The sequence below is a fragment of the Arachis hypogaea genome, chromosome 16 (genome assembly GCF_003086295.3).
Source record: "Arachis hypogaea cultivar Tifrunner chromosome 16, arahy.Tifrunner.gnm2.J5K5, whole genome shotgun sequence".
Taxonomy (NCBI): Eukaryota; Viridiplantae; Streptophyta; class Magnoliopsida; order Fabales; family Fabaceae; genus Arachis; species Arachis hypogaea.
In genome coordinates, this window is record NC_092051.1 from 16932691 (window position 1) to 17004779 (window position 72089).

Sequence of the window (72089 nt, forward strand, 5' to 3'; positions counted from 1 at the left end):
AAATTTAATATACAGATATCTCTTTGTACATAATTTTTTGGAGTCAAATATTTCTGATGAGGCACATATTAAAGTATTATGGGTAACAAAAATGTTAAGTGAATATTAAAATTAATTATTATATATTTATATACATATATATAATTTAATTATTTTAATATATAATTTTTATTTTAATATATATTTTATATTAATAACTGATTTTAGCTATTAGTTTTAATCTATGTTTAGCATAATTATGTTTGTCATATTACATCATGATAATAAAATGAGAACAAAGGCAAAGTGGGCGGGAATAGAATATATTGCATAATAAGATTTTTCTCTCCCCTTTTCCTATCATCACCTTTGTGCTATGTTTAGCAGGGATGAAAATAGATTCCCGAGATTAGCTTTATCAATACAAATAGTAAATAGACATGGTAACACAAAATGTTCTACTGTTTTGTTGTTTTCATGTACCAAAGAAATACACCATATATGCAGTTGAGGCTTAGCTCAACTGGTTAAATCATGTGTCTCTTAATATGCTACATCCGGGTTCAAATCTTGGTGAGTGCACCAAGTGTTGAATATAAACCCTTAAATATTATGTGAGTGAGTGTGTAGTGTGGGTGTGTTGTGATAGCTAAGATTGGGGGTTGTCCAATCCACTTGACTAAAAAAAAAAAAAAAAAGAAATACACCATATATATATTAGATAAAATGCGCCGCACTACCATAACTCTTAAGTGTCTTCATAATCATTTTACTTTTGTGTGAATTATGTGTTGTTAATCTTAAGTACGGTAAGTTAAGACGTTCATTACACGTATGTTGAATAAATAAAATTTGATAAATTTTTATTTAATTTGATTATATGAAAAAGTGAAAACAACAATGTCATAATTTAATTCCCATCAAGGAGAATACAATTTTTTTATACATGTATATACGAATCACAAATTAATGCACTGCTAGCTTAGCCGCTCATCTATTTCTGCAACAAAAAGTTCATGCAGCAACCTTTTATATATACTACTAATTAGTCTCCCCCGGCCCTGACTATTTATATATATTACAGTTGAGAAAAATATAAAATAAATTAAAAATGAAGAGCTAAGAGATAAAAGAATCTAAAAATTCTCCTTATGAAAATCGAACTTAGTGTTGGTTTTCCTAGAAAAGTCCAGAGAAAGCCTCTTTAATTCTCCAACCAAAGCATGAGCTCCACAGTAAAATACACCTAAAAAAAAAGGAGTAAATAGAGAATGTAAACATAATAATCATATTGACTCATATATTCAATAATATTAAGTGTATATTAAAAATTAATTATAAAAAAAATATTAAAAAATATCAAACTTTAATAATTTTAATTATTATTTAGTTATAAATTTAAATTTTTTAATCAAATTTTTTAGTTTAATAATTTAACAACATATTTTATTTTATATTTTTAAATATTAATGTTTAATTTATAATTAAAAACAATATATTCTAATAATCCTCTAACATCTTTTATATATATAAAATAAATTAAATAAACATGACAATTAATTAATAACTATTTTTTATGTATATATAGTATTTTTTTTCAAAAATACTATTATTTATACGCTAAAATTAACTACTAAAATTAGCTAATGTATTTGTGTATAAATATATGTGTGATTTAATTTATTTTTAATGTATATTTATATTTCATTATATATTTTATATTAGTGACTGAATTTAGTGGCTGATTTTGGTATTTATATAACTCATTTTTTTTATATTTCCTAACAAAGTATAATTTAAATTCCATATAAGGAGAGATATTAAGAAAATGAACTTACCAACTGTTTTGTTAGGGTGTTTGAGAGCAGCTTGCTTAAAGACCTTACGCCAATTAGGCCTAGCAAAGTGGGTCTTGACCCTTGTCCCTGAAACAATATCCACACCACTCTTAGCATGTTGGAGGGACTGAAGCATTGTGATCAAAGCCGATCTGGCATCTCCTTCTTCATACACACTTGTACAATAGTTATGAAGCTCAATCACTCCGTCCTTGTCATTCTCTGCAACCTCATCCATCACACCCCTGAACCACTCGAACGACCCCTGCTCACGTGTCACCCAGTAGAAATAAGCCCTGTTTGTGGCGAATGGTTTTCTCTTGTTGTTCTTAACACCACTTTCCACCATCCCTTCTTCTATGTCTTTCTGTTGCTTTATGTTGTTTAACACATCTTTCAGTATACTAATCAATGGTGTTGCACCAATTCCTAGCCCCACGAGAAGGATCACTTCGTAGTTCTTGTAGTCTTGTGCTGGAGCTCCATATGCCCCATCAATCAAGAGCTTCGGCATCCTTGGTATGTTGTTGCCCTGTAACATATCTGCTCTTAGAAGACCACTTTGGTCCCCACTTGCCGGTTGACACGCCTTCGCGAAAACCGCCTTAAGCTGTGAAGTCCAGTCACCCAAAGTCCGAATATGGACGCTTACGTAATCATCTCCCGGAGCTGATGTAATAGAGAAAGGATGCCTATACATATACATAGATGTCAGTTAGTTATAACTAACTAATACCAATTAATTTAGAGAAACATTTCTCGTTAGATGAATTTTACCATTGAAATGGGGAGACATCTGAACAGTTAACGAAAATATACTGTCCGCTATAGTACTTAAACCCTTGTGGTTTTGACATATGCAAGGCCAAGACATTTCCTGGGTATACTGCAACCTGGAACATTGACAAGTTTATATAGTTTAGTCTTTAGTGCATTATTTATCTTAAACAAAAGCAGTAGTAGACAAGGCAATGTACCTTCAAAATCTTGACGCTTTTGTAGCCAGATCTAAAAGCACGAAGTAGGCGCTCACATGCGTATATGAGCATGGGAATAGCAAGATACATCCAAGTCTGTGCCAATAGTTCAATAAGTTTAGAAAAGAAGAAAAGAATGAATGAATAAGGAAAATAATGTGAATGCATGTAATAAATTGATGCATACCGTTTTCTTATACCAATGCTTGCTGAGGTAAAGGAAGTATCCATGAACGATTAAAAGAGCATAGACAATGACGAAGAGGTGATGAGAGTACCAAAAGGCGTTGAAGCCAGTGAGTTTCTTGAGAGGTTTAGGAAGATTCAACCTGCTTCTTCGGAACCAAGGTTGTGCCAATGTGTATGCTATTGCCATAAGCACCACAATCACTATCCCTGTCCAACCCTCTGTCCCCTTCACAAACCACCAATAATTGTTTGGCCTATGCTCCCCAAAAAATGGCTTCATTGGCTCATATTCCGCGTCCGTCGCGTGTAACAGCCTTGGGAAATCGCACGTTAGATGCGAAATTGCATGCAACCCAACCCCAATCGCAACCCCAAAAGCAATCACCTGAACAAAGACACCACAGTTATAGTTATGTTATGGAAAAGATATTAAGGCTGTTTTTGTTTATAGAATATTGGGATATAAAAATATAAAATTGTATTTAGCAAACAAAACATGTATAAAGACATTGTATTTAGAGATATTAAATTAGTATATTTTGTATTTATGAGACACTAACAACAAAACATAATTTATGTTTTATTTTTTTTATTATTTTTAGTAATTTTTTATATTTTTTATTGTTATATTTTTTTTTAATTTTTTAATTAAAAAATAAATTAAATTTTTATAATTTATTTTAATTTATTATCAAATAAAATATAAAAATACTAATTTTTATATTTATATTTTATCTTCAATGTCTTATTTTATCTTATTATCTAAACCAAACTCTAACTTAAGATATAAAATAAGGACATACATACCTTGTGAAAGTTGATGTTGTCATCAAAGGGAACGGCCATGCCTAGCTTGGTCCTGCTCCTGAGCCAGGTGATGGTGTTTCTGCATACAGGTAAGAGGATTAAGGCCATGTTGAACTTGAGAGTCTCGGCGGCTCCCTTGGCCGTGGTGACACAGTAGCCCATGACGTGGAAGACTGCGCGGTTCTTGTACTGGATGAACTTCCAAGTAAAGAGGCCTGCGCAAATGCAGAGCCAGAGAGCTACAATCCAGAGACGCTTCCAATTGTCCTCGATGAAGTAGGACAGTGACCGCAACCCACGCTTGATTGGGTTGTGCTCTTTTGTTGGGACTAGTTTCTGGCTCAGCATTTGGCTCAGCACCCTGCTATCTGTGTTCATGTGTGTTGATTGCGCTGGTGCTTGCAGAAGCAGCATTTCCAAATTGTAAACCTCAACGAATCCAAGGTTGTCTGGATCCAACTCTTCCATGATAAGAGCTGCATATTCTTCCGCACGCTCTTGTAATTTTGAAAGCTTATTAGCGGAAGCGCTCAAAGCGATAATCTGTAAAAACAATAATCATACAGCAGTTTAGCAACCTTCCTATCTCCACATGTGCTAACAAATTTTATGATTTATAGTCGTTAATTAGTCATTATTAATATATTTAATGATATAAAATTTTATTTTAATATAAAATTATTAATTTTTATTTACTAATTAAGTGGTGACGAAATTTAATAAAAATACTCACTCCTATATTTTTTAAAAAATAATTTCAGCAAGTATAGTCGTATATTATTGCATACCTCTCTGACTTCTTCTTCGGTAATTCGTCCGTCAGCATTCTTGTCCACCCTGGCATGAGTTCAATTTTATCAATAGTCAGTAAAAATGTCGGTGTAAACCCAATTTAAGATATAGCATTGACATTTGGTTCTCCATAATATATGTTTTCATATTTTGACTATGACATTGTCATCATATAGGACTCATTTTCAACGGTACTCTTTTGAATTTTTGAATTTTTGTTTTTTTATATATTTTTTATTTATCTTATATTATTATTTTTTTAATTTTAAAATTTATTAAAAGTTGAATTTAAGATTTTTGAATATAAAACTTTAAAATTATATTAAAATATTATTTATTCTAATAATGTAAACTGATAAGAAGAGAGCTTATAAATAATTATATCTTTATGTGACATTCATGCGTACATATGTTGTTTTCCAAATGATACTCAATAGTCAATAGAGAGACAAATTCCGTGTATGTATATTTTTTTGGTTCAGTTATCAACCCAACACAGCGTTGACTGGTTCTTGTTCCTAAAGCCCTTTGGGTTTGGTGCAGCAAACGCTGATTCATTCTTTTTCTTTTTCTTCTCTTCAATGGGACCAACCATTGATTTCCTATTTAAGTTCAATTTATCTTTTTGGTTCACTTTCCAGCTTAACCCCTAGACCGTTCCACTATCTTAATAATAATAACAATAATAATCTTGTAACAAATTTTCTAAGGTTTGAATGATGGATTAAAATCCCGCGTCATGTATAGTTGTACACAGGAGATCGAAAAATAATTCTTCAAAATGTTTTTAAGTAATTTTTTATAAAAACATAATTCGTATAGAGCAATTCAACCAAAAAATAGTGATCTGATCTTTTAACTACTAATTGGGTGCCATTTGACAGGTTACAATATGTAGGTTTTAAAAATTATTAAATTATAAGCTTATTATGATTGCGTGATTTAGTTAAGTTTTTAGGTTTCAAAAATGATAAGCACCCTTCGGTTAGTTCTACTACATAAACCTAGAAACATTGAGAATACTTTCATACTTATACTTGGAATAATAACTATTTCAAAATTGATAATACTATATTGGTATACTAAAACACTCATAACACCAGAATAAAAATATAATTATTATTAATTAATTATATAATTAAATTATTTTTAATTAATAAAATAAGAAAATATATATAAATTATTAAAAAATACTGATGTCATAAAATGATATCCACTATAAGAAAATATATATGTAACAAGATTATTTTAGAATTATCATTTATTAATTGATGGTTGTTAATACTCTAATTTGCCTAATGACAACTTTCATAACTCCACAAATTTGTGAACAATAATTCTTTAGTATCTTATTGGTGGGTGACAATAATATATAATATATATAATATTATATAAACTCAATCATCATTTCTTCACATGAAAGTTGCATCAAGTGCGGCGTTAGTTTTTCCACGACTGATAGGGGAATACAAATAATTAGAAAGCAAAGTCAAACGATCTCTGACGATCTCTCTATTGTCTATAATCTGTAATTAATCTGTTTGGTCTTTAAAAAATGAATGAGCACCTTAATTAGTCTCCATTAACACCTAGGTCTTATAGCTACCACATTTGATTATAAAAGATGTTAGGTGTTACTCATCAAATTGGTCACAAATATGTTTGTATAAGAACATATTTATTTAATTCATTTTAAAAATATATTTTATATTTTAATATGTATTTTTTTTAATGTGCATGCAATATAATTATACATACTACCTGTGATGATTGATCGCATGCATGTCCTAATTAATGAAGCTATCATAATAATTATCTTACATGTCAAAGAAGGTCTGCAGCCTTGAATCAAAGCTCTGATCAGTAATTTGTTCCCAGAATTCACGCAACTCATCCTTGGTAATGGAAGCCGATGTTATGCCTCGACGACGAGCTAATGCATCAAATAACTCTCCAGCAAACTCCCTCGAGTCGTTCATACCTAGTTTAATTAGTTTTCGTCATTAACTAATTAATTACTTCACCAACAACAGTAACATTGATCGACTAAAAAATTAAGAATAAAAATAAGAGGTACCTATGCACTGGCTAAACCGGGTTTTGGGGAGCTTTCCATCGACAGCCAACTCAAGGAACCGGCTCTCAACCTTAGACCAACCATCAGTTCCGACATTTTTGGTAATAAACTTGAGTCCTTTGAGTGCACGTGCGGCACCGGACTTGCTCCTATCAACTTTGTCGAACTTCTGAGAGGAAGTCATGCGTTTCAGTTCCTGTGACACCTGTCTGAGGCGGACACCGAGCGAGGACGGCCGCTTCTCGAGGCGGCTAGCGAGGAGTGCCGTCTCTGGGTCTCCGCCTCGAATGTTCTGGACGCAAACGGTGTCGTCGCGAACGTCCAAGGTGATCTCGACCAAGTCATCATCGTCGTCCTTGAACCTGGCGCTCAACTTCTTCTTGTTGTTGGACACCAATGGGCCGCTCAGCGGCCCACTGAAGCCCACACGTGTGCTCCGGCTCCCCGTGCTCTCCGTCTCCGACCACGACTCGTGTTCCTCTTGCTGAATCTCCATTGATTCTTGTCTCTAAAAAGACTGAATGAATACTTGTAAAGAATATATTTTGGGAGCGTTTAGAAAAGGAATGCAAGATAAGGGTAATTATATAGAGAGTGAAATGAAGTGTTGATGAAGGGTGGGAGAAAGATAAGTTTGTAGTAGTAGTGTTAGGAATTGTGAGTATATATAAAAAGAATGAAAATAAGGGAGGGGAGTGGTGGGTGGAGGTATGTATGATTGTATGTACGTATGTGGAGAAGTCAAAAATGGGAGGGTGAGTGGGTAACTACATTCAAAGAGAGGCATGTGACCATGTTGCGGCTAATGGCGCGTACGTTGACGCAATAGGCAATAGGCAATATGCCAGAGTTGTTGAGACTTGAGAGGGGATTCAAATTAAAACCTTCTAGTATCCATCTTCTATTATTTCTTATGCATGTTACGAAACACCCTAAGAAGTTGCCTTTGCTCTCTCCTCTGCGTTCACATGCAAAACTCAAAAGGGAACAAAACCATTTTTTTTGTTACCGTGAAAACAAACTCAAGTGAAGTTTCACGCTCAAAGTATTAACTTCACATAAAGTTCAAGTAAAGTTGAATTTTTACCTTTTGTTATCTTGATTTTATTTTAAGAAGAGAGAGAAAAAATGAGAACTAATTTTTATAATTTTCTTTTAATTTTTTATTTTTATTTATCCACAACTTTATTAATTAATTGGATACGTATAGAGAACTATTTTTTAACTAACTAATCAGTTATGGTATGTGTATTAAAAAAATAACTATTAAATTAATTACTTATAAAAAATATAAATTAAAATATAAAATATATATTAAAAATAATATATATATATATATATATATATAATGACTGATTTTTTATATGTATATAGTATTTTTTGTTTATTAATATTAGTTAATTTTTTTTGTTGTAAAATTATTTTTTTAACATTTTTTTTTTGAAAAATTGAAAGTTTGAGGTTATAATTTAAAATTTGAAAAAAAAGCCATTTTTTAAAAATCGGATGATATTATCTGAACAAAGTTGGTTTTATGATTGAAATATTAAAATTGTACGTACTCATTACATTATTACATGAATGTCCGTTTTTTGTAACTTACATGTGATTGGTGTGCTTCCACAAATATGACTATATGAATGAAGGAAAAATAATAATTGCTTGTGATTGATTATACGAGAGTGAGTTAGACACCGAAAAAGAAAAATACGAGAGTATGAGTTCATACTATATATCTAAGGAATATCGTTATATATATTTGACGAATAATTATAATTAATTAATACTAACTACTTTGAGAAGTTAATTTTAAATGTATTGTTGCTAATTGTTAATATGCTAAGCATGATAAGGTACATGTTACATAAAAAAAAATATTGTACGTGGTTGTTAAATGTTGAATTTAGCATTGGTTAGTTGTATATATATTAGAACAATAATTAGGTTATGTCTATGTAAAAAATTAATTATTAGTATAAAATATATGTTAAAATATAAAATAATATTAAAGTGAGTTTTATATATATATATATATATATATATATATATATATATATATATATATATATATATATATATATATAATAATATTAAGGTGACGAGCTAATGAGATTCGAAAATCTTAATATGTTTGTATTTTTTGTTAAGGTGACGAGCTAATGTGTATTTTTTGTTAAGGTGACGAGCTAATGAGATTCGAAAATCTTAATCTGATAATGTTGGAATTAGGTTAGGAAGACAACCTATAAAACACTATGATGCTTAAGTCAGTAGTATTTTAGGTGTATAGTATATTGAGAAGAAGTTACTTGTCAAGTTTAACTTTTTTTATTATTTGTACCTTATGAGGTAACGACTTAGACATTTGCTGTTTTTAATATACGTATTTAATGCTATGATTTAACAATTTTGTGATTTTGTGATTTTATTAATTAGTTTTAATAACATTCTCGTTAACTAGTAACGTAACATATTCGTTAACTAGTAATGTAACATACAGGTTAACTAGTAACGTAGTATTCTCATTTAATCATAATCTCGAGTATTATTTTTGTCTATAACAGTGTCCCAACTAGCTATGGCAAAAATCTCCGGCGGGCGGGTATTCGCGAAAATTTATCAGTCGGGGGCAAATATGGGGGCTGATTTCTACCCGCGGGGACGGGGGGATGGGGACCCGTATAATAAACTGGGAGATCCGTTAAATCCCTATTTATGTGAAAAGACGAAAATAGCCCTGAGCCCCTCCTTCAGAGACAGAGAGTCTCTTCTCCTCTCCTCTCCACTCCTCGTCAAACCCTCAACCCCTCCTTTCTCCTTCCCGAACACCGCCGACCGCTGACCACCACCTCCCACCCCCTCGGTCCCTCAGCGCCGCCTGCCACCCTCTGAGTGGCTCGGTCGCTCACTGCACCTCTCGAGCTCACCGTCGCGGCCACATCGTCTTCTTCTCCTCGTCGCGTCGTCGCCGGTCGTTGTCTTCTCCTTGTCGCGGTAGAGCAACGTCTTCTCCTCATCGCGTCATCGCCGGTAATTATCTTCTCCTCGTCGCTGGTCTCGCATCTTCGCTGTTCGTCCACCAAATCGTCGGTCTTCGCTGGTCTGCCCCCTTTTCTCCGTCGGGTAAGTTAGCCCTGTGATTTCTGAATTTATATTTCTGAAGTAGGTTGATCTGATTCTGATTTCTGATTTTGGATTCCGATTTATATTTCTATATTAATTTTGGGTTAGATTAATGTGATTCTGAATGAATATTAGGTTGATCTGATTCTGGATTTTTGATTCTGATTTCTAATTTATATTTTTGAGTTAGGTTAATGTGATTATAAATGAATATTCTTGATTTATATTTTTGAGTAATTTTGGGTTAATCTGGAGTTAGGTTAATGAGATCCTGATTTTGAATTTCTGATTTTTAATTTATATTTCTTAGTTAGGTTGATGTGATTCTGATTTCTAATTCTGATTTATATTTCTGAGTCAATTTTGGGTTAATCTGGAGTTAGGTTAAAAAGATTCTGATTCTAAATTTCTAATTTCTAATTTATATTTTTGAGTTAGGTTGATGTGATTCTGATTTCTATTTCTGAGTCACTTTTGAGTTAATCTGGAGTTAGGTTAATGAGATTTTGATTTCTAATTTCTAATTTAATTATAATTTATATTTCTGAGTTAGGTTAACGAGATTCTGATTCTAAATTTCTATTTTCTAATTTATATTTCTGAGTTAGGTTGATGTGATTCTAATTTCTGATTCTGATTTATATTTCTGAGTCAATTTTGAGTTAATCTGAAGTTAGGTTAATGAGATTTTGATTCCCAATTTCTGATTTTTAATTTATATTTCTGAGTTAGGTTGATGTGATTCTGATTTTTTATTTTGATTTATATTTCTGAGTCAATTTTGGGTTAATCTGGAGTTAGGTTAATGAGATTCTGATTTATGATTTATATTTTGGATTAATGTGATTCTGATTCATGATTTATAGAATATCTTCTTCGGATGCATTAAGTAATACTCTTCATGATTTATTTTACGATTTTAACTTTTAATTGTATTCTTCTTTTTGATGTAGGATTCAAACAAATCACAATGTACCATCACTACCATTACATCATGTAAAAAGGCTTGAAAATTCTACAATGTGATGAATTATGCTTTATAGTTTTTGGATATGTTTGATACTTTGGTTGTTTTATGGATATGTTTGATATTATTTGTTGTTGTTAATGTCTTTGGAGACTATGAACATGTTAATGTCTTTGTTGTTATTAATGTTGTTAATGTCTTTGGAGACAAGGAACATGATGATTGATATGGTTTTTTCATTTTTTCCAATTTTTTTTATTTTTTAAAAATCCGCGGATATCCGTGGAGTCCCCGGTCCCTGGCGGATACGGGGTCTCCGTTACCCGTGGCGGGGACGGGGACTAGATATGGAGGCTGACAGATGCACGCGTACGCATCTTGGTCCAAAAACGAGACCTATGCGTACGCATACCATGACATGCATTCACATAGCCCTGTTTTTCAGCAAATGAATATTTTGTGTTTTAAACCCAATTTTGAACCTCTAAACCTCTATTTTCATCCTTTTAACCCAAGATCTTAGTAATAGGCCTAGCAATGAAACAAAGTTAGGAAATAATAGTAACTTGGAGATGAAGAAAGTTTGAGAAGTGATAATTTAGGTATGAGGAGGTAGGGTGCATATATATACTACTTGAATTTATGAAACTGGCTAAAGAAAAGAATGAATGTTGCATCTGAGTACTGTTTCTCGAAAGTATGACCCCAGGAGATGGTGGAAGGTGGGGATCCCCTTCCTTGTTCCTCTTGGCATTGTAAAATCACCCCCAACGAAAAGGTGGGAGGTTAGGATCCCCTTCTTTATTCTTCATGGGCATATGAGAATGTACCCCCTAGGTAGACGCAAGGGTTGTGGTTTCGCCACTTACTCCAGGTTGGTTAGTATATAGAGGCTCTCCAGGTAGACGCACGGGTTGTGGTTTTGCCCCACTTGCGCTAGGTTATGATAAACTATGTATAAAGATGCAAACATATGATGTATAAAGTGACTTTACAGCCATAATGAATGATTATGAAATGTTAATGAATGAATGTGAAATGATTGTCTGAGATACGAGTTTTCTTGGGTAAAGTACCGTGGCTTGCCACCACGTGTTCCAGATTGAGACTCGATACTCTGTTGACCCTACGTCGTAAGAGGTGACCGAGCACTTAGAAATTCTCGGGACGGTTAACCCCCATTAAGTAAAGTTATATATATATATATATATATATATATATATGAATTATGAATTATGAATGAAAGAGAAAAAGCTATGCATAGACTAATGGGGATGCGCGACGGCGGACAGTCCAGGATTTAGCAGCTGGACTTATCGGGTTAGCTTGATAATCGACAGATGAGATTCATCAGCCATAAGATAGGCATGCAGCATGTGCATATTGTTTGCTTGCTTTTTTATGCATTAATTGGGAATGCTTAAGTGAACTTACTATGTTAATTGTTATATTTGCTAATTGCAGTACTTGTATACTAGCTGTGTTTGCCCATGCTTGATTGTTTTTGTGTGCGATATCACTGGTGTTGGGGGATCAGAGGAAAGGCGAGAAGATAGGGAGTTTAGTCAAGTTTAAGGTTTGGTTTAGTTAGAATCTTAGAAGACCACCCACTTATGGTTTCTGTTTTAATCCTTTAAGTTTTATAATGTGAGTATCGGCGTTCTATGATTGCCTCTGGCATTCCCAAGACGTTATATCTTATGTACGTGGAACCTTTACCATGTTGAGAACCTCCGGTTCTTATTCCATACGGATATTTGTAGTTTTCAGATGCAGGACAGGCGGCACCTCGTTGAGGCATACCGGAAGCTTCTAATAGCGGAGATCCTTGTCTTTGGGGTTTTATTTTGGATATGTGTGTGTGTGTATGTGTCTATATATATATATATATATATATATATAGACTCTTTTATCTCCACTGCTTATGTATTTGATGTACTAACTTTCTCTTAGAGGCTATTTTAGAGAAATAGGTTCTGTAACTTTGTATTTTGGGCTTATTTTGGGTTCTCCTATATATATATATGTGCTCCGGCCGGTTTATCTTCGCGAGCCGAGTCTTGAGCTTCGATATTTGTACCTTGGAACTCTCTTTGGTTATATCTATGTAGGCTTCTTTTACCTTTTCTGTTTATCGTTTATGTGTCGTGAGTGTTGCGCTTTTTCTGTTTAATGCTTTGCTTTAAACTTTCTTTTGAAGGCTCCTAGAATAAATCTTCTTCAACTATATTAATATAAGTTCTTATTTTTAGAAGTCGTAGCGCCTCGCTACCTCTGTTTTACATCCAAGGTGTAAAGCTCTGTGTGGTAGAGTGTTACAAATAGCACCTACTCGATCTTCTCGAATAGTGACTACACGACCTTCAGAGGCCAAAACTTCTTCACATAACTTTAACGGTATAAACAGCAACTACCCTATCTCCTCGGATAGTGATTACACGACCTTTAGAGGTCAAAACTTTTCGAATAATGACTACACGACCTTCAGAGGTCAGGACTCCATAACATAACTTTGTCGGTATAAAAAGCAGCTACCCGATCTCCTCGGATAGTGGCTACACGACCTTCAGATGTCAAGACTTCATCACAGAACTTTGCTGGTATAAATATTCACAAGTCATTTATTGTCTTCCTTTCCATATCACATTGTAAGCTGTTGAATCTTTAGGATCACATTTATTGTCTTCCTTCCCACCTATTGGTGTTTACAATTTTGGGGTTGAGGATTGTCCCGAACTTCCGTCCTCAATAGATGACGAAGCTGAATTTTTTCTTTTAGTCGAAATCACCTTCGATACTTCTTCATCTCACATATATTTCAAGATGATTTGATAGATTTTTTCCATAAACTTCACATCCTTAGAAGTCAAGTGTCTCCTGAAATCACCTTCCAACAAACCAGCGAAATGACAAACTCCAGTGTTCTGAACTTCACTATTTTCGAATCCTGGAGGAACTTGTAATTTCTAATTGGTAAGTGGGGTGATATCAGTTTCATGTCTATCATCTTGATTTCATTGTTCCTTGAAAGGAGTGTTTGGATTGATTACTAATTATATTTTATAAGCAGCCATGGAACCAACAGTGTAAGATCCCCGCAGATGGCGTCAAATGTTCGTACCTTTTGCTAAGGTAACTAGCTAATAAGATTCAAATATCCTAATCTAACAACATGGAACCAGGCTAGGATGACAACTTGCAAAATATTCTGATGCTTAAGTCAGTAGTGTTTTAGGTGATAGTGTATTGAAAAGAAGCTACCTATCAAGTTTCCGTATTCCCCTTATTTGTACCTTATGAGGTAACGGCTTAGACATTTACTATTTTAATGTACGTGTTTAATGCTATGATTTGACAATTTCGTGATTTTGTGACTTTATTAGTCTTAATAACATGCTCGTTAACTAGTAACATAAAGTAGCGTTTGTTTTGAGGTACTGGGACGGAGACTATGAGACTGGAACTCAGTATCATGTTTGTTGGCCCAAAGACTGATACTAAAATTTCAGTCTCTGTCATCAAATTTTCAGTATTTCAGTACCTCCAAAAAGTGGGGACATAGGGGTTTGAAATTTTTGGGGATGAAAACTGAAACTTTAATAATATTTTATACATAAAATACCCCTATTTCAATTAATTAATTTCAACTTTATCTTTTGTGCAAATTAAATTAGAGCTTTATTCTTATTTCAGTCTCTATCTCCTATTTTACATCAAACACAATACTGAGACTTATTTTAGTCTCTGTCTTTTAGTCTCTATCTCTCAATCTCTCAATCCCTGTCTCTCTTCTAAATGCTACCTAACATATCTATTAACTAGTACCGTAACGTACTCGTTAACTAGTAATGTAATAACATACACGTTAACTAGTAATATAGTATTCTCATTTAATTTAATCATAATGTCGAGTATTATTTTTGTCTAAAATAATATAATAATTAATTTAATAGTTAATTTTTAATTTATATATATCATTTTTCATATTCGAAATATAATACTACCTTAGAAGTTATAATTAACTAACTATTTTTTGAGGTGCCCATGGTGGCATGGTGTACGGGAAACGTCACTATAAAGCTATACTAATTTTTTGTCATTCATCATATATTTCTTAAATGTTAAATCGATAGATAACAACAAAGGACATTCTACATATCATCTAATTAATTAATTATATGCAAGTGAAAAAAAAAAAGAAAAGAAAAGACAACTAGTTCCAAAAATGTTAATCTATAATTAAGTCACCCTAATTATTAATATATTCATTTCCATTTGAAAAATTACCATAATATACGCGTCTAGTCGTTAGCTTTGTATGACCCATGACGTCTATATATATCGTTCATGAATTGCGAAAGACGTCACTAATTTCAGTTAACTAATATAGGCACGATCGTTAAAACTTTAAAAAAACAAGCCGGGAAATAAATTAAATTGGCAATTAATTTAAATACTAATTAATTCAAATAGTGTAAATTTTTTATATTGTCATGGAATAATGTATTGGTATGACTTAAGGCAGGAAAAGATATTAATATTGTGTATCCTCATAGCAATTGCACAGTGGGGTAGTCTTTAAAGTTAAAGCAATGTAACTTTAGTAGGAAATTAAAGTAAAAAAGAGGGAAAAAAAAGCAATGTGAGAGGTCTTGATTTTCTTGCTTGAATAGCTAAAGAAGTTATTATGACTGAGAAAAACGAACTTCACTCCGTGCATTCCCTGTAAGGTTCTACATTCACATTGATTTATATTAGTTATTTCTAATCTATTATCTTTGATTCTTTATCATTCATAATTGATCAATAACTTAATACAACAACAACTTTAATTTTGTGGACTATAGATAAAGGTTTGAAAGTCAAGATATATAGTTTTCAACTATATCAAGTTGTATGAATAGTTCTATATAAATTGTTAGAGAGTAATTTATATTGTGCACATAGATTATAATTGGAGTACATAGAATATATATGGTAAGTTGTTTGATAAAGTCCAACCGATTATCTCTCTCTACCAACTAATATATTTGACAAAGATTTTTTTTAATTGTACAATTTCTTAATCCAAGTCTATATATAAACAAAATTGCCAAAATCCTAATGGTAAAATATTTTAATATTTTTATCACATTGAAATTAAAGTTCAAAACTATTGAGAATAGTAATTAATAGAATATAAGATTTATTAGCGCGTTTATGACCGGGTGAAATTGGATTTGTCTTGGTCTAAATTTGGCCTTAAATATATATCGGATTTATTTTTTAGATCATAATTCGACCCTAAATCTGATGAAACCTAAATATTTTCGGGTCACAATTATACCGAGTCTAAACTGGATGAAAATCGGGTCTTTAAAGCTTTAACAATCATTTATAAAAAAATTTATTTATGATGCACTTATTTATAAAGAAAAAATTTGTTACCAAAAAGTTGTTATTCATATTTGGACTTAAATTTATCCATAAATAATTCTTATTTAATGCTTCTTTGATTTATTTTCTAATTCAACAAGTGTGACTAAAAATAAAACAATAAACTTATAATTAATATAACATAATATTAAAATTAATTTAAAACATATATATCTTTTTTTACTTCCTTAAGGTGCATATAGGTTGGGTGAAGTCGAGTTCACTTTGACCCATATCCGATCCAAAATAATGATCAGATCTAATTTTTGATATCCTTACCCGACTTTAGACCTATTAAAATTACACCAAATTAATCCCTAAAATATTTAAAATTGGGTCGGATCTTCAGACGGAATCAGACCATCTACACCCCTAAGATTTATTAAGAAATTATAAAAGGGCCTCAATTTATCTTTTTCTCAACTTCTTGGTCAATCTTGTGCTCTGATACTTTACTATCCTCAATTTTTACCTAATACTTTATTAAAACCTTCAAATTTGCTAAAATTTAATTATATAATACCAAATTAATAAAATAAATAAATAAATAAATAAATAAATAACCATATACTACTCAAATATACAGTGCTTAGTACGAATTTTACATTCAATCACGTGGCAAAATTGCGAATACATTATCCGCTGACCTAGATGAAGAAAAAGTCAAGTATTGCTTTGACTTTTCTCTATGTATGGGGTATTAACGAATTTAATTTCTCAATTATGAGATTCCCTTGATCCCTTCCATTATCTCGTGTGATGAAGCCTAAAAATGGAAAGTTGATGACAAAAATAAATAATTTCGAGCTGGAATTTTCCAAGTATGTTTCAACTCTTTGCTTTTAGATCTTTTGTAGTCTCCCGTTTTGTTATTATTTATTAATGGACAATGCTAAGAAGCTAATATAATTTATTATTTTTGATTAACTGTTAATTAATAATATTTAAAAATATAGATTAAAAATATAATGTTAGATTATTATATATTAAGTTAAAAGTATTAGATTGTTGACTAAAAATATTAGCTATTATAAATTAAAATTACTGATCCTCAAATTTTTTTTTTATTATTAAATGAAGTGGAATATTAAGGTAGATTATGAAGTGATTATCTTTCGTGATAAAAGTTATGTATCGATTAGTTACAAGAATTTTCTGGGAAGAACACCTTAATTTACTTTGAGCTTTATTAGTGGATTAATTATATTATATATACTTGAAAAGTGTGCCAAATGTATAAATTTCCATAAAAGGGTACTGCATATCAGTTTGCCTATGGTTGTTTATTTTGTAGTCAAAACATGGAAGGGGGAAGGGGGACCAAAAAGGACGAAATTAAAAGTTAATTAGAAATGGTCGGACATTAATTGTGTCTAAATACAATGGAAGACGACATGTGTTGTATGCAACTATGTATGCATAGGAAAGTTACAAAATCTGGTGATTTTGTTTGTTGTGATTTTGTTTATTTTTGACATATTATCTCATTATTAGCCAAGGGACGACAAGATCTAGTTAGATTAGTTTAATTTCCATCTTTGCTGAGTAATGCATAAAGATGGTTTTGGATTGTTTATTTCTATTTACGGTGATTTATACATCAAGCTAACATACAAATCTTTTTGCATATATAATACATTAGTAAGTTCTATTAGGTATTAGAATTTTTCTCATTCTCTTTAAGATGAGGGTGGTAATTTAATTACCGATAAAAATGTTTTAGAGAGTATTACATTTTTTTTTACTCTAATTTGTATATGAATTTTTTTTTTGGGTGTTTTTTTGTTCTCACTAATAGTTTTTCTATTTTTTGTGAAGGGGACCGAAATAAAATGAAAGGAGATATTTTTAATATGGAGATTAAAGAGACAATTTTTGCTATGGGTAGCTTTAAAGCATCAAGAAAAAATAATTTGTAAGCTATTTTTTATCAGAATAAGTGGAATAAAATTGGATCTGGCCTTTATACCTTTATACATCGTATTTTTTATGAGCATGAAAGAGTCCAAGAAATAAATAAAACCTTTATTATTCTTATTTCTAAGGTGGAACCTGTCACTAGCCTCAAATAAATGAGACCCATCAATTTATGTAATGTCTCCTATAAAATTGTCACTAAAGTTCTTACTAACCGTATCAGAAGCCTCATGAAGAAGTTAGTCAAATCCGCACAGTGCAATTTTGTTTCTGGCAGACATAGCTCAGATAATATCATTATTGTTCAGGAAGTCATTCGTACGATGAGAAGCAAGAAAGGTCTAAAAGGGTGGATGACTATCAAGATTAATTTAGAAAAAGCTTATGATAGAATTAAATAGAGCTTTGTTAGAGATATTCTTATGGATGTTGGTTTCCCAAATCATATTATCAAGCTCATTATGTCTTTGCATTTCCACAGCAAGAATGCGAGTTCTTTGGAATAGTGAGGAATTAGATGAATTCTCTCTATCCAGATGTATTTACCAAGGAGACCCCCTTTCATCCTACATTTTTGTACTATGTATTGAATGCCTCTCTCAATTGGTTAATACTGCTGTTGATCATGGGTTTTGGAAGCCTATCAAATTGAACAGGGATGGTCCTAAGCTCTCCCACCTATGCTTTGCGGATGATTTAATTTTTTTTTTTTTTTGCAAAAACTAATCTCCAACAAGTGGATATTATCAATAAATGCCTCAAAGCCTTTTGTGACAGCTCTGGCTAGAAAGTTAGTAATGAAAAAATTCAGGTTTACTTCTCTAAGAACGTGAAATACCAAGTTAGAACTGAGATCAGTGAAGCTCTCCAATTTGCTAGAATAGATAACCCTGAAAACATATTTGGGTGTTCCTCTTTTACATTCTAAAGTATCCAAGTATACTTTCAATGACATCATCAACAAGCTCAACTCCAGACTAAATTCTTGAAAATTATCCTCTCTTTCATTTGCAGGTAGAACTATCTTAGTGAAATCTGTCTTCTCTTCTATTCCTCTTTATACTATACAAACTCCTTTATTACCTGTCTCTACTTATAATGTTATTGATCGTAAATGCAGAATTTTCTTTGGAACGATACTGATCAATAAAAAAAGATTCATATTATGAATTAGAATAAAATTTGTTAACCCAAGAAAGCAGGAGGTCTTAACATTAGACATGCAAGCAAAATGAACTATACTTTCATGATAAAAGTTGGCTAAGGGCTAGTTGAAAAAATAGATTCTTTATGGGCCACTGTGCTCCGATCCAAATATAAAGTTAGGAAGAATATCATTCCTATTATTGAGCGAAAGCCTAATATCTCTAATATGCAAAAGGGAATATACAAGTCATGGCCAGATGTGAAACAAAACCATATCTGGCGTATTGGTGATGGCTCTATAATTAAGTTTTGGCAATATAACTGGGTTTTCAATTTGGGCAATCTTGATCAGCATGTTTCGCAGGTAAGAATTAATTATGTAGATTATTCTAGTTCATTGATGGACTTCCTTGACATTTCAGGTAATTGGAATTTGAACAAACTCAATAGTTGGTTGCCGGAAGATATGGTGAAGAAGATTGCTACCATCTCTCCACCATCTCCATAGAAGATGCCAGATCATGTGGCATGGAACTTGTCATCGGATGGCTCCTTCGATCTTAAACAATCCTATCAAGCACTTTGCAACACTCCTCCTCCTTATAATAGAATGTTCAATCAGATTTGGCATTGGTGTGGTCCTGAACGTGTTCGATCTTTTCTTTAGTTAGTTGTCGATAATGCAATTCTAACTAATGCAGAAAGACAACGACATCACCTCTCAACTACGTCATCATGTTCCAAATGCAACATTCACAGCAAAACGACCCTCCATGTCCTTAATGACTGTGGGTTTGCATCAACGGTCTGGGATAACTTGCTGCCTTTGGTATGGAAACAAAGCTTCTTCAACTCAAGCGTTTAAGATTGGTTGAGCTCCAACCTCTCTACTTCTAGAAATTGGCATGTTTTTTTGGAGTGGTGACATCTTCTCTTTGGTTCTTCTGAAATAAGCTGATTTTTGAAAGAAACTCCACCACAAATAGGAGTGTGAAAAAAAATTGGTTTGACTGAACTGAACTGAAACTGAATTGAAACTATTTTAAATAAACTAGTTTTTCTAAATAAAAAACTGAACTGAAATCATAGTTTTTTTTATAAAACCAGTTTTTATGGTTCAGTTTAGTTTTAAACCAAATAAAAACTGGTTTATTCACATCAGTAACTTCAATCTTCCAAATCAAAACTGGTTTGAAAAATGTGAAAACTCAAAAACCCTAATCGCCGTTTCAACCTCTTCTCTCGTCTCTCCCCTTCTGCCGCCGCAACCAACCCATTGCTGCTACCGTCAGAGTCGGTGTCGTCGAACTATTCGCCGCCGTTGAACTAGTCGCCGCTATCGCTCACTGTCGTCACTCGTCAACTTCTATAACTTCAAGTTCTAACAGTATCATCTCTCCCTTGCTGGTTGCTGCCGTCGCTACCATTCCTCTCTCGTCTCTCCCTTGCTGCCGCCGCTAGCCCGCTACCAACCCACCACCGCCATCATCACCGTCGCTACCAACCCTTGCTGCTGCCATCTAACACAGTAGGTAATCACCGTCGTTACCCATTTCTATTTTAATTTAATTATTACAGCTTTTTTGTTTTTTTGGATTCTGGCATTTTGATTTTATTTTGGTATGTTTAGGTTCATGGCATTTTAGTATTTTATGATATATATTTATCTCGATTGATTCAAGAATTTCGTGTTTGGGAATTGGGAGTTGGAGGAAACGGAAGCAAAATGGATAGCTTTTAGTAAAAGATTATAGTAAGATTCTGAGCTTGTTCACCAAAACCCAACTCACAAAAGACTTGCATATAAACAAAACTGCTATTAAAATCAAGACTAGGTATTGAATTGAGTAGGTAACTAATTGCATACCTCGTATTCTTGGTGCAAGGATCTATCAGAATAAACATAGACATCCTAATGATTTGAAGTTGCAGAATCCTAGAAGTGTTGCCCCTGCCACCAATTCAAGGCTCAAACCCCACTTAATCTTGAACCTGCTCAATTGATGATTATACCCTAATGCCCCTTTGTTGTTGCTTTTTTTAGCAGAATATATTCACTATTTTGTAGAACTGAATGTATTGCTTGTGAGTTAGATTTCTCAATTTAATTTTAGCATCTTGGTTTAATGAACTTGGTATTTTCTTAGTAGTAACTAAGAATTTTTATTACATAGAGATGTACTAACACTAGCAACAATTTAAAAAGAGTCTGAAATGTTTATTATTGGAATGATTAACATGACACATTGCCGGTTTGATATTCTACTACAGTAAATTACATTTCATAACTTTCACGTCATTTCTTAGCATAAATGCAACATTTAATCTTGTCTCTTCTGGTAGTTTTATCTTATGTGATTGGTAGATGACGTCTTCTATGCATGTATATATGTATGTTGTCTAATTGTAAACATTGTAGTTTTTTTTTTTGGGGGGGGGGAGATAAGTTTCCTTGTCCTTGTATCTGATTGTTGCAATGTTGCCACTTCAGAATTCTATGAAGCTTAAACTCATGTTTCTTGCTTGGGAAATAATCTTCCATTACATTTTGTTTTGCAGCTGAAATTGTAATTGAGGAGAAGAATTGGCCACCATTTTTTCCAATCATACATCATGATATTACAAACGAAATTCCAGTTCATCTTCAACGAATTGAATATGTTGCATTTTGCTCATTGTTAGGTATGTTTGCCTATCTTTTGACGGTATTGCTTTAATTTGCATTATCATGTTGTTTTCAGGCTAGCAACTCTTGAGGCTTTTTTTCTTTTCATTTCTTTTATGGCAGCATTGCTTTGTTACATTTTGACCTTAAATAAAATGTATCTATAATGTGTATTCTGCATGTTATGTTTTTGGAGGTGACATATGTTGATCATATTCAAGTATTTCTCCTAATGTGTGTGATGAGTTGCTTATGAGTTATGGTTAGTGTAACACTTTCTAGTGCTGTATTATTTCGTGTGTTCCTGAGGCAAATATAATTGCCGTGTTAGATAGTTAGATGCAGGGTATCATTAACTTTAGCATTTCAGACACTTGCAGCTTTAGTTAGATACATGGTTCTTTTGTTTCTGATATGCAACTATCCTATATGCTTTGTTTAAAAATAAAGGACCAGCCATAGTTTGTTTCACTTCGCTTTTGTAGCAATTTTCAGGAAGTAAAGAAAGGAATTTCCTGTCTCTGTATTTTTGCCTAAGGTACCATGGTAAAACTATATGCTAGATGTAGTTATTGTAAAACAAAAATATATATAGGGTATGTAGTAACTACAAAATGAAAATAAATTTTATTATTAAATTGAGAATCTTAATTATGTTCAACAGACAGGAATACATACAACAAATTTATTATTCAACACATTGGGCTGCCAAAGATGTCTGAGAGAGAGGAGCATTCAAATCCTGCTGTTCCTCCTGCTCATCCCTCATTACCTCCTCAACCTAGTGGATCTTCTGGGCGTAAGAATCGATCAGAGATATGAAAATATTTCATTCCAATCGAAGGGATAGAGAAGTATGTGAGATGTAAAAACTGCAACGGTCAAATAAAATATGCGGGGGAAACAAGTGCTATGCGGCAACATTGGAAGCGATGTTTTGACTCGAACAATGAACAGAGCAAGAGACAAAGGATAGAAGGGGAAACAAGTGGTCCTATATCTTCACCAAGTGTTACAAAGTTTGACCAAGCAGTATCTCGAAGTATCCTCACTGAGATGTTTGTGACTGAAGAGCTAGCTTTTTGATTTGTAGAAAGAAATGTGTTTCGAAGGCTCTTGCATAGCTTGCAACCTAAGTTTAAAATCCCTTCGCGTACTACATTGTCCCGTGATATACTTTCTTTTTATGAAATAGAGAAAATGAAGTTACAAAGTTATCTCTCTCATCATTGTCAAAAAGTGTGCCTTATAACTGACACTTGGACGACATCGAGTCAAAATTTGACTTATATGTCTCTAACGGCACACTTTATTGACAATGATTGGAAGTTGCAAAAGAGGATATGGAATTTTTGTCGGGTTGAGGGTCATTCAGGAGAGGTACTTGGTAGAGTTATTGAAGGTTGTTTGGATACTTGGAAATTGCATCAAGTTTTTACTGTAACGGTTGATAACGCCACTTCTAATGATGGTGCAATTTTATACTTGAAAAAGAGATTAAATGCATGGAATAGTCTTGTTTTAAAGAGGGACTATCTTCATATGCGTTGTTGTGCTCATATCCTAAATTTGATAGTGAAAGATGGCTTGAAAGAGATTGATGATTCAATTACAAGAATTCGCAATGCAGTAAAATATGTCAAGTCATCTCCTATGAGATGTGAAAGCTTCAAAGCGTGCATTGAGTGGGAGAGAATCAATTATAAAGGGCTTGTTTCTTTGGATGTCGAAACTCGGTGGAATTCGACATATTTAATGTTGGAGGCAGCATTGAAGCTTCGAGCAGCGTTTGATTTGCTTGAGTTGCAAGATGATAAATATATTAATGAGCTAAGCAAATCTTATGGTGTGCCTACAGATGATGATTGGACTTATGCGGAGTCAATTTTACCATTCTTAAAAATATTCTATGATGCTACATTGCGCATTTCTGGGAGTTTGTATGTCACTAGTAATAAATACATGAAAGAAGTCTTTAGCATCGAAAGAAAAATCAAGTTGCATTGTGAAAATACTGATTTGAGCATAAGATTAATGGCGTTCAAGATGCAAAGGAAATATGATAAGTATTGGAAAACTCCAAATGTCATTAACATGTTGTTGTTGATTGCAATTGTGCTTGATCCATGTCACAAGTTGGATTTTGTAAATTGGATTTTGGATGAGTCATTTCGTGTTAAAAAGGGAGGAGAACTCAAGTCAAAATTGTCTACTTGCTTGAATTTCCTTTATAATCACTACCAAGGCAAAGAAGATGAATCTCAAAGCAATCAAGATGTAATGATCAATGAAGAGGATGAAGATGATATCCTGAATATTTATTTGTAGTCAACTGGACGTGATTCAGATGCTAAATCTGAACTTGACAGATATCTGAAAGAAGATTGTGAGCCTAGAAACAAGTCGACAGAGTTGGATATTTTAGGTTGGTGGAAGAAAAATTCAACCCGATTTCCTATTCTTGTACGTATGGCTCGAGAAGTTTTAGCCATACCGATTTCTACAGTTGCTTCTGAGAGTGCGTTTAGTACAGGAGGAAGGATTATTGACCCTTATCGGAGCTCTTTGACACCATATATGGTGGAAGCTCTTGTATGCACTCAAGATTGGGTAATAGATGACCCTTTTGGACCAATTGAAAATTTTGAAGAGATCGAAAAAGCTGAACAAGGTAATATATTTTTTTTTCTTATTGCTTGTTTGTTACTAATTGTTAGTTTTCTATAATTAATGAGATATTTTTTTTATATAGGGAGAAATTCTTCAACAAATGTTGGCACGCTTATTTCTCTTGAAAATGATTAGAATATTGTAATAGGCCAAAATTGTGTTAGATTTGAATTAGTTTATTTTAACTTCATTTAGGTTAGTGTCATATTATATCATATTTTGAATGTTGTCATTGAACAAAAAGGAAGACCATGCTTTAGTTTATTAGTATGTGAATATTTTATGATTCTTTCAACTTTTGATTTAGAGAGAGGGGAGAGAGAAAGTAGAAGGGAGAGAGAGAAAGAGAGAGAGGAGAGAGAAAGTGGAAGGGAGAGAGAGAAAGGGGAGAGAGAGAGAGGAAGAGAGAGGGAGATAGAAAGTGAAAGGGGGAGAGAGAGAGAGAAAAGAAGGGGGAAGAGATAGAGAGAGAGAGAGGAGAAGGGAGAGACAGTGGGAAAGGGGGGGAGAGAGAGAGAGGAAGGGGGAGAGAGAGGGGAAGGGGAGAGAAAGAGAAGGGAGAAAGGGAGAGAGAGATGGGGTAGGGGAGAGAGAGGAGAGAGAGAGAGAGAGAGAATAAGGGAGAGAGAGAGAGAGAGGAGAAGGGAGAGAGAGTGGAAAAGGGGGGAGAGAGAGAGGAAGAGGGAGAGAGAGAGAAGGGAGAGAAGGGGTAGGGGAGAGAGAGGAGAGAGAGAGAGAGAGGGAGGGTAGGAGAGAGAGAGAGAGGGGGGGAAGGGAGAGAAAAAGGGAGAGAAAGGAAGGAGAGAGAGAGAGAAAAAGAGAGAGAGGAAGGGAAGAAAGGGAGAGAGAGGGTGTGAAAACTAGTTTTAGCCTATAAACCAGTTTAAACTGATTTTTTTAATTAACTGATGCACTGTATTATAAACTGGTTTAAAACCAGCTTCTTATATGACAAAGCAGTTTGGTTCAGTTTCTAAACCATTTAAAATGGTTTAGTGCAGTACTGAACCATGCACACCCCTAACCACAACGGCCTCGGTTATAGCTCAAATTAGAGTAAAGTTCAATGAATTCAACCGTCCTTCAAAATCTAAAGTGCACCAGAATGTTTCTTATGCCAATCATGGTCGATTAATAAGTTGGAAGTCTCCTAGTGAAGATGCTGTTAAATTGAATGTAGATGTCTCCTATATGGCACCAATTAATAATGCTGCATGTGGCGGGATCCTTAGGAACTATCTTGGAGGATTATCAAAGGCTTCTCTTGCAATCTCGGGAGCTGCTCCATCATGCATGCGGAACTTTGGAGGATTGTCCATAGTCTTCGGATTACTACTTCTCTAAATCTTTCTTGTGTAGTTGTGGAATCGGACTCTGCTACAGCGTTAAAGTTCATTACCCAAAGTTATCTAGCTACTCATTCCTGTTCTTCCCTTATTGAGGAAATCAAGCTCCAAGCAAACTGCATCCCTCATGTGTATTGGAATAATGTGCCTTGCGAAGCTAACTTTGTCGTGGATTATTAACTAGCAAAGAAAAGGTAACATCAATCTCTTGACCTCCATATTTTTGATTCAGTCCCTACGAGATTTCTCACATTCTAACTTCTGATATAGCTTCTGTCCCTCTTTTTAGTGGTGTTTAGTTTCTTATTTCTATTTTTGAATCTTTAGCTTCTACTGTTACCAAATAAATCTCTTGTTTTGTCATTTAATTTGGACAATTAATTTTATGATTTTTTGTATTTATTTGACACTTATAAATAAGTGATAATTTTTATTACAGGATAGATAATAATACGATTTTTTTTGTAATTTCTTGATTTCTAATATATTTTATTTGTAATTATTTTTGTCTTATTGATATTTTAAAATTTAAATTAAAAATAATAATAAACCGATAATATTGATATAAAAGATAAGGATAAAGTATATTTTTTGTCCTTAAAGTTTGATAAAAATTTTAAAAATATCCCTAAATTTTATTTTGTTTTAATTTTGTCCCAAAAGTTTTCGATTTGCATCAAATATACCTCTGACGGTTAATTTTTCAAAAAATTTAAGATCGATTTAACAACAATTTCATAAAAACAACCCCTCAACACAAGCAAATTAAGCATAATTTTCATGTATTATTGTTCTATTGGTCTTAAATTTTTTGAAAATTTAGCCTCTGAAGATATATTTAATGCAAATCGAAAACTTTTGGAATAAAATTGAAACAAAATAAAATTTTGGGATATTTTTAAAATTTTTGCCAAACTTCGAAGACAAAAAATATACTTTACCCAAAAGATAATTAATTGATCATATCAAGAATACTGATTTTCTCTCACAGTACCTTAAAATTTCTGTAGATATTATGTATGGGTGATATATTTATAATCAATCAATAAAAAAAATTAATTTATGATGGATTATAATTAAAAAAAATTCTTCTCATATTAAATATGAATATATTTACAAAATACTTTTATGTCTTTATCAGTACTTAATGGTCATTCTGATAAAAGCGCAAACAGGAATACGTTGATGGAAGCCTAGGCGGATTCCTGTAACATGTAACGGCGGATAAACAAATAATAAAATATAGAATGGGATTATGACTAAGAATAATATATACACAGCTGTAGCGGCGGCGCAACAAAACAAAGATATTCATCAAAATTGAAGTAATACACGTGCTAATAATGTTGAGCGCAATATTTTCAGAAATTATTTTTAATATAAAAATAAAAATGGTATTTTATTTTAATATTGATATTTAAAATATATTATAATATTATAGATGTGTAAAAAAAAATGTTTAACACATATTTTATATGTTACCATAAGATATTGATACATGTTCAATATACAATTTACCTACAAAATTTATCCACTTATAATTACATCAAATAATTTTATTTTTAACAAACACTAATATTTTTTCCGTATAAACAAAAAATTAGCCCAATATTTTGTACACACAGTGTCCATGTAATAATAAAATTCCACTGAGAACATATAACAAATTCATGGATATTCATTCATGCGTGTTCTAGTATAAAGTGTATAGTACGTGTTGGTTTGTTACAACAAATTAAGTGGACTTGTGCCTAATCCGAAGACCCTATTGTCGAAATTCTATTGGTTTGAAATGTGATTGAATCGTACGTAACAAATATTTATTAGATCATGATAGATTCAATTGTTCACACTTGCTTTCATTGAAGTTCTTGGTTAGTTTCAAATAGTAGTTAAACGGACCAAAGGTATATCACGTATAAGTATAATGATGAGTTAAACTGTAAATATTTCAATTGTTAATATTTGCTTGTTTTTGCAGGAGATAAATTACACAAAATAGCAGCATAGAATTTAAAGAACTTAATCAAGGCTACGAACATTTTAGTCAGCGATAAGGCCTACCCATCTTATTGTAATGAAGAAAATATATATCATCTATCTATTTCACTATTCGTATGGAAGAAAGTATCAAAGTTGTGTATTCTTGTTGACTTTAGTTAATCATAATTAAGATTGGTTTAATTGTGGTCAGATTTATTGGTAATTAAGGATATAAATGAACATTGTGTTGACAAAAAGGATGACAAAGGAAAGTAGATTAATCAACGTTATCATTGATGAATCTCCAGTTGATAAGACATATAGATTGACATAATCATAACAGGTGGCTTGAAGTGTTAAATTCTAATACCACATGATAACACAATTGTGCATGACAAAATCAATGGCAGGATGAAAGAAGCGTGTTTTCTGGGTTGGTTTTTGGACTAGGAGTCTATGACAAGATAGAGACAATTAATATTTTAAGTGAAATTTAAAAAAAAATTAAGTAAAATATGAAATTATAACGAAATCTAAATTTTAAAATTTCCGTACTTAGATCAAATTTTATAAAATTGGTAAATTTATTTAAATTTATAATATTAAAAAATTTTAAGAGTTAAATCGAAATTATAAATTTATAACTATTAATAAGTGGGGTTAAGTCAGATTAATTGCCAGAAAACATTTTCACATACATGCCAGCTTGCAACAAACAACCCACATCAATGGCATGTTTTATTAATGGGCTTCTAGCCCAGTATCTGATACTGAACCACAAGCCCAATAACATTGCCCATCTTGTAGGACCTAAAAGAAAACGGAAGACAAGTCGAAAAAAAAGACAACGAAAAAGGAAGAGAGAAAATCTAAACTCTAAAGCCATGAGAGGTCAAGAACTTTCGGGATGACCCTGGCAACTCTTAATTTAGGTGACGTGTCAGAAAGCCATTGGTTGTTGTGCGTGTAGATGAGTCAATATATTTGGCGCGCATCATCAAAATATGGACTTGGGCGTTCCTTACTGGACAGAACACTCTAGCAAGTAGCAACAGCAATTACACTTCTAAGTTCTAATTATCATTATATATAGAATCCCTGTTACCTCTATTTTCATTCCAAATTCGATCACAATGATGTCAAAGACCAAAGCAATGGCGTTTCTACTTCTCTTTGCTTTAGGTAAGCTAGCATTACATTGTTATAAATCAATGTATCTGAAATTTTGAAGTAACTGAGAGTATTTATTTTGCTATCGTTTTTGTGGCAGAATTTATGATAGGAATGGTTGTGGCAGCGGATGAATCAGCTAATAACGTGGGCACAGTGATTGGTATTGATCTTGGAACAACGTACTCGTGTGTTGGTGTTTATAAGAAGGATCACGTTGAGATCATCGCCAACGACCAAGGCAACAGGATCACTCCTTCATGGGTCGCATTCACCGACTCCGAGCGTCTCATCGGAGAAGCGGCCAAGAATCAAGCTCCTCTTAACCCTAAACGCACTATCTTCGATGTCAAGCGCCTCATTGGGAGGAAGTATGTCAAATTCAATTTTTCTAATTACTTTTTTCTTTTCGAAGTAGTTACTAAATCAGTCATTATACATTTATGTATAAAAATATGTGTTGTTTCTTATGATTAATTTGGTAGCTGATTTTGTCTAGAAAGATCTAATAGTTTGTTGAATTTGGTTTTTAACGTGAAAAGGTTTGATGACCCTGAGGTTCAGAGAGACGTAAGGTACTTACCATATAAGATTGTGAACAAGGATGGAAAGCCTTATATTCAGGTCCAAGTCAAAGGTGAAGACAAGGTGTTTAGCCCCGAAGAGATAAGCGCCATGGTATTAACTAAGATGAAGGAAACCGCTGAATCTTTCTTGGGGAAGAAGATAAAATCCGCTGTCATCACTGTTCCAGGTACTAGTTGCTCAATTACTATTACTTTATTATTTCATAATGATTTTGATTAGAATGTGGCTGTGGTTACGGGAGTAGGATCTAATTAATTAATTTGGTTGATTAACGTAACTCAGCATATTTCAATGATGCACAAAGACAAGCCACCAAGGATGCTGGCACCATTGCCGGTCTTAACGTGGCGAGGATAATCAATGAACCAACAGCGGCTGCTATAGCATATGGTTTGGACAAGAAAGGAGGAGAGAAGAACATTCTTGTCTATGATCTTGGTGGTGGTACTTTTGATGTTAGCATCTTGACCATTGATAATGGTGTGTTTGAGGTTTTGGCTACAAGTGGAGATACACATTTAGGAGGAGAGGATTTCGACCACCGCCTCATGGATTATTTCATCAAATTGATAAAGAAGAAGTACAACAAAGACATCAGCAATGATAATAGGGCAATTGGGAAGCTCAGAAGGGAGTGTGAGAGAGCCAAGCGAGCTTTGAGTAGCCAGCACCAAGTCCGGGTTGAGATCGAGTCTCTTTTCGATGGCAACGACTTCTCTGAGCCGTTGACAAGGGCCAGGTTCGAGGAACTCAACATGGACTTGTTCAAGAAGACAATGGGGCCTGTCAAGAGAGCTATTGAAGATGCAGGGCTCAAGAAAACAGATATTGATGACATTGTGTTGGTTGGAGGTAGCACTAGGATTCCCAAAGTTCAACAGCTATTAATGGATTTCTTTGAGGGCAAGGAACTCAACAAAGGTATCAATCCTGATGAGGCTGTTGCTTATGGTGCTGCAATCCAAGGTGGAATTCTTAGTGGTGAAGGCGGCGAAGAAACCAAAGACCTTCTCCTTCTTGATGTTGCTCCTTTAAGTTTGGGATTAGAGACAGTTGGTGGTGTCATGACAAAAATAATACCAAGGAACACCGTTATTCCAACTAAGAAGTCTCAGATTTTCACTACTTACCAAGATCAACAAACCACTGTGTCCATTAAGGTAAGCACATACATTGCATTACTGATCATATTCTTATAATGTTGCATATTTTGGTGCCATATATAATAGCTAGTGCCCATGATTTTTTCAGGTTTATGAAGGCGAAAGAGCCCTAACAAAGGATTGTCGCGAGCTCGGGAAGTTTGATCTCTCTGGCATTCCACCTGCCCCAAGGTATACAACAATAGAGACCATTGTGTTTTTTAACATTATACTATAGATTATAGTAGAATAAAATTTGCATTATTCTCACTCACTGTTATTGGGGTTGCAGGGGTGTGCCACAAATTGAGGTTACTTTTGAGGTTGACGCCAATGGAATCCTGCATGTGAAAGCAGAGGACAAGGCAGGGAAGAAATCGGAATCGATCACCATCACCAATGACAAAGGACGTTTAAGCCAAGAAGAGATTGAAAGGATGGTTAAGGAGGCTGAAGAACTGGCTGAAGAGGACAAGAAGGTTAGGGAAAGAATCGATGCCCGGAACAAGTTGGAGACTTACATCTTCAATATGAGGAGCACCATCAATGATAAAGACAAGCTCTCTGATAAGATTGATTCGGATGATAAGGAGAAGATAGAGGGCACGCTGAAGGATGTTCTTGAATGGTTGGATGATAACCAAAACGCAGAAAAACAAGAGTTTGAAGAGAAGCTGAAGGAGGTTGAGGCAGTGTGTAATCCTGTTATCAAGGAGGTGTATGAAAAGAGTGGTGGTAGTAGCTCCTCTGGCTTCGATGATGAAGAATCAGCTGATGAACTATAGAGACTAACAGCTAAACAGCCACGTTATTTTTTGTTGTCATTAATTCTTTGTTTACTTAGTTACTATAGAATATATCATAGGTGAAGTCTCTGGTGGTTTGAATATTAATGGCTAAAAATGGCTAAGAGTTGACCTTCAAATAAAATAATGACACCGTAGATTTGGTTTCACAATTTTTCAATAGTCTAAAGGGTGGTTAAGAGTGTGCAATAATTACTAGGAAATTATCATGTGGATAGAATCGTCATTTGAAGTTACTTTATGTATTGTTGGATCTTGGACAAAAATATTATTGGGTCATTATACAAAATAAAATCAAAACTGCACAAGCATGAGGTCTAATAATTTTTTTTGGCACAATTATAAAATAAAGTTTATTTCTTCAATAATTTATTCCTTAGTTTATTTGTATTTCTCTAAAAAGTAACCGTAAAAAATATTATAATGCCCTAAAAATTTTATTAAGGGAACAAAATTAATATTTTTTTACAAGATATATTTGTAAGATTTATTTTTTATATTTGTTTAAAAAATTGTTGGATTGTAGAGTGTTCGGTTTTTTTTAATAATTATACAAAAAAATAATAATGAATTAATATAAATATATTAATATTTGTAAAATACATATTATAAACATTAAAGTCAGTCACCAGTATAAAATATATGTTAGAATATAAATACATATTTATTATCTATTATATACTACTGATTTTACAACTAAAATATGCCACAGGTTATTTTTTCATTGCAATTAAAATCAAATTTTTCTCTCGAAAATTAAAGAGTTCTCTCTTCCTCTCTCTATCCCTTTCTTTATCTCTCTCATTCATTCACTCACTCTATCTCTCTTATATATCATTATCAATTACTAATTATAAATTTGACAATCAAAATATACAACATGTCATTCTCTAATTACATTCAAACAAAATTAAAATTTTGAAATTGAATATAGCTATATTATATATTATATTTATATATTACTAACTAATTTAATAACTAAAAAGTGTCACATGACACTCTCTTATTAAAATTTAAAGAAAATATTTTCTTCTAAAATTACTAAATTTCCTTCTTACATTCTCTTATCTACCTCTTTTTTTCTTCTATTTCTCTCTATCATTCGCACTCTATATATAATTTATATTTTATATTAGAAATTTGACAAATAAAAAATATGCCACCAAATATTCTTTTATTGTAATTAAAATAAAAAAATTGTTAACTTCAAAAATTAACAAACTCCTATTCCCATTCTTCTTTTTTATCTTTCTCTCTCTTTTCTCTCATTGTCTATCTTTCTCTACCATTTTGTTCTATAAAAAATAAAATTAACAACATAATATAATTTAATTAAAAATTTTTATTATATACATATTTTTTATTTAACTTTAAATTTTTTCTACTTATTATCTTTCTAATTTATGTTTTCACTTTTTTTTTCAAATATTTATTGTATATAATTTAAAAAAATACTAATACTGTGATTAAAAGTTAGAATTGATATAAATTTTTTTATGCTAATATCTAATTATATTTTTATATATATATATATAGAGTAACAAATATTATTTTTAAATAACAAGTATAAAATTAATTATTTTTATTTGTACAACAAACTTAACACCTAATTAAATTTAAGAATATACAAGTTATAAATTCTTTCAAATTTTAGATAAGGAATGTTAAAATTAATTATTATTAAAAAGTTAAACTCTTTCATATGAAATACTAAAAAACTTATTGTTAATTTTGGAAGCTAAAGAAAAATTTTATTTGATTACAATAAAAGAATATTGGGCGGCATATTTTGATTTGTCAAATTACTAATATAAAATATAAATTATATATAGAATGCGAATGATAGAGAGAAACAGAAAGAAAGAGAGATAGATAAGAGAATGTAAGAAGAAGGTTTAGTAATTTTGGAAGAAAATATTTTTCTCTAAATTTTAATAAGAGAGTGTCATATGACACATTTTAGTTATTAAATTAATTAGTAATATATAAATACAATATATAATATAACTATATTCAATTTTAAAATTTTAATTTTATTTGAATGTAATTAGAGAATGTCATGTTGTATATTTTGATTGTCAAATTTATAATTAATAATTAATAATGATATATAAGAGAGATAGAGTGAGTGAAAGAATGAGAGAGATAGAGAAAGGGTGAGAGATGAGGGAAGAATTCGTTAATTTTAGAAAAAAAATTTATTTTAATTGCAATAAAAAATTGACATGTGACACATTTTGGTTGTAAAATTAATAGTATATAATAGATATAATACATGTGTATTTATATTTTAATATATATTTTATATTGGTGGCTGACTTTAGTGACTAATTTTAATGTACATATAGCATAACCCTTTATTTAGTGAAGTTTTAGTCTTGCATGGAATGGTTAATTTCATTAAAAAAAATTTACTGTAAATTTTATACAGAATCAATTATGCAATCAAATCACAAAAATTTATTGAATAATTAATTTACAAAGAGAAAGAGATTTCATTATTTGAACCTAAATTTAAAAAAAAAAATTGTGATTGTTTAGTTTGAATTTTAGTCTTTTTTAAATTTATGTTTTTTTATCTCTCTTACACAATTATATATTGACATGTACTTTTTTTTATATTATACAAAAGATAACCAATAAAATATAATGACACAAAATATTTACGAAGACACTATTATTAAACGTATTATAAACAATATTGTCAACATATTAAAATAGCAAGAAGATACTTTTTAATTATTAAATTTTTTGATATGTTAATTAAGTTATTAAAATTTTATTAATATACTTAATTTTAGAAATGTTTATATATTTATATTAATTCATTATTATTTTCTTGTATCATTATTAAAAAAAAAAACGAACACTCCCACAATCCAACATTTTTTTAAACAAATATAAAAAATAAAGCTTACAAATATATCTCGTAAAAAATACTAATTTTGTTCTCTTAATAAAATTTTTAGGGTATCATAATGTTTTTTACGGTTATTTTTTTGTAGAGAAATACAAATAAATTAAGGAACAAATTATTAAAGAAATAAACTTTATTTTACAATCTAACCAAAAAAATTATTGGACCTTATATTTGAGGAGTTTTGATTTTATTTTGTATAATGGCCCAATAATATTTTTGTCTAAGATCCAACAACACATGAGATAATCTCAAATGACAATTATATCCACAAGGTAATTTTTTAGTAATTATTGCACACTCACTTAACCTTTTAGAATATTGAAAAGTTATAAAACCAAACCCACCAAGTATCACTATTTTATTTGAAAGTCAACTTTTAGCCATCTTTAGCCATTAGTATTTTGGCCACCAGAGACTTCACCTATATCATAATGTAATTGCAGCATAGTGCTCTTTTTATTTTATTTACTTTCTCATTGTTGCTCCTTCTTTTTAAGTTTCTTGCATGAAATTAAAGTTTCTTCCAGTGTGTTTTTCGCCCCTTCAATCATTGAGTTTTACTACTGGGTGATTCAATGAACCTCTTTAAAGCTTAAACATACAATTAAATTTATGTGATAGATTCAATATATGGGAGATTAACTTGTCTATAAACATTAACCTACTACTGTGTATATTAAGTGTCTCCAACGCGAAACAATCTAAGAATGCACACTTGGTGTATCTTCAGTGTCCTACTTAATAAAAAATAAAAAACATTTTTTAAGATGTATAAATCTATTAAAGTGATCATGTATTTAATCTTATTTTTAGTTTATATTCTTATAATAATTTTTAAAGAATATATATTATTATTTATTAGTATAAAAATAATAGTAAATATTTTATATAATTAAAAATTATATTTTATATTAATAAAATATTAAAATATTATTATATTATATCTAAAAATATTTTATATATAAAGTATTTTTTAGATAAATTATAATAATATAAAATATAAAATATTTTTTTATTATTTTTATGTCTTCTTTTAATTATATAAAGTATTTAAAATATTTTTTATTTTAATAAATAATAAACAAATAAGAATATATTATTTTTGAGCTCCTTTGTTTCAAAAAAATATATATATTATTTCTAAACTCATTTAAAAAATACATATTAAGAATAGGAAAACACTCAAATAAAGATGCATATTTCATCTTTTGCTAAAGATGTTTTTGTGTTGCATATTAATATTATTAAATTCCTTAAAAGATTTTCTTTTCAAAAACAATAAAAAATATTTAAATTGGACTAAAACAAAAAAAATAATAGATTAACTATTAGATTTTTTTTAAAATTGTTTATATAAAAAAATATGCCACACTCATCATTCAATATTATATATATATATATATATATATATATATATAATTTTTATAAAGTAAAATTTATCTACAAGTTATACCGATAAAAAGCTCAAATCTCTTAAAATTTTTACAAATAAAAAATAAATAATTTATATTCGAGCGATATATAAAATAATTATATTATTATTATTATTATTATTATTATTATTATTATTATTATTATTATTATTATTATTGATTAAAATTCACTAATTTAAATTTATTTTTATTTTTAATATAAGCATTAGAAATAAATAAAATTTTTATAACTAAATGTAGTGTAGCAAAATATATATCATATTAATTAGTTTTTAAAAAATTTTGGAAAAATAGTTTCTTTCTAATAAAGTGTTATTAGAAAATTAACATTATAAAAGCTAATTTTAACCAATACGATATAATAGGTTATTAAATATATTTAATATAAAACACATTGAATATAAACTTTTGTTGAGTTTAAATTTTAAATAATTTTTAATTAAATTTTGAATATTCTTATTTTAAAGAGTTAGAATATTTTAATATTATTTTTTCGTATCTTTTTAATTGAGTTTTTGATATTTTAAATTATAAACCTTATTTATAATTAAGGATAATATTTCAACACCATCAATTAGCCACACATACAAAAATACGAAAACAATTCTATAATCATAATTATAATCTAACTTTATAAGCAATACAATAAAACTATATATAAGTAATATAACTAAACTTTATCAATATCTATAGTCACATTTCATAAATAATATAATCAAATTATATTTATGTTTATAATTAAAATATGAATAAAAATACAAAACATTATCATGATGGTTAATTTTTTCGTTCATAATTTTATTATTTTTTTTGTGAAAAGTTTAATTATTTTCTAAAAAAAATAATCGAATAACACAAAAAAATTTTTATTAAGAGTAATTTATTTAGATGTAATTAAAAAATAATTAAATAATTATATACGGTAATAAAAAGTTAATATTATTAAAAGATAAAATTAAAATTTATTTTAAAATTAAAAATCATGCCTTTTTTTTCTTTTTTTTTTCTAAAATTTATCTACGAGTAATTCTATAAATATTTTATGATGAATAAAAATATTAAACTTGTACTTAAATTTATTTTAGTAAAATTCATTTTTATTCTATTAAACGTTAAATAAACTATTAAAAGGAATTTTGTTTTCTCCATTAGAGGAGAATGATAAACTTCCATACTTCCATTATGTTATAGCAATAATTTGACCTTGTTATTTTTAAAGTCATGATTGCACTTCATGATTTTTTTATTTTTATCTATGAATTTTTGAATGTGCAAAATAATAATAATAATAATAATAATAATAATAATAATAATAATAAATATGTCACAGTAAAAATAAAAGTACATCACTAAATAATTTATGATCTGAATTATATATGAATCAAATTGATAATAGAAGATTTAATACTAAAAAATCAATAACAAAATTAAAGACTTATAAAATTTTTTTTAAATTCACAAAGAAATATTTATATTCATGTAACATATAAAATAATTATCATATTATTATTATTACATTATATATATATATATATATATATATATGGACAAAAAAAAGTCCAATTGATTAAGGATATAAATGAACATTGTGTTGACAAAAAAATGACAAAGGAAAGTAGATTAATCAACATTATCATTGATGAATCTCCATTTGATACGACATATAGATTGACATAATCATAACAGGGGCTTGAATTGTTAAATTCTAATACCATTAATAACACAATTGCGCATGACAAAATTCTACTATGCTGAAGGTTTCTTCTTTCTTTAGGTGCTGAAGACACATGTGCACGCTGCAGCACGCGATGAGTGAGAAAATATGGCGAAAGTGAGTCTCTGTTTTGTAATAAATCATGAGTTTTATAGAATAGCATCTATGGATTGTTTACATACCTGTTTATTATTATAACATTGGATTTATTTTTGCAGTAACTAAAGTGTGTAGTATTTTTGTAACTATTGTTGAAATTTATTTTAAAAATTGTGATGGGTTATTTTAAAAAAGAGTAACTCGAGAGTTAGAGGACTAATATGTTTGGACTTAGCCAAAAAATCTTATTCTTATTAAAATGTTGTTTGTAGTACATAATTTAAGAGTAGATTGCAAAACCCAAAAAAAAAAGGACTGGATTAAATTGGATTGACCAAAATAAAGAAAAATGAGTTATGCTTATCATGTTAGAAAATTTCTTGTTTTCTTGAAAAGTCTTAAATAAAAATGTCATAAAAAAAAGTTTATAAAGATATGTAATTTAATAATTAAAGTTGTGACCACATTTTTTGACAGGATAAAAGATAGTGATAATATAATTTTTGGATTGAAAATTAAGTGTTAATTTTTTTATGAAACTAAACACTATTTCTTAAAAATTATTTGTTAATAGCAATCACCTTTATTTACTTATAACGTAAAGAGTACGGTACCCTCAGTTATTTTGTTATTCAGTTTTTTTATCGTTATATTTATAATTTTTATTTTTTCTAAATTGTTAATAATTTCAATTAACACGAATAAGTGAATGAAAATACAAATAAAAATAAGGAACATGAATATGAGAAAAAAAAGTAGAAATAGAAAGGTTATAAAAATAAATTAAAATAAAAATATGAAGACTATGAAGATAAATAATCATAAAATTAAATAATTAGTAAAGATTATTAATATACATATTGTTCATACCCTGACCCAATATTAAGGCCCAAGTCCAAATAAGTCAAAAAGGCCCAATCCAAAGATTGGCCTTTGCTACTTACCGACCTCCTCAGAAGAGGTCAGATTCGACACGCCCTTCACTCTAAAGAAGTTGGGATCGAAAGTTAGCTGGCAGATAACCCTTATTCAAATAAGTAACTGCCCCTAAAATATCTCAACCCACTTCCAGGAGCTATATCTCAACTTCCCTAAAATAAAGGGACGGTTATCCACCTAAAAAGGTGGAACTACTCCAACGGTGGTTATTGGTTCACCACTATAAATACACTAACACCCCTCAAGTATCTCTAAGTTTCAATACTCTCTAAACCTGCTAAAACCCTTTGCTAACTTAGGCATCGAAGTGTCTTTGCAGGTACCACCGCCATTCTTTCACATACACAAGTCGGATGGTAGCTCCCAGACACAAGCCTAGTCCGAGATTACCTCCACTCAATGCGTGGGCCAATTTCACAAACCCAACCCACTAACTTCAGGTTACCCACGTAACATTGGCGTCATTGCTGGGGACTTGGAGATCAACCAATGATGGCGGACGAATTCAACGAGAATGGAAACACAACATCTGATTCTGAGCAAGAGAATCAGGACGCTGGTAATAACAACAGAGTAATAGTCACTCACCAAGGGGTGACTAACCAGAACAAAGACGGCACCTCAGGGGTAAAGGACCCAAAAGGGAACTCCTCTGAGGAACATGAATCAGGCAAAGAAAGGCAACCCCATGCAACTGATTTCATGGGAATGTTTCATGGCCACCAGGGACGGCTAGAACAGTTGGAGCAAGAGCTGGAACGACAACGAGAGGTAGCGAAAAATTTGAGAAACGAGATTGAGCGATGAAAGGAGCTTGAGAAAAAGCTCCTAAGACTAGAGTCCGCTCTCAAAGGTCAAAACTCTCGTAGTGACCGAGAAGACTCTCTCTTGGGTGGAGAAGATCCGTTCAGTGAGGACATAATGAGGGCAAAAGTGCCAAGGAACTTTAAAAGCCCTTATATGGACTTCCACGACGGAACTACGGATCCAAAGCATCATTTAAGCAATTTTAAAAGTCGGATGTACCTAGCCGACGCTTCTGATGCTACTCACTGCAAGGCTTTCCCGACAACCCTGACTAAAGCAGCGATGAAATGGTTCGATAGACTCCCCCCGAGGTCAGTCAGTAGTTTCGACGATCTCTCGCGGAAGTTCCTCATGCGATTCTCAATCCAAAAGGATAAGGTAAAGCACGCACCTAGCCTCCTGGGAGTAAAACAAGAGGTCGAAGAACCTTTAAGGGACTACATGGAAAGGTTCAACAAAGCGTGCTTGGAGATTCAAGACCTGCCCACAGAGGCAGTAATTATGGGCCTAGTAAATGGACTCCGAGAAGGTCCCTTCTCCCAGTCCATCTCGAAAAGGCACCCTACCTCCCTGGGTGATGTACAGGAGAGAGCTGAGAAGTACATCAATATGGAAGAAAACGCCAGGTTTCGAGAGACAAGTTGGTGACCTGGGCACTCTCACTCATCAAAAGAGAAAGAGAGAGCCCAAGAAAAAAGAGGAAGTTGGTCATGAAAGGCCTAGGAGATATCACTCCTATACTCCTCTACGAATTTCTCTAGTTGACGTCTACAGGAAAATTTGTCATATTAAAAGACTACCTTTCCCTAGGCCCATCAAAAATAAAAGATTGGGGGGGGGGAATCGTGGCGACTACTGTGAGTACCATAAGCTATATGGTCACTCGACAAATGATTGTTACGACCTTAAAAATGTGATAGAAAAGTTGGCCAGAGAAGGCTGGGTGGATAGATATCTCAGGAAAAGGTCGGACCATCATGGCAAGAGAAAGCGAGATGACGAGGACCGAAGAGACCCACCGCCATAGACCCCGGAAAGACATATTCACATGATCTCAGGAGGGTTTGCTAGAGGCGGTCTCACAAAATCATCTCAAAAAAGGCATTTGAAGGAAGTCTATTAAGTCGGAAATGAAGTTCCCGACCTCCCCACCATTTCCTTTACTAAAGAAGATGGGCAGGGCATAGTTCCCGGACATGACGATCCAATGGTGATAACCATGATCCTTGCCAATGCTCATCTATACAGAACCCTGGTAGATCAGGGGAGCTCGGCCGATATCATGTTCAAATCGGTATTTGATAAGCTGGGGCTGGATGAAAAGGAGTTAAGAGCTTACCCTGATACCCTATATGGGTTGGGGGATACACCAATAAAATTACTGGGATTCATACCCCCTCCACACAACTTTTGGAAAATGGGCAAAATCCAAAACTCTGAGTATCGACTTCATAGTCGTCGATGTGGGTTCAGCCTACAACGCCCTAATAGGCAAAACTATCTTAAATCGGCTCGGAGCAGTGGTGTCCACCCCCCACCTTTGCATGAAATTCCCAACACCAGAGGGAATAGCAACGATTAGGAGAGACCAGAAATTGGCAAGAAAATGCTACAACAAAAGCCTGAACTTGAGAGGAAAGGGTAAGGAGGTGCACACAATTGAGCTCGGAGTGATCAGAGCTAAAGAAGAGTTGCGACCACAACCCGAGAGAAAAACTGAGGAGGTACAGGTTGGAAAAGAGGAAGTAAAAAACACCAACATAGGAACCAACCTGAAAGAAGATTTGAAGCAAAAGCTTATAAGGCTCCTACAAGAGAATTCCGACCTCTTCGCCTGGAAAGCCTCCGACATGCCAGGGATAGATCCCGAACTCATGTCGTACAAACTGTCAGTATACCCTGGATCACGACCTGTTCAGCAAAGAAGACGAAAGCTCGGACCTGAACGAGCTTGAGTGGTGGAAGAGCAAGTAAAATCCCTCCTAGAAGCTGGCTTCATAAAAAAGGTCAAGTATCCAGCTCGACTGGCAAATGTGGTGCTGGTCAAAAAGCAAAACGGCAAGTGGAGGATGTGCGTCGATTACACTAACCTGAACAAGGCGTGTCTTAAAAACCCATATCCACTTCCTAACATTGATACCTTAGTAGACTCCAGCTCGGGGTATCAATACTTGTCGTTCATGGACGCGTACTCAGGATACAATAAATCCTTATGTACAAGCCGGATCAAGAAAAGACATATTTCATCACGCCAAAAACAAACTATTGCTATGTGGTCACGCCTTTCGGGTTAAAAAATGCATGAGCCACATATCAAAAGCTGATTAATAAGGTGTTTGCCCATCACCTTGGGAGTTTAATGGAAGTCTATGTAGATGACATGCTAGTAAAAACCAAGGTTGAGGCCGACCTCTCGCAAGTCTTCAACACCATTAGGATGCATGGGATGAGATTAAATCCCACGAAATACACCTTCGCGGTGGAGGCAGGAAAATTTCTAGGATTTATGCTTACACAAAGGGGGATTTGAAGCCAACCCCGACAAGTGCAAAGCAGTCTTAGAAATGAAAAGCTCGACTTGCTTAAGGGAAGTCCAGCAGTTGAATGGCCGACTCGCAGCTCTCTCCAGGTTCTTGGCAAGATCAGCATTAAGATCCCTACCACTCTTCTCTCTACTAAAAAAAGGATGCCAGTTCGAATGGACTCCTGAATGCAAAGAAGCATTCCAGGAGTTCAAAAGGTTTTTAAGCCAGCCTCCCATTCTGACCCGACCTAAAATTGGGGAAGAACTCGTCTTATATTTGTCCGTAGCCGACAAAGCTGTAGCATCAGCTCTAATACGGGAAGACAAGGTCAGGCAGCATCTTGTATACTTCACCAGCAAAGTTTTACAAGGCCCTGAATTAAGGTATAAAAAACTTGAGAAGTTTGCATATGCCTTAATAGTAGCCTCTCAAAGGTTACGACCTTACTTTCAAGCACACACGATAAGAGTTCGAACGAACTAGCACATGAAGCAAATCCTTCAGAAAACAGACATTGCGGGCAAAATGGTTCAATGGGCCATAGAACTATCCGAGTTCGACCTCAAGTACGAAACAAGGATGCCAATCAAAGTCTAATGCCTCACCGACTTCGTAGCCGAATATGCAGGGGATCAAGAGGAAGCTTCCACTACATGGGAGCTATACGTGGATGGATCCTCCAACAAAGTCGGAAGCGGTGCAGGCATAATACTAGTCAACCAAGAGGGAACGCAAGTAGAGATCTCCCTCAAATTTGATTTCCAGCTTCTAACAATCAGGCAGAATATGAAGCCTTAATTGCAGGATTAAAGCTGGCAGAAGAAGTCGGTGCAACCAAAGTAGTTGTATTCAGCGACTCTCAGGTGGTGATCTCCCAAATAAATGGAGAGTATCAGGCTAAAGACTCCAACATGAAGAGGTACTTAGACAAAATCTTGGAGCATCTTAGGCGTTTTGCAGAAACCGAGGTTAAATACATAACTCGGGATCTCAACAGCAGAGCAGACGCACTCTCCAAACTAGCAAGTACCAAGCTAGGAGGGAATAATAGAAGCCTGATTCAAGAAACTCTCCAAGAACCCTCAGTTACAAAAAACAGAGGGCAGACAAGACGTTGTTGAAGTATCCGGATTGGACCTCAGATAGATGAACCCACTAATCGAATACATGAAATTCGACATCCTACCCAAAGAAGAAAAAGAGGCCACGAAAATCCAGAGGGAAGCACAAAACTACACTTTGGTAAAAAATATCCTCTATAAAAGAGGAATATCCACACCACTATTGAAGTGCGTCCCGACTTCAAGGACGACAAAAGTCTTGGAGGAAGTCCACAATGGTATCTGTGGGAATCATCTCGGAGCAAGGTCGTTAACTAGGAAAGTCATTCGAGCCGGGTTCTACTGGCCAACTTTGCAGAAAGACGTGACCGAGTTTGTAAAGAGGTGTCAACCATGCCAAATCCATGCAAACTTCCACGTCGCTCCCCCCCGAGGAGCTCATTAGTATAACTTCTCCATGGCCTTTCGTGAAGTGGGGATTGGACCTATTAGGACCCTTTCCCCAAGTGCCTGAACAAGTAAAGTACCTAATAGTGGGAGTAGATTACTTCACGAAATGGATCGAAGCAGAACCATTGGCCACCATCACCGCTCAGAGAAGTCGAAAGTTTCTCTACAAGAATATTATCACAAGGTATGGAATCCCCCACTCCATTACCATTGATAATGGCACTTAGTTCACCGACTCTACCTTCAGAAACCTGGTAGCCAGTATGAAGATCAAGCATCAGTTCACCTCGGTAGAGCACCTACAAGCAAATGGGCAAGCCGAGGCAGCCAACAAAGTTATACTGGGAGGATTGAAGAAAAGGTTGCAAGATGCAAAGGGAGCATGGGCTGAGGAACTCCCTCGAGTACTATGGGCTTATCGGACTACACCTCAGTCTGCTACAGGAGAAACACCCTTCCGACTTGCTAATGGCATAGAAGCCATGATACCCGTTGAGATTAACGAGCAAAGCCCAAGGGTGAGCTTCTACGACGAGGTTGGCAACGTACAGGGGCACAAAGAAGAACTCGAGCTACTCTCTGAAGTCCGAGAACAAGCCCAGATAAGAGAAGCAGCGCTAAAGCAAAGGATGACAAACAAATACAACAAGAAAGTCATTCTATGATGCTTCGCCCCAGACGACTTGGTCTTGATCAGGAATGACATCGGAGTCAACAAATCGGGGGAAGGAAAGCTTGCTGCCAATTGGAAAAGGCCATATAAGATAAGTGAAGTCTTAGGAAAGGGATACTACAAGGTAACCGACTTGAGCAGTACCGAACTACCTAGGTCGTGGCATGCTTGTAATGTGAAAAGGTACTATAGTTAAAAGCGAACTCCACTCTTTGATGTACTATTTTTTCCGATGATAAACCACTATTTTATGGTTTATCTTGTGCTCAATTGAGCGGTTTTTATCAAATCTTTGCACACTTATTCATACTAATTGCATGGTTTTACATTTTCCTTCCGATTTTGTGCTATGATTGAAAACATGCTTCTTTGACCTTAATTTTGCTATGTTTAATCCCCTCTTATTATCATTCGATGCCTTGATATGTGTGTTAAGTGATTTCAGGGTTTATAGGGTAGGAATGGCTTAGAGGATGGAAAGGAAGCATGCAAAAGTAGAAAGAATACAAGAAACTGAAGGAACTGCTAAAGTTGTCCAGCCTGACCTCTTGGTACTAAATCAACCATAACTTGAGCTACAAAAATCCAAATGAGGTGGTTCCAGTTGCGTTGGAAAGCTAACATCCGGAGCTTCACAACAATATATAATTTACCATAGTTTCCACGTTTCTAGGCAACGCGTACGCGTGGATCACGCGCACGCGTGGATCACGCGCACGCGTGACCTGGAGAAAATTCAATCCACGCGTACGCGTGGACGACGCGTACGCGTGACTTTGCCACGTGCTGGACATATCAGAAATTGCTGGGGGTGATTTTGAGCTGTTTTTGACCCAGTTTTTGGCCCAGAAAACACAGATTAGAGGCTACAGAGTGGGGGAATGCATGAATTCATTCAGGACATTCATTATTCAAAATTTTAGATTTTTAGATGTAGTTTTGGAGAGAGAGAGAGGCTCTCTCCTCTCTCTTAGGTTTTAGGATTAGGATTTCTTCTTCTTCTCAATTCCAGGTTCAATGTTCCTTTAAATTATTAATGCAAAGATTACTTTTTCATTTAATTTTATTGTTTATTTAATTGTTTCCAATTTTATTTCAATTATCATGTCTCTTTTCTACTCCCTTCTCCCAACAACGAAGATGGTATGCATGTTGACAGAGTAGACTCCCAACTTGACTTGGAAGTTGATTAAAAGGAGACACTTGAATTGGAATGCTCAAGTGATTAGTTAAATTGGAAGTTATTGGCTAATTCTCTATTTACTAACGCTAGTCCTTCCCAAGGGAGAGGATTAGGATTTGCGAATAAGAGTTAGCTCAATCACTTGACTTTCCTTTATTTAGTAAGTGTTAACTAAGTGAAAATAACAACCTTTTGATACTACACTTGAGAAAACCCAACAAGGATAGAACTTCCAATTAATCATTCTTCTAGTCAAGGCTTTTTATTTTAATTACATAAAACCTCTTGTTAATTTTCATTACTTTAATTTATAATTATTTATTTTCCAATTCCTCATTCCAAAATTTCTCAAAAAATTCATAACCAATAATAACTACACCTCCCTGCAATTCCTTGAGAGACGACCCGAGGTTTAAATACTTCGGTTATTACCTTTTTGGGGTTTTGTTACTTGTGACAACCAAACTTTTGTACGAAAGGATTCTTTGTTGGTTTAGAAACTATACTTGCAATGAGAATTTATTTGCAAATTTCTTTACTAACAGAAAATCCGATCGTTCAAAATGACTTCAAGATTTTTTCCCAAAAAGAAAGGTTTTCCTGAAGGAGGTTTTAATGAGGTATCAAAATAGAGGCTAAGGGGGAACAATTTTCAACCCCTTAGTAGCAAAAAGTACCTTCATCAATAAATAAAGATCTTTTTCTACATCTCTTTGTACATCCCATTAAGTTACTATCCTTTCTCTACGAAACATCCTGACTTATGCTCGACAAAACGTGAAAATTCCATGCCCGACCTACGTGGCCGGCAGTAAAATGACGAGGTACAAGTCGGTGTAAAGAGGTTATAAAAGCAGATCATGATAGCTCGGAAGTGTTACGACTAACAAGTCAGAAAAACTGAGAAAACTTGAAATGCATCGCGAAAATAACCTAAGTTATGAACAATTTAGATAGAGAAATTTGAATTCATAAGGAATACAAAAAGAGAAAAAGAAAAATCATCAAAAATCAAAAGCAGAAGCTGGCTCAAGTCTTTGGAAAGCCTAAGACAGATTAGACAAAGCACAGCCTACCCAGATAAAAGGTTTTTTTCCAAAACAAAAAGATCTATCAAAAGGGTTTTTTTATAAAGGAAAAATTGTAGAAAGCATGCACACGACAATGAGGCTTAAACCCCTTATCCAAAAAAGGGGCAGGAATTAAAATATTTTTTGTTTACGGCCATAAAAGACCAGAAAGAGTTAAGAATAACCATTACAGAAACAATAAAAAAGATAAAATTGTTCAAAGATGGGGCCCACAGGCCGGGCCCCAAAATAGCCAGAAATCAATTAATGGAAGGAAGGTCAGCAGCAGGGGAGGACGGAGCAGTCTCTTCAGCGGCAAGAGTCGGAACGCCTGAAGACGTCGGCTGAGATCCCTCTCGTTGATCCTCACGAGGAGGAGATTCTACAATCCTTTGACCACGGGTCTTCAGCTCATAATCCGTCTCAGGTCGGGGAGGAGAAACGATAGCCCTATTTACAACGATCTTATCAGGATCAAGAGGAGAAAGGTCCAGGCCAGGAGCAATAACTCCGACCTGTTCCTTAAAGATCCTCTAGGCCTCCTCCGAGCTCTCCGCTACGGAGTCCTCCAGATCCTGATAAGCCTCCCAACCTTTCTCCAACTCCCGCTGAAGGTCAATGTTATCGGTAAAAACCATGATGTAATTCTGCTCCGCCTTTTTCTTCAGGCCCTCCGCCATAGCGCACTGGGCCATCAATTTCTTCTTCCTCTCTCAAAGTCGGGACCTCTCCTCCTTCAAACCAGCAACTTCCTCCAAAAGCCTTTTCTCTTCCTCCTGATAAAGGAGAATCCTCCCCTCTAGCTCTTCAACTTTTTGGGTAGAACCTATAACACCCTCACTACCAGAATGCCACGCTTTCGGCTGCGCCACTCTGATAGCAAGGAGTATTACGACTACTTTATATACTAAATATTAACATAGGAGCCTATGACTCAACACCGTATCGCTGAATTCTTTGAAAAACCGGAAATAAATACTTTATCTCAAGAAAAATACAAGCAGGCATATATTCATATACAAGACTCCTTACATAATATCTTATAATATAATATACATATAAAACATACAACTCCTATCCCTCTTACAAACTTGTAATAACAAAGACGAGGGACAAAAATAATCTAAATAATACAACAACATATAAACCAAATGCAGTATAGCTCTTCATAATGCTTCATCCGGTTCCTGAAAAGGTAAAGCTGTAGGGGGTGAGAACCTAACCACACGGTCTCACCACGGAGTTTCAAAGTTGTCATAAGAAGATATTTAATAAGAAAACTATTTTCAAGCTCAGTGATTATCATTGCCTTATGAATCTTTTAAAAACCAATAGGTAATCGTTCAAAATCTTTTCAAAGAAACAATGTTTAATCTTTCAGAAATCTAAAACCTTTCCTTTCTTATAAGAAGGTCTTAATCAGAAACCAACCACACAATCAAACAACACAATCATTATTTCAGCACCAAAATTCATTCTCAAATGTAGCACGCCAGGGCAAACACAGGCAAGGCAGACAAGGAAAGCACAAGTTTAGGTAGCAGTTACAGCAAATAGTTCAAGTAGCAGTTAAGAACAGTTTAGCAATTAGGCAAAACAAAACAAGTTCAAACCCAAGCAAAACATACAAATGCATATGATGCATGCCTGTCCTATGGCTGATGAGGCTCATCTGTCGGTTATCCAGCCAACCCGACAAGTCTGAATTGTCCTTAGACTGTCCCCCGACGTGCATCCCCAAGAGTCTATGCATAGATTTTTCTCAAATAATCAATATTGCTCAATGGGGGTAACATTCTCGGGAATTTATATAGTGCCCGGTCACACTTACGTCGTAGGGTCAACAGAGTATCGAGTTTTCAACCTGGTACACGTGGTGGCAAGCCATGGTACTTTATCCAGGGAACCTCGTATCTCAGATAATTCAAATTCATAAGCCATGTGATTAATTCAAAGTTCATATCTCAACATTCTCAATGTCATAATCATTTATCAATCCAAATCTCATTTCCAAATTCATTCCAAAACCATATTTCAAAAAAAATCCCCATTATCCTTCTTTCCATTCCATCCATTAACAAATCCCCATTATCCTTCTTTCCATTCCATCCATTAACAAATTCCCATTCAAAGCATAATCCTTTCTCTGATAAATAAATCAATCTTAAAAACATACAATGTTTAAGAACAAATCTTTTTAATTAAATACTCCAAATAAAACTTTCAATTTTATAAAATTTCAGCAGCATCTCCTCTAAAACTCAGACACTGCCACCCTTTTCGGGTCCCAACAAAACCATTTCTCAAACTCCTTTCAACTCAATTTCAAAATCAGAACAATTTCAATATCTCAAACCATTTTCAATTCAAATTCATTTTTCTACAAATTAAGCTCATTTCCAATATTATAACCCTTTCCAAATTCCAATTCATTTCCAACAAAGTCAACTAACATTTTCTCAAACACTTTCCAACATTTTCAAACCCAAGTCATTCACAAATCTCAAATCATTTTCCGAATTCAAACTAAATCTAACATCAAATCACTTTCCAATTCTCAAATTATACTTGGTAAACATTCGAATTAGATTTTCAAATTAATCTTTCATTCACTACTTCAATATCAACTCAATATTCAGAACTAGCCACAGGCAAGTAAGCAATCACATTCATTCAAGGCAGTTCAGTTCAACTCATAAGACTCCATAATCACCAAAAATATTTACTCGCCTAAATATCAATTTATAACAACTCTTAAGAACAAAAATGATTTTTAATAAAAATGCCCCTACCTCAAAGTCGAAACTCGCAAAACCAAAACGCGTCAAAAACCCCCTTTTTCCTCGGCCAGCGACAGCAGCAACCGTAATCTCAGCTTTATCCACTTCCGCAACAACCGAAACAGCTTGAATTGTAACATACAATAACCGGAACTCGATCCTAAGGCATTCACGTCGCAAGAATCTTAGTAACATATAACAAAATAGTGACTAACAGAGTTCGGAACAAGGGACAGCTTACCGGACTTACGATTGACCGAGAACATGGAGCAGCAACAGCTCCGGTGATGACACAGCAGCTTGATGTCGCAGTCAACAACCATTGAATTCAACATGCAAGACTCGAAATTCGAACCTACGTTACCAACGTCTCAGAACCTTCAATAACTCATAACAGAATTCTGACTTTCAAAGATTCCAGAATGAAATGCTTACCGAGAAGATGGGGTTCCACCGGTGGTTACTGGCGGTCAGAACGACAACGCGAAGCTTCAATGGCGATAAGGCAGCAACGAACGGCGGCGCAACAGCTACCCAAACGCGACGACGGCAAGCCCAGCCACTCGACGACCACGGCAACACCGCGACGCTCCCTTTCGCGCCTCTTCTCCCTCCTCCGTTCGCGACTCCAATGGCGGCGGCAAGCACGAGTTCGATGACAGAGATCCGACAAAGCTGGCAGCAATGGGCTTCCTCCATACTTGCGAGCACGACGGCAGCGATGGGGTTGACGGGCTTCCTCTCGACGCTGCTCTCTGCCTCGGTTCTGGTGAGCGCGACAACGATGACGACCAAACAGCGGCTGCGTGGCTATGGCGGCAGCGGCGAGGACCCTTCCAGCGGCGCCTCCTCTGGATCTCCCTCTCTTCCGTTCAACTCTCTCTCTCTCTCTCTCTCGGGTCTCACTCTCTCTCTCCCCTCTTCCCCGATCAACTTCCCCCCTTTCTCTCTTCCCTTTCTTTTCTTTTCTGTTCTTGAAGTGGGTATGTGAATGGCGGTGGTAAGGAGGGCAAAAGTGATGGTTAGGATAAAAATTGGGGTTTTGTTTGTTTAGAATTAGGATTAGATTTGAGAATTTTGAATAAAATTAGAGTTTAGTAATTTTAATAAAATTAGGGTATGTTGTATTAATTTGAAATCTAATTTAATCCTTTAAAATTATTTTAAAAATATTATTTATTATATCAAATTAATAATTGGCCTTCAATTAAGTACTCTAATTTAGAATATACAATAATATAATTAATTTTCTTTATTAACAAGATTTAAAATTTAAAATATTAAATTTCAAAATCTCAATTACCTAAATCAAATCATATAAAATTCTTACTATTTTACAACTACTAAGCTTTATAGTTTAAATATAGAAAATTATCCAGTAATGATAAAATTAAATAAAATTTTTAATTTAATTCTCGAAACTTGGTTTAATTATTTTTAATAAAATAATTTCTTAAAATAAAGTCTTTAATGAATAAATAAATTAAAATTGACTCATAATAAGAATTTTAAAAAAATCATGGGTCTTACAGAACCCAAAGAGCTAAGGGGAGTCTTCTCAAAAATATCAAGATGTTTTGTGCACACCCCAGCAGCCCGAACACTCCCATGAACCAGGATATTAAGATGGTTTCGAACGGAAGCATCATCCATATTAATATGAGTGTGGGAAAAGATGTGATTCCGAACGAATTGGGGACCATCAAAATCCCTAGAAGAAGAGCTTGACCCCAAGGTCTTGCGCTTCTTCTTCTCTTGGTCAGGGGAAGCTCGGGCAGGAAGGATGGGAGGAGGAAGAGAAGAGGTCCCCAGATCAGGAGGAGGAGGAGGAGGAGGAGGAGGAGGAGGAGGAGGAGTGCCAGCAGCCCTCGCGGCATCAACCCGAGCCCGAGACCTCCTTTTAGCATTTTGGACCTTCTGGTAGGAGGTACTGGAACCTTTCTTCACCATCTCTAAAAAGAAGAAAACAAAAGAGTTAGACTACTACAAGTCGGAAACAACTAATTGAAAGATTACAAGTCGATAATTATCAAAAGCAACAATAAAGCTACCTAATTGGGTCCGCACAAAACTCGAAGACCCCTGAAGAAACCTTTTTGTATCCAAATAAGGGGCTCTCCCCCAAGCTTCACGGAAGAACCCCACTATGGCCTCCTCAACTTTGTCCAAGTCATCAAGGCCGTACTTCTCTACAGGAGAAACCTTCAGCCAGTAAAGGGGAAAGAGGGGATTAGAATCTTCATCAAGAAAGAAGGGATGGTGACCCTCTACTGCTAAGACTTTAAAAAAGAAATTTTTGAAATCATGAAAAGACTCATCAAAGATAGAAAAAACTTTTCGACCTTGAATGGCCCGAAAAGAGATCCACTATTGCTTATTATTTTACCCACTGAAGGGCTTGGTCATATGGAAGAGATAGAAAAAGATCTTCAAAGATGTTGGAAAATCCAGCTCTCGACTAACAAGCTGGTAAATCTTCATAAAACCCCAAGAATTGGGGTGGAGTTGGGTGGGAGCAACTTGGCAGTGGTTCAAAACATCCATTTCAAAAGGAGAAAAAGGCAAAGAAACCCTGAGGCGGGTGAAAAAGCAATCATACATGAAAAGAAAATGGGGATCAGAATCAGTAACCCTGCCACAACAGACCCGGTCATCAAGACCCGGGGCCAACAACTCGTACTTGGGCTCATCCTCCTCTAAGAGGCAAATCCTATGATGAACGCGAAGTTTGGAGAGATAATTGGTATCCACTAAGGGTTCCTCCCCGAGAACGGTATCATCTACCCACTCAAAAACATGAGAAGACATCTTTTTCGGTAAAAAATAGATAAAAAGGCAACGAGACCTACAAAGAAAAATGGAAAAGGGTCATACTCAAGAACTCTAAAAAGACTAAACAGCCTCTCTCAAGGGCAAGAAAACAACGATGGCTAGACCAATGCACTCACTAACAGCATGCAAAACCTCCTCTAAACACGCAAAAGGTATCAAGCATAAATAATAAAAGGAGAATGATAGAGAACTAACCTTTGTTGATGAGTGCGAAGAGAAGCAGAGGCAACAGCAGTCACAGCAAGGAGGAGGGCTAAAAAGCTTTCTCTTTGAGAAAATAAGGAGTCGAAGTAAGAGATTTCAGAAAACGAAAGAAACAGAAGAAAGAGAGGAAAAAGTATTTATAAATACACCAGGAGCAAAATAGTAAAATGAGGCTATCATTAAAGATACGCGCCGTTACCAATGTAACTGCTCCCCACGTGTAAATACAAAACTCCTAACGGACGCGACATTTGATTAGACACGACTGTTGGAAATCTTTAAATCATGTCGGTTCCTGCATCATGTCGGCTACAAGCCCGAGTTCAAATACTCGAATCCAACTCATAATTAAAAGAGATTAGACTCGAGTAGGGACACTATTTATACCCTGACCCAACATTAAGGCCCAGATCTAAATAAGCCAAAAAGACCCAATCCAAGGATTGGCCTTTGCTACTTACCGACCTCCTTAGAAGAGGTCAGATTCGACACGCCCTCCACTCTAAAGAAGTCGGGATCGAAGGTTAGCTGGCAGATAACCCTTATTCAAATAAATAACTGCCCCTAAAATCTCTCAACCCGCTTCCATGAGCCATATCTCAACTTCTCTAAGATAAAAGGGACGGTTATCCACCTAAAAAGGTGGAACTACTCCAACGGTGGTTATTGGTTCACCACTATAAATACACTGACACCTCTCAGGTATCTCTAAGTTCCAATACTCTCTAAACCTGCTAAAACCCTTTGCTAACTTAGGCATCGGAGTGTCTTTGCAGGTACCACCCCCCATTCTTTCATGTACACAAGCCTAGTCGGAGATTACCTCCACTCAATGCGTGGGCCAATTTCACAAGCCCAACCCACTAACTTTAGGTTACCCACGTAACACATACTATGTATATTAATAATCTTTACTAATTATTTAATTTTATGATTATTTAATAGTCTTTATGACTATGTATATTTATAAGCATAACTCTTTTTTTTTTATTTTGGTCAATCCAATCCAGTCCTATCTTTTTTTTGGTCTTACAATCCACTCTTAAATCATGTACTACAAATAGCATTTTAATAAGACGAAAGTTTTTTGGCTAAGCCCAGACATATTAATCTTCTAACTCCGAATTACTCTTTTTTAAAATAACCTAACACAGTTTTTGCAATAAATTCCAATAGCAGTTATAAAAATACTACACACTTTAGTTACTACAAGAATTAACCCATTATAATTATAAACAGGTGTGTAAGTAACCGACAGATGCTACTCTATGGGATTCATGATCTACTATAAAGCAGAGACTCGATTTTTCCATGCTTTCTCACTCACCGCGTGTCATTCCTGCAGCCTGCGCACCTAAAGAAAGGAAAAGCCTTCAGCATAGTAAAATTTTCCTTTCTCATTCTGTGTTGGTTTGTGTTGGTTTTTAAACTAGGAATCTATGACAAGATAGAAACAATCAATATTTTAAGTAAAATTAAAAAAAATAAATTAAGTAAAATATGAAATTATAACGAGATTTAAATTTTAAAATGATCGTACTTAGATAAATTTTTATAAAATTAGTAAATTTATTTAAATTTATAATATCAAAAAATTTTAAAAATTAAATCGAGAGTATAAAATTATAACTATTAATAAGTGGGGTTAGGTCAGATTAATTGCCAGAAAACATTTTCATATCCATGCCAGCTTGTAACAAACAACCCACATCAATCCCATGTTTTATTAATGGGCTTTTAGCCCATAATCTGATACTGAACCACAAGCCCAATAACATTGCTCATCTTGCAAGACCTAAAAGAAAACGGAAGAGTATTCAAAAAAAAAAAAAGAAAGAAAGGAAAAAGAAGAGAGAAAGGTAATTTTAAGTGAAAAGTGAAAAGTGAAAACTAATTCAATGACGAAAAAAAAAAGTGAAAACTAATCCAATCTAGATGCTCCAGTTTATGGCTCTATGATCACTTAGATAAGTTTGTAAACCGAAAAGAAAAGGTGTAAAATGAAAAAAGATTATCACCAAAAAAAATTAAAAAAGATTAGATTAGATTTGATTAAATTTAAAATTGAGCGCGATTCAATTCAGTTTTTATTCGACTAAAATAAATAATTCTAACAATCAACGCATTAAAAAAAGGTCGTTTATTTTCAACCCAAAAAAAGAGTTAGATTAAAATCCTATCAAATCATTGGTTTAAGGAAATTAAAAATGATCCATAGATAAATAAAAACAGTTAAAATAAGAAGTAGAAAGGAACAATATTTTTTTAAATATTCTGTTATTCGTACGTGATTAAGCATTTCACAATATTTTTTTAAGAAATAATATTTTTTATTAAAATTTGATATGTTATTTATCTTTGTATGTTGAATTTATTTCATTCGAAATTTGATTTGCAAGATTTATGTTTATATTAAGACTTCTTTTTTGTTGTTAAAATTATTATTTAAAATTGAATTGGATTGTTATAAAAAAAAATTTAAATTTATTGATAGATTTACCATGGATTAAATCTGTCAATAGTTATTAATTTAATTATTAGTGAATAATATATTATTGTTTGAGATAAATGACTCCCTTCAATCATTGAGTTTAACTATTGGGTGATTCGATGAACCTTTTAAACGTACAATTAAATTTATGTGATAGATTAAATATATGGGATATTAATTTTAAGGTCCGTTTGGATAGGTTTATAAGTGATTTTTTTTTTAATTTTTAATTTATGAAAAGGTATAGTATTAATGTCTGATATAATTTTTAAAATAAAATTGTAACTTTCTAAAAAGTTATTTTGGTGTTTAAGGAGAAATTAAAAAAAATGACTTCTCTCATAATAAATTTTTTTTATCACTTTTCTCTTAAAATAAGTACTTTTAAAATTAAAAAACTAAATACAAAATAACTTATTTATAAACTACTTTTAATATAAATATTTATTATTTAAGTTATTTTTTCAAAAGTAACTTAATTAAATTGTTACCCAAACTGAACTTAAATCTCTAAACATTAACATACTACTGTGTATATTAAGTGTCTCCAACGCCAAACAATCTAAGAATGCACACTTGGTGAGTTGGTGTATTTTCAGTGTCCTACAGTCCTACTTAATAAAAAATAAAAAACATTTGTTTTAATATGTATAAATCTATTAAAGTATCATTTATTTAATCTTATTTTTAGTTTATATTCTTCTAATAATTTTTAAAGAACATATATTATTATTTATTAGTGTAAAAATAATATTAAAATATGTTAGATAATTAAATCAAGAATATTCAAGAGAATAGTACAACTACACCATACTAGAACTATCATGAAATTAGAAGTTACAAGAATTATAAGTGATGAAACTAGAAGCTAGAAGAATCACAAGTCAAACTTTATCTCCTAGTCAAAATTGAAGGCTACAAATCAAGTTAGAAAAATCATGAACAAGTTGTACTCATCACCTCCATACTAGAAGAATGATGAATCATGAATTGAAAGTTTCAAGATTGATGACTAAGAATTTGAAACAAAATTGAACAAGGAACTTGACTAGTAAAATTTCTACTTGTTTCTTGAATCATTACAACTAGTGCTTAGTTGTTATAAAAATTACTATTTTATTATGAAGGTTTGCCTATATAAAGGCTTCATATGTATGTTGTTAATTATCTCTCCATGAATCAAAATACTTAGTGTTTGTTTCAAAAATTCTCTCCTTTGTTTTATGAGTGTTAGTGAGTTTGAGAGATGAAAAATATGATAGTGTCATTTATATGAGTGAGTGATCCTAGGGCCAATTAGTTGTGGGTATTATACTTACATTTGGTATCAGAGCTGGTTAATCCAGCGCCTGGTGTTTGAGAGTTTGTGAGGTGTGGGAGAGTTCTCACATAGTTGTTTGTTCATAGAGTCGGTATGGCAAACACCTTCAATATTGTGTGGTCTGGTCCCAAGTTAGATGGGAAACTTGATTATAGTTATTGGGAGACTTTGATGTCTACCCATTTGAAGGCCCAGAACCTGTGGAGTTTCATTGAACCGGGTTTGCAAGAAGGAGCAGATGCTGCCCAACAAAGGAGAGATCAATTGGCGCTATCTCAAATTCATCAAGGAGTAGATTATACGGTGTTTGGCAAAATAGCAAATGCCAAAAGTGCAAAGGAAGCATGGAACACGTTGAAACTGTCATACAAAGGCGTAGATAAAGCTCAGAAAGCAAAGCTACAGTCTTTGAGAAGAGAATATGAAAGGTATGAGATGTCGAGCTCAGAAACTGTTGAGCAATATTTTACTCGTGTTACAGATCTTGTCAATAAGATGAGAGTCTATGGAGAAGATATGCCCGATAGCAAAGTAGTGGAGAAAATTCTTCGCACCATGCCAATGAAGTATGACCATGTGGTGACTACGATACTAGAGTCCCACGATATGGATACTATGACGATTGCAGAATTGCAAGGAACCATGGAAAGCCACATCAGTAGAATACTGGAGAAGTCAGAAAAATCAATCGAGGAAGCCCTGAAAAGCCGAGTGAATTTCAACAACGTTGCAGAATCAAGTCGTACACAAGAAGGACGAGGTCGTAGAGGAAGTTTCAGAGGTAGAGGTCGTGGCAATTACAACCAAGGAAGTTACAATAACTTTACACCACCTAATCAAGGAAGAGGTGGAACGAATTTCAGTCCTGTCAACCGAGGAAGAGGTCGAGGAAATTTTTATCAAGAAAGAACCAATTTCAACTGCTTTCATTGTGGAAAGTATGGACACAAAGCAGCATATTGCAGATTCAAAATGGTGAATAACAATCAAGCACACGTTGCAGAAAATCAGCATCAAAATACTGATGATAATCCGGGTACTCAAACTTTATTTTTTACAAGTAATTCATGTGCTGAAGATGAAAATATATGGTACTTGGATAATGCTTGCAGTAATCATATGTCTGGTAGAAAGGAGTTATTTTCTTCATTAGATGATTCCGTTAAATTATTATTGAAGTTTGGTAATAGTACGAAGATCCCTATTAAAGGAAAAGGACACATACCAATTAGATTGAAGGATGGTTCTCTGAGTTATATTTCTGATGTTTTCTATGCTCCTGAACTTGATTACAATTTACTGAGTATGGGGCAATTATCTGAGAAGGGATATAAGATGATAACTTATCGTGGATATTGCACTGTATTTGACAACAATGGAAGGTTCATTGATAAAGCAAAGATGACTTCAAACAGAATGTTTCCGTTAAAAATTCAACATGTTAATCCCTCTTGCATGAGTTCTGTGATACTTGATGATAACTGGTTGTGGCATATGCGGTTTGGGCACTTTCATTTTTCTGGCCTAAACTACCTGTCAAGAAAAGGACTTGTTTTTGGTCTACCACGGATTCATATTCCCAATTGTGTTTGTGAGATTTGTCAACTGGGAAAGAAGCACAGAGATCCATTCCCTACAGGAAAGTCTTGGAGAGCTAGAAGATTACTTGAAATTGTGCATTCATATCTCTGTTCTGTAGAAATTCCAAGTAATGGTGGTAGCAGGTACTTTATCACTTTTATTGATGATTTTAGTAGATATACATGGGTATACTTTCTGAAGCAGAAATCAGAAGCATGTGATGTCTTTAAGACATTCAAGGCGTTTGTCGAAAAACAAAGTGGCTATAAAATCAAAATTCTCAGAACAGACAGAAGAACAGAATATCTTGCATGTTCAGAATACTTTAAGCAACACGGGATTCAACATCAACTAACAACTAGATACACTCCTCAACAAAATGGAGTTGCTGAAAGAAAGAACAGAACCATCATGGATATGGTCAGATGCATGCTCAAGTCAAAACAGATGCCTAAAGAGTTTTGGGCAGAAGCAGTCGCAACAGCAGTTCATATTTTAAACAGGTGTCCAACAAAGAGTGTTAGTGATAAAACTCCAGAGGAAGCTTGGAGTGGAAAGCGGCCTTCCATCCATCATTTCAGAGTCTTTGGGTGTATCGCTTATGCCCATGTACCAGATCAATTAAGGAAGAAGTTAGATGACAAAGGCGAGAAGTGTATCTTTATTGGCTATAGCACAGACTCAAAAGCATACAAGTTGTACAATCCAGAAACAAAGAAAGTAATCATCAGCAGAGACGTGACGTTCGACGAGAAAGACATGTGGAACTGGAACACAGAGACAGAAAAGCAGCTGACTATAATTCCAAATACATGTGACGAAGTAGAAGAAAGACAACCTGACATAACTGAACAACCAGAATCATCTAGAAGATCGCAAAGAGAACGGAGACTACCTGCTAGATTAGCAGATTATGAAGTTGGCAATGACAACGATCCGTCCGATGAAGAGATCATAAATTTTGCTCTATTTTCAGATTGTGAGCCGTTGAACTTTGAAGAAGCCTTTAAAGACAAAAATTGGAAGAAAGCAATGAATGAGGAGATTCATGCCATTGAGAAGAATGACACATGGGAGCTGACAGATTTACCAGCAGATAAGAAGCCGATTGTAGTAAAGTGGGTTTACAAAACTAAGTACAAACCCAATGGTGAAGTTGATCGTTTCAAAGCAAGATTAGTTGCAAAAGGATACAAACAAAAACCAGGTATCGACTACTTTGAAGTATTTGCTCCTGTTGCTAGATTAGACACTATTCGTATGATTATTTCACTCTCAGCTCAAAATAAGTGGAAGATACATCAAATGGATGTTAAGTCTGCATTTCTAAATGGCACTTTAGAAGAAGAAGTGTATGTTGAGCAACCTACAGGATATGAAGTTCTTGGAAAAGAAGATAAAGTTTATAAATTGAAGAAAGCTTTGTACGGGTTAAAGCAAGCACCAAGAGCATGGTATAAGAAGATTGATTCTTATTTCATTGAGAATGGTTTTAGAAGATGTCCGTTTGAGCATACTCTTTATATCAAGTTCGTTGAACCTGGAGATATCTTGATCGTGTGTCTTTATGTTGATGATTTGATCTTTACTGGGAACAATTTGAAGATAATTGCAGAATTCAGGAAGGCTATGATAAAGCACTTTGAAATGACAGATATGAGTTTGATGTCTTACTTTCTTGGCATTGAAGTCGTTCAAAGAGATGATGGAATTTTCATTTCTCAGAAGAAATATGCAAATGATATTTTGAAGAAATTTCAGATGGAGCATTCAAAGCCAGTTTCTACTCCAGTCGAAGAGAAGTTCAAGTTGCTGAGAGAAGATAAAGGAAGAACAGTGAATCCTACATATTACAAAAGCTTGATTGGAAGTCTGAGGTACTTAACTGCGACTAGACCAGATATTGTGTTTGGAGTTGGTTTGCTTAGCAGATTTATGGAGGAGCCTTGTACCAACCATTTGCAAGCGGCAAAGAGAATTCTTCGATATATCAAAGGTACTTTAAATGATGGAATTTATTATGAAAATACTAATGAAGTAAACCTTGTTGGCTACACTGATAGTGATTGGGCCGGAGATATAGAAACAAGAAAAAGTACTTCAGGGTTTGTATTTCATCTTGGTTCTGGTGCAATTTCATGGTCGTCAAAGAAACAACCAGTAGTAGCACTATCTACAGTAGAAGTAGAATATATAGCAGCAGCAAGTTGTGCAACACAAGCGATTTGGCTAAGAAGAATTCTTGAGGAATTGAACGAGAAACAAAGTACTCCAACAACAATATTTTGTGATAACAAGTCAGCTATTGCACTTTGCAAAAATCCAGTATTTCATGGAAGATCGAAGCATATTGATATTCGATTTCACAAAATTAGAGAATTGGTGAATGAGAAAGAAGTTTTGATTGAGTACTGTCCCACTGAAGACCAAGTTGCAGATATCTTTACAAAACCGTTGAAGACAGAATTATTTAACAAGTTGAAGAAGATGCTTGGAATGATAAACTCTACAAGCTTGATTTAAGGGAGGTAATGTTAGATAATTAAATCAAGAATATTCAAGAGAATAGTACAACTACACCATACTAGAACTATCATGAAATTAGAAGTTACAAGAATTATAAGTGATGAAACTAGAAGCTAGAAGAATCACAAGTCAAACTTTATCTCCTAGTCAAAATTGAAGGCTACAAATCAAGTTGGAAAAATCATGAACAAGTTGTACTCATCACCTCCATACTAGAAGAATGATGAATCATGAATTGAAAGCTTCAAGATTGATGACTAAGAATTTGAAACAAAATTGAACAAGGAACTTGACTAGTAAAATTTCTACTTGTTTCTTGAATCATTACAACTAGTGCTTAGTTGTTATAAAAATTACTATTTTATTACGAAGGTTTGCCTATATAAAGGCTTCATATGTATGTTGTTAATTATCTCTCCATGAATCAAAATACTTAGTGTTTGTTTCAAAAATTCTCTCCTTTGTTTTATGAGTGTTAGTGAGTTTGAGAGATGAAAAATATGATAGTGTCATTTATATGAGTGAGTGATCCTAGGACCAATTAGTTGTGGGTATTCTACTTACAAAATATTATTATATTATATCTAAAAAATATTTTATATATATTATCTCTATTTATAAAAAACAAAAATAGTGGAATTACGTATTTGACATGTATATGATTGTATTTCTATGAAAACGTGAATGGATCTTTTCAATTGTTAAAAATAATTGAGGGAATAAAGTGTGATTTCTAACCCTTCAATACTTTATTTTTATGTTTTTTTTTTTATGGATTGTGACCATTTAAATATTATTAGTTGGAATGTAAGGGGGCGTCAAATAAGATGTCTCGGGTGCACTGTAAGGAGTTAGTACGAAAATTTCAACCAACTTTTTTTTATTTTGGTGGAAACTCATATTAGGTTTGAAACTATGAAAGAATTTTGGGGGAGATTAGACTATTATCCTGTAGGGATTGTAGATGCTGTTGGACATAAGGGAGAAATTTGGTTCCTCTCTGCTAATTTAAAATTTTCTTGTAAAATTCTTTGGGCTATGAATTAATGTATAACTTTGGAAATTGATGGTGGTGGGCGAAGATAAATTTGCAGTGCGGTTTATGGCAACCTCAAACCACTAATAGAGTAGAATTATGGAGTCATCTGCTTGATATTGGTTTGTGCATTCAGGACCCATAGTTGGTGGTTGGGGATTTTAATGATATTTTAAGTGTTCATGAGGTGAAGGGGGTAATTACTATTCGACTCGCAGTAGTGTCTTTGCAAGTACTCTAGATTCTTGTGGTCTTTTTGATCTGACAATCTCTGGAAGACGGTTTACTTAGTTCCGTAAAATTCAAGGAAATAGAGAAATTGCAAAGAGATTGGATAGAGCTTGCTGTACTGTAGAATGGCGTCTTCTTTTTCCAGAAGCTTTTATTGAAGTTCTTAGCCGTTCCCACTCTGATCATTGTCCCCTACTTATCCTATGTCAAGGAGTTCCTATCAAGAAAGGAAACCGGCCTTTTAGATTCCAAGCGGCATGGGCAATGCATCCTGATTACAAGGCCATTGTTCAGAATTCTTGGAATAGTACAGACTTTGGTATCCATAGGAAGTTGTTGGGGGTTCAAGAAGCTTCGTTGGAATTCAACTCTACGGTCTTCGACAATATTTTTATTAAAAAGAGGGAATTGGAGGCTTATTTGAATTGTATTCAACGGAAAATGGAAGCTGACGATGATCCGATTTTGAAGCACAAAGAGGAAGAATTGAGAGCTGAGTATAATCTAGTTTTGGCCCAGGAAGAATTGCTTTGGTACCAGAAGTCAAGAGATCAATGGGTTCGGTATGGTGATAGAAATACTAGCTTTTTCCATATGCAAACTATCATTAGAAGAAAATCTAACAAGGTTCATGGGTTGCTGGTCAGTGATGGGTCCTGGTCTGATGATCCGAAAGTTTTGCAAAGAGAGGTTGTTCATTTTTTCAAAAATATTTTTTGCTCTACTGAGCCTGTTGAGGTTAATTGCATGGGAGAAATTCCTATGCCATCTCTTAGCCAGGATGCTTGTGATAATTTGTCTAAATCAGTAACAATGTTGGAGGTTAAAGAAGCTCTAGATAATATGAGCTCGTTCAAAGCTCCTGGACCGGATGGTTTTCAAGTTTTTTTCTTCAAGGAATATTGGGATGTGGTGGGTCATGAGGTGTGGCGTACTGTTCAGAAAGCATTCTTAGGGGAGAATTTAAGCCATTCTTTGTTGGAAACTTTGATTGTTCTTATCCCTAAATGCGACCCTCCAACTAGATTGAAGGATTTTCGGCCAATAAGCCTTTGTAATGTAATTTATAAGCTAGTGACTAAAGTGCTGGTTAATAGATTACGACCTTTTTTGGATGAGATTGTTAGCCCAACTCAGGGAGGGTTTATACATGGTAGAGGAGCGCTTGATAATATTATTGTAGCCCAAGAAGTTCTTCACTTTCTTAAGTGGACAAAGTCTAGAAAAAGAGCTATGGCTTTTAAGATTGATTTAGAAAAGGCTTATGATAGAGTTGATTGGAATTTTCTTGAGCACACTCTTGAATTTTTTGGCTTTCCTTCTCTAATTATTCGGCTTGTAATGAATTGTGTTCAGGCTTCAAATCTTTCCATCCTTTGGAATGGGAATAGATTGGACAGCTTCCAACTTCGCAGAGGGCTCAAGCAAGGAGATCCAATTTCTCCTTATTTATTTGTTTTGTGTATGGAGAGATTGGCGTGCTTCATTTCCAAACAGGTTGACGAGGGTATTTGGGATGGTGTGGCTGTTTCTAGAGGAGGACCTAGAGTTTCTCACTTGATGTTTGCAGATGACCTCCTCCTTTTTTGTAAAGCGAAGAAAAATCAAGTTCAGAATGTTGTGCACACCTTGGAGTTGTTCTGCAAAGCTTCAGGTATGAAGGTTAACATTGAAAAATCTAAAGCTATTTGTTCTAGAAATATCTCTAATAGAAGGAAGGAAATGTTGTCTGGTGTTTCTCATATTCCTTTTACTAGTGACCTAGGCAAATACTTGGGGGTGAACCTTAATCATCCTCGAGCTGCTAGGTCTATTTTTTCGGACTCTTTAGAGAAGATCAAGAATAGGCTGGCTAGTTGGAAAGGTCGGCTCCTTAACAGAGCAGGCAGGCTTTGCTTAATTAAATCTGTTGCTTCTTCTCTTCCTATTTATCAGATGCAAGTGACTCTTTTTCCTACTTCGGTTTGTCAAAAGATTGATTCTGTGCTTAGACAATTCTTGTGGAAGGAAAAGGTGGGGGAGCATTGCTTAAATTATGTCAAGTGGAGCAAAGTTGTCACTCCAAGAAAATATGGAGGCTTGGGAATTAGAGATACCCAGTGTGTAAATTTTGCTTTATTAGGAAAGCTTGTTTGGCAATTACTGCATAATAATGATAAGCTTTGGGTAAGAATTATGTTGGCAAAATATTTATCTGGGAGGTCTTGCTTTTCACCTAATTTTTCTAATAATGTTTCAAGCACTTGGCGAGCGATTTATAAGATAATAGAAAAGCTTCGTGATGGTTTTGATTGGTGTACAGGCAGGATGTCTCAATCCTTTTGGTATCATACTTGGCGACCATGTGGAACGCTAGCTCCTTTGGTTCCTTTTGTGCACATCTCTGATTCTCACTTGAAGCTAGAAGATGTCTGGTACCATGGATATTGGCTGTGGGATATTCTTTGCACAATGATTCCGGAATAAGGTAAACTTGATTTGATGCTCTTTGATCCTATCAAGCAGGCAGGAGATAAAACATGTTGGTTTTGGACAAACTCAAATACTCTCACCTACTCGACTAAAAGCGGGTATGAATGGCTATTGAAGAAGAAATTTGGCTGGAACGATAATGAAAATTGGCTTTGGTTTTGGCGCTTGAGAATACCGGAGAAGCTAAAGTGTCTGCTCTGGCTTTGTCTCAACAATGGAGTTCCCACAGCTAGTTACCGGTTTCAAAGAGGTCTTGCTACTTCTGATTTTTATCAGCGATGTTATCTTGCTCTAGAGGATATTAACCACTGCTTTAGGACTTGCCAAAAAGCTCGTCAGATTTGGATTAGTTTAAATTTGGGAATGACCGCTGAGGACTCTAGTTTGGATTTTGTGTCTTAGATTCGTTCTAACCTCAACAAAAATGAGTTTCTCTTTGCAGCAGCCTTTTGGTGGATTTGGAGGGATAGGAACAATGACATCTTCCATCAAGATGATCCATGGAGTAAGGAGAAAATTGTTCACTTAGTTCAACATGCTGTTCGCGATTTCTCTAAGGTTGTTACCAACCAAAAACATATTATTCCTTCCTCTTTGCAATATAACTGGGAACCACCTCCAATGAATGTCTGCAAAGTGAACTGCGATGCAAGCGTTTTTGAAAATGGGCAATTAGCTGGCTTTAGATGTATTATTAGAGACAGCATGGGAATTTGGATGAAAGGTTGTTCTGCCAGTATACCTCTTTCTAGTGTTCTCTCTTGTGAGCTTCATGCTATTTGGAGAGGGCTTGTTATGGCTTGGGATTGCGAGTGTAAAGAGGTTATATGTGAAACTGATAATCTTGATGCGTTTATTCTTGTTTTGCGAGGCACAACCAGCATGATTACGAATGACTCTGATCTGCTTGACAAAATCAAAGAGATGCTTCAGCGCAATTGGACAACCACTTTAGTCCTCATCCAGCGTACAGCAAACAAAGCGGCTGATTTAATGGCTAAAACTGCTGCTTTAAACAAGCAGGTGTACCTAGAGTGGTTACAGCCCCCTAATAATTTAGACATTATTATTAGAGAGGAGTGCTACTCTTTCTCTTAAGTGTTTTTTCTTTGTGTTATGTTTAGTCACAAAAAAAATACTATACGTTGGGCCCATTGGGCCTTGGGCTTTAGTATCGTTTTAGACTTTTAGTTAAGTAATTCAGTTATCGGTTTTTGGTCCGAAAAAGATAGCTGTTAATAGTTTTTCGTACCCCTACCGATGATGAAAAAAAAAAAAAAAATCGTACCAGCAAGGGTTTAGAGTTTAGACCGGGTTTAACGAAGCAAAAAAGTGGGTTTGTTAGTCTTTCCAGTGAAGACTGAAGAATCGTGAAGCTTGGCGTTGATTTTTGCCATGAGCCACCTTCTGGTACTGATCCCTGTACATTTTTTCTTTTTGTGATTTTCAATTGTGAAAAAAAGTTTATCAAATTCGCCTTGTCTGTGTCATTTGGAATGGAATTGTTTTTCAGAAAAGGCTTCGTTACTTCAACAGTAGCTCTGTTTTTCGTACTTTGGCGGTTGCAGCTGCAGGTTCAGCTCTCCTTTGCTCCAATGGCGACACTGATTTCAGTGAGCACTAAACCATCTTTTATTCGGAATGCATCGAGAAAATAGTGTAAAATCTTAGCGTTCTTTATAAATTTGACGAATATTTCAATTGTTTTTTTTTTTCTTTTGTTGTTTTCTTTAGAATGTCAATTAATCAAATAAAATATCAAACATTGATGCTGTTAAGACAAATTCTAATGCAGGAGCATCTGTCAAAGCACGGATCCCTGTGCCATTACAAGATCCGTTGCCCTTTCCTCAACATTTGGATTTTTCGGGCGTATATGGTGGGCAATTATGTTTCCAGTTTGCTATAAAAATGTGTATGTAGAGATGTTTATACAAGTGTGATTATATTTAGAGCTGAAAATCTTGTAGGAACACTTCCACTCTATTCTTTTAGGGATATAGGCAGTCAAACTCCATCATCTGACACAACTAAGGATGCTTCTGCGGCTGCTCATCATGGTGGCTCAAACCCATGTAATTGTTTTGAAAGAAATACTATTGCCGATGCAGCGGCTAAAGTTGGGCCTGCTGTTGTTAATATTGCTGTTACACACGGTATCCACTTTGGAATACTTTTTAGCCTTTCGCATTTGAGTTTTGTTGATGTGGGTTTGAGCTTAATTTGAGTATGTTATACATCAAATGTAGATTATCTTGGGGTTACTGCTGCAAAGAGTATAGGCTCTGGAACAATCATCGACAAGGATGGTACAATATTGACATGTGCTCATGTTGTGGTTTATTTTCAAGGGACCTCGAGTTTATCAAAGGGGAAGGTTTGTGTATATGCTAGGGCTGTAGGGCATACCCTTCAAACATAATTTATTTGCTGGGTGACACTATGACCCTTGAGTAATTGCGCTGCTCATTTAGTTGTAGACTTGTAGACTTTATTCTTTTTGCTTGCTTGGCCTAATCATCGGTTCTCAATATTCTTAACTTTCATGTAATGTATAGTAACTTTGTTTGCGAATCATTTCAGGGCTCTTCAATAGTGTGTCTATTCATATTACAACATTCATATTATTCTTGATGTTATTGTTGTTTTATGTTCTTCTTAGTTTTAGCCCCTTCTAGACATCCTATTAAATTGAAACATTGTAGCTGATCTTGAAATATCAACTACTACAGATAGAAGTTACTTTGCAAGATGGAAGATCATTCGAGGGTAAAGTGATAAATGCTGACCTGCATTCAGATATTGCCATTGTGAAGATCAATTCCGAAACCCCACTTCCTGAAGTAAAACTTGGTTCTTCAAGCAAGCTTCGTCCTGGGGATTGGGTAATATCTCTGGGCTGTCCACTTGCCCTTCAGAATACTGTCACTGCTGGTATTGTAAGGTGTGAAGAAAGGGTCTAGGCAATAACTGATGTATCGTCTAATATACATTTGTTTAAGTCTTTTCCATTCATGTAATGATCTTGGAAGCCAATATTTTATAATGAAGCGTATATTTTTTGGGGGAAGCAAAGGAGCTTGTGGTTGTTTTTCGTATTAATATAAGTCATTTTTTAATGATCTTTTGTGCAGTTGTGTTGATCGTAAAAGTAGTGATTTGGGCTTTGCTGGTGTGAATAGAGAGTATTTACAAACAGATTGTGCAACTAATGTGGTATGTCTTCCTCTCTCTGTTCTCCCATGCATCCAACTTTGGTTGCATCTGCTGGTGCATGGTTGACTGTTCGGTTAGCTTGTATGTTTACATCTTCTTCTATGAGACAGGGAAATTCTGGAGGTCCACTTGTCAACATTGATGGAGAACTTGTTGGTGTGAACCATATGAAAATGTTTGCCGCTGATGGGTTGAGTTTTTCTGTACCAATCGACTCAGTGTCCAAGATTATAGAGCAGTTCAAGAAAAGAGGGTATTTACTTGTTTTGTCCACACTATATCACATATCCATTGAAAAGCATGATGTTCATATTTCTTATAAATGTAAAATGTTGCTAACTTACCATTAGTGATATATGTTACTGAGAAATGATGCCCTATACTTTTTGAGAAGAAAATTCAAGTTTATGCAAATTCTTACAATTTTCTCTTTTTTAAAGTATTATACAAATATTGCATGAGCAATGATTGATTTAAATGTTTTCATGTAAGTTTCATGCTTAGTTGACATTGTTCAATGTTGTTCAGGAGAGTAATACGGCCTTGGCTTGGGCTAAAGATGCTAGATTTGAATGATACCCTTATTGCAGAGCTTAAAGTGAGAAGCGCTACATTCCCTGATGTCGATAAGGGAATTCTTGTACCAATGGTATGCCCTTTCTTGATTATTGCTATCATTTGTGCTAAAGTACAACTCTACTTATGCTACATAGCTGGTCCAAGCCTGGAGAAAAGTGGAGGTTGTGTTAGGCTCTTCGATAGTCAAATTTTAATGACATTTGTACGAGTGCACACACTAATTTGAGGCTATCAGCAAAATTCTCTTGAAAATAATTTCTGTAAATATTCCAAGTATAGATTTGTTGAATGTAAACATGCAATGTCTATGCGCTGTTTTTGGCAACCAAGATGCAAGTGTTAGAAAAACTATCGTTAATTTTCAAGCCCTATTTCAGGGAATTATTTAAACAATAACTATGATAGCTAATGCTGTTATGCTTGTAATTTGTCTTAATGGAGAAGTAAAAGGGTTTTTCCATATTTTGGGTTAATTATTCTCTACATGGTGGTTGTTATTTTCCTGGGATAATATGAATTTGGTTCTCTAACAGAGAAGTTGAATGTATGAGTAGGTGACTCCTGGGTCTCCTGGTCAACGTGCTGGATTCCGTCCTGGTGATGTTGTGATTGAATTTGATGGGAAGCCCGTCCAAAGTATGAAGGAGGTATTAACATGTTTCATATAAGTTGAGATACGATGACTATGTTAGTGAAACATATGAATGAACTATAAAAACTGATCCCTTGGTAATTACTTATTTATAATAATATGTTGGTATTGTGAATTGTGATGGTGATACTCTATCAAATAATGGCAGGTAATAGAAGTAATGGAGGACAGAGTTGGGGTGCCCATGAAGGTGGTGGTTAAGAGAGAAGGCAACAAATTGGTGAAGCTCACTGTAATCCCTGAGGAATCCAATCCCAATATATGAAAACTGGAGAAGCCAATGACTCGGGAATAGTGATTGTGTATTCGACCATATGATTTCCGTTTACGTTACCCTCCTTTTACTATATCATTCTTTATAGTAAAATTCATTACCTTAAAATGTACAAATATTAAATTAAATTATGAATCGAACTACCAAAATATTACATATTATTCGTTCTAATGTTATTTAGAGTTTTAAACCATAAGAAAAAAAAAAAAGAATCTCTGGATATTTTGAATCCAACTAGTATGCTATTGTTTATATTTTGAGTTTCTATAAAATATATGAAATTAGCATTTTAAATATTTGAAATACTTTTAACAATGGTCTTTTTTTTTTTTTTGGGGGGGGGGGGGGGGTTGGTTTGTTTGTTCAAGGCTTTAATACTGTCAAATTATTTAAGATTTCAAGTCCTAGGAAATATATAAATTTGGAGTTTTAAAACACTAAAGAAATGGCTTGCTTTTGTAGAAATTCCAAACCTTTACAACTATAAAATTACTTAGGGCCTCAAATTCTAAAAAATTAAAGTATATTTTTCATTTCTAAATGTTTCTGAAAAATTTTTAAAATATTTTTAACGTTTAATTTGTTTTAATATTGTATCTAACGTTTCAAATATATTTTAATTGTATTTTCTGTTATGGATATGCTTTACAAGCTCATTAAACAATAAAACGAAAATACGCGCTACTCCACATACATTGATTACACGCGCTATATAAGATCCCGCGTTTATCTAACTACCAAATTTAAAATATTTGTTTCCTTCTTCGTTTTCGTTATTTTGAGATTTGGTTGTTCTTCTTCTCGCGCGTCTTCCCTCGTTCTTCTCCATCGTTCTTTTCCTCTCCCTTTCTCACTGGTATGTTCTTCGTTTACGTTACTTTTTTCTCTCTCTTCAACTCGAGCTTTGTTTTCTATTTTGATTTGTTGTTTTCTGAAATCAAAGTTTGAACTCGTTTTGAAGATAATGGATCATTCCACCTCAGATTCTCAGTTGAATCCAGGCGAAGTGGATTATGAATTTGAATCTAACGAAGTTCCTGAGGTTTTATTTACATAATCAATTTTCTTTCAGTAATTTGTATAGCATTGTGTGGTTGAAAAATTGCTGAACATTGAATGTGAATCTAACACGTTAACATGAATCTGTCGATTCAATGTATTAGTTGTGATTAATTACCTGGAATTTATAGCAGACGCTCGGGTGTAGATCAGGTCTTTTTTTGGGTGTATTTTTGCTAGAAGTGTGGGTGTATCTACACTATTGGTTTTGTTATTTTAATTGAGTTGTTGTTGTTTAGGTGTATTATATCAGACATGATTGGGTGTGTTTTTAGTTTTTGACATGGTGTATTCTGCAGCCTGTGTATTTACAGTTTATGGCTTTAAAGGTCATTGTGTAGTTGAGTTGTTGCGGTTCGGCTGTATCATATTAGGCATGATTGGGTGTATTTGAATCATATCTATGGGTGTATTCACAGTTTCTGACACGGTGTATTGTGCAGCCTCTCTCGGTTGTTGATGACGAGCTTGTTCCGAAGGTTGGAATGACCTTTACCACCCTTGAAGATGCTGAAAAATTTTACAGGAACTACGCCAAGGCTGCAGGTTTCTCTACAAGAGTTCGGTGCACAAATAGGAAGGGAAACGAGATTAAGAATCAACTGATTACATGTAGCAGAGAGGGAAAATGGAAATCTAAAATATCTCCGACCGAGAAGACCAATCCTACAGCCGGTTTAAACTGTCCTGCAAGAATTTATATACACACATTGAAGGATGTCGGTGCTTGGATTATTTCAAAGGTTGTGCTCGATCATTCACACCCCTGCTGTCCAAGCAAAGCAGAGATGCTCAAACAGCATAGGGAACTAAGCATGTCCATTCGTCGTACAATAGAGAATAACGAGGAGGCCGGTATCAGACCAAGCAAAACATACCAATCATTTGTTGCGGCTGCCGGGGGTCATCGCGAGTTAAATTTTATCGAAAAGGACGTGAAGAATTACATTACAAGGGAAGTGCAGAATGTTTCCGAACAAGAAGATGCAAAGGAATTCGGGAAATATTTGTTAAGAATGAAAGAGAAGAATCCGAATTTCTTTTTTGAGCTCCAACTCGAAGAGGATCAATCGATTAAGCTCGCTTTTTGGGCCGATGCAAGAAGCAGAGCCGCCTTTGAGTATTTCGGAGACGTCATTTCATTCGACACCACCTACAATACAAACAAGTAACAAACTGCCCCTGTTTATGATGCTAAATTATTTTATTTTTACGAATCCGCATCAGAGGTGTATATTGGCTGTTTCATTGGGTGTATGCGAAGCATTTGTTAAGGTGTAACTAATGATTTTGCATTCTGGACCATGGTAATTTGTTTCAGGTATAATTTGGTCTGTGGTTCTTTTGTCGGGGTGAATCACCATGGTTAGTCAACACTTCTTGGATGCTCTTTGATGAAGAACGAAGAAATTGAATCATTCAAATGGTTATTTCAATGCTGGCTTCGTTGCATGGGAGGAAACGCTCCGAAAGGGTTTCTCACCGATCAGTGCGCATCAATGAAAAGGGCTTTAGAGGCCTGTATGCCAACGACAATTCACCGTTGGTGTATTTGGCACATCATGAAGAAGATTCCAAGCAAATTAAACGGGTACAAGGGACATGCCGATATCGAACAAGAAATGAGCCAAGTTGTTTGGAACTCTCATAACAAAGACTCATTCGATAGGAATTGGAACGATTTTTTGCAATCTTTTGGTCTTGCGGACAACAAGTGGCTTTCAGGTAATGTCTTTTTAAAATCTGCAGCAGAGGTGTATATTGCATGTTCCCTCAGGTGTATTTACAGTCTGTGTTTGGGTGTATTATGCAGATCTGTACGAAGACCGTCACATATGGGTTCCTATCTATCTGGATCACCACTTCTGGGCAGGGATGAGAAGCACCCAAAGGAGCGAGAGCATGCATTCATTTTTTAACAAGTATATCACCCGGAACAGCTCGCTTATTCAGTTCGTCAAACAATACGATAATTGCCTCGGAAGCAGGGAGCAAGCAGAGAGAGAATCAGATGCTGCAGATTTTCATACGGTCATACCGTGTGCAACCAAATCCTCCATTGAAGTTCAGTTTCAAGATGCGTACACTCACGCAAAGTTTAGGGAAGTCCAAGCGCAATTCAGAGGAAAGGCGAATTGCATCACCAGATTAAAGAATTCCGCTCTAGGCTATTCAGTATACGAAGTCGGAGAACAAGTTTCCAGCTCAATATTCAACAAGTTCGTGGTTACTTACGACTCAGTTGCAGCTGAGGTAAAATGCGAATGCTTATTATTCGAGTCGAGAGGGATACTGTGCCGTCACGCACTAAGCGTGTTAAGCTTCGAACAAGCAAGCCAAGTGTCACCTAGATACATACTGGAA

At 34.2% G+C, this 72089-nt stretch overlaps 4 protein-coding genes across 6 annotated transcripts; 3 read left to right on the top strand and 1 right to left on the bottom strand.

The window, feature by feature from the left end:
- Window positions 1–816: 816 nt before the first annotated feature.
- Window positions 817–7349, bottom strand: LOC112758105 (respiratory burst oxidase homolog protein B). Its single transcript, XM_025806686.3, has 9 exons — window positions 6660–7349; window positions 6404–6563; window positions 4579–4627; window positions 3791–4333; window positions 2982–3368; window positions 2795–2890; window positions 2595–2710; window positions 1818–2509; window positions 817–1225 (listed from the first exon to the last, which is right to left on the bottom strand). Exons 1-9 carry the CDS (start codon window positions 7153–7155, stop codon window positions 1116–1118), a joined length of 2649 nt encoding a protein of 882 aa, XP_025662471.1. The 5' UTR covers window positions 7156–7349; the 3' UTR covers window positions 817–1115.
- Window positions 7350–28895: 21546 nt separating this feature from the next.
- LOC112758327 (luminal-binding protein 4) lies at window positions 28896–31948 on the top strand. The gene is made up of 6 exons (XM_025806970.3): window positions 28896–29073; window positions 29162–29432; window positions 29604–29815; window positions 29932–30809; window positions 30901–30983; window positions 31084–31948. Exons 1-6 carry the CDS (start codon window positions 29025–29027, stop codon window positions 31574–31576), a joined length of 1986 nt encoding a protein of 661 aa, XP_025662755.1. The 5' UTR covers window positions 28896–29024; the 3' UTR covers window positions 31577–31948.
- Window positions 31949–61737: 29789 nt separating this feature from the next.
- Window positions 61738–65043, top strand: LOC140180019 (uncharacterized). Its single transcript, XM_072220402.1, has 3 exons — window positions 61738–62397; window positions 62830–63127; window positions 64817–65043. Exons 1-3 carry the CDS (start codon window positions 61738–61740, stop codon window positions 65041–65043), a joined length of 1185 nt encoding a protein of 394 aa, XP_072076503.1.
- A 119-nt stretch (window positions 65044–65162) lies between these two features.
- On the top strand, window positions 65163–68824 carry LOC112758373 (putative protease Do-like 14). Of its 3 annotated transcripts, none has more exons than XM_025807035.2 (11): window positions 65163–65355; window positions 65459–65558; window positions 65741–65824; window positions 65916–66101; window positions 66195–66322; window positions 66678–66889; window positions 67080–67161; window positions 67272–67414; window positions 67690–67810; window positions 68295–68387; window positions 68541–68824. In XM_025807035.2, exons 1-11 carry the CDS (start codon window positions 65341–65343, stop codon window positions 68655–68657), a joined length of 1281 nt encoding a protein of 426 aa, XP_025662820.1. In that variant the 5' UTR covers window positions 65163–65340; the 3' UTR covers window positions 68658–68824. The 3 variants fall into 3 exon arrangements, 2 of the variants coding, with proteins under 2 accessions (XP_025662820.1, XP_025662821.1); XR_011873946.1 differs by having other exon boundaries at window positions 65181–65355; window positions 68274–68387; XM_025807036.2 differs by having other exon boundaries at window positions 65219–65355; window positions 65725–65824.
- Window positions 68825–72089: the final 3265 nt, after the last annotated feature.

What these genes read in the sequence shown, in the direction of transcription:
- LOC112758373 (XM_025807035.2), top strand. An exon ending in CGAGTTTATCAAAGGGGAAG is followed by an intron (nt 66,323 to 66,677) that starts GTTTGTGTATAT and finishes CAACTACTACAG; the next exon opens with ATAGAAGTTACTTTGCAAGA. An exon ending in AGGGAATTCTTGTACCAATG is followed by an intron (nt 67,811 to 68,294) that starts GTATGCCCTTTC and finishes ATGTATGAGTAG; the next exon opens with GTGACTCCTGGGTCTCCTGG.
- LOC140180019 (XM_072220402.1), top strand. Translation starts at nt 61,738, where the DNA reads ATGCATCCTGATTACAAGGCCATTGTTCAGAATTCTTGGAATAGTACA. An exon ending in GGGATGTGGTGGGTCATGAG is followed by an intron (nt 62,398 to 62,829) that starts GTGTGGCGTACT and finishes AATTGTGTTCAG; the next exon opens with GCTTCAAATCTTTCCATCCT. An exon ending in GTTGTTCTGCAAAGCTTCAG is followed by an intron (nt 63,128 to 64,816) that starts GTATGAAGGTTA and finishes TTGTTTTGCGAG; the next exon opens with GCACAACCAGCATGATTACG.
- LOC112758105 (XM_025806686.3), bottom strand. Translation starts at nt 7,155, where the DNA reads ATGGAGATTCAGCAAGAGGAACACGAGTCGTGGTCGGAGACGGAGAGC. An exon ending in CCGGTTTAGCCAGTGCATAG is followed by an intron (nt 6,564 to 6,659) that starts GTACCTCTTATT and finishes TAATTAAACTAG; the next exon opens with GTATGAACGACTCGAGGGAG. An exon ending in AGCATTGGTATAAGAAAACG is followed by an intron (nt 2,891 to 2,981) that starts GTATGCATCAAT and finishes CTATTGGCACAG; the next exon opens with ACTTGGATGTATCTTGCTAT.
- LOC112758327 (XM_025806970.3), top strand. Translation starts at nt 29,025, where the DNA reads ATGATGTCAAAGACCAAAGCAATGGCGTTTCTACTTCTCTTTGCTTTA. An exon ending in TCTACTTCTCTTTGCTTTAG is followed by an intron (nt 29,074 to 29,161) that starts GTAAGCTAGCAT and finishes TTTTTGTGGCAG; the next exon opens with AATTTATGATAGGAATGGTT. An exon ending in AAGCGCCTCATTGGGAGGAA is followed by an intron (nt 29,433 to 29,603) that starts GTATGTCAAATT and finishes TAACGTGAAAAG; the next exon opens with GTTTGATGACCCTGAGGTTC.